General features: G+C 42.5%; 2 protein-coding genes across 2 annotated transcripts; one reads left to right on the top strand and one right to left on the bottom strand.

The window, feature by feature from the left end:
- Positions 1 to 20,069: 20,069 nt before the first annotated feature.
- On the bottom strand, positions 20,070 to 31,318 carry LOC308676106 (GTPase KRas-like). Its single transcript, XM_081341834.1, has 5 exons — positions 31,146 to 31,318; positions 27,725 to 27,857; positions 23,825 to 24,003; positions 22,384 to 22,543; positions 20,070 to 21,372 (listed from the first exon to the last, which is right to left on the bottom strand). Exons 2-5 carry the CDS (start codon positions 27,833 to 27,835, stop codon positions 21,262 to 21,264), a joined length of 561 nt encoding a protein of 186 aa, XP_081197960.1. The 5' UTR covers positions 27,836 to 27,857; positions 31,146 to 31,318; the 3' UTR covers positions 20,070 to 21,261.
- A 19,449-nt stretch (positions 31,319 to 50,767) lies between these two features.
- LOC308676108 (galanin peptides-like) lies at positions 50,768 to 62,859 on the top strand (the record flags this gene model as incomplete). The annotated part of the gene is made up of 5 exons (XM_081341836.1): positions 50,768 to 50,848; positions 54,522 to 54,576; positions 58,400 to 58,525; positions 58,614 to 58,688; positions 62,630 to 62,859. The coding sequence occupies 5 exons, from the start codon at positions 50,768 to 50,770 to the stop codon at positions 62,686 to 62,688; spliced, it is 396 nt and encodes a 131-aa protein (XP_081197962.1). The 3' UTR covers positions 62,689 to 62,859.
- Positions 62,860 to 63,717: the final 858 nt, after the last annotated feature.

Genomic DNA, 63,717 nt, shown 5'->3' with positions numbered 1-63,717 from the left:
ATATTAGCTTAACTGTTAAGCTTGTAAGCCGCCCTGAGTCTTCGGAGAAGGGCGGGATATAAATGGAATTAAAATAAAAAAAATAACTATATCTTAATTTTGGGAGGACTTTTTATTGAACAAGAATAAATGATTAATAAAGAATAAATACAATCTTTTCCAATTTATTCAATCTGTTTTATTATATATATTTAAACCATTTTTCATACCAGATGTGTAGCTGCAGCAATGTAACAGAAATGGAAATTTTTCTACAACTCGGCAGTAATTTTTTTTTAATGCAGGCCGCCAACAAACTCTCTACAAAACATGAATGGTTCCATACAGAGATCCGCACAGTCACTCTACAAAGAGATTGAAGAATCACGTAGAGTAAGAAGCATTTCTTTTTAGAGAGTTATGCCATTGCTTTAGATCAGGGGTGTCAAACTGCCGGCCTGCGGGCCAGATGCGTCACACCGAAACTACGCCCACCCCATTGCCAGCAATGGGGAAAAAATCATGATATGTCGCGACAAGTCATGTGACGTTGTGAGTTTGACACTCCTGCTTTAGATGAACTGATAATAATCTTGGGTATTTTGAACATAAACTGGGAATGTATTAAAGAATAGAAACCAGAAATTTATCGTGAACATTTTGCATTTAACTGCATCTTACCCACACAATGAAATGAATAGAGAATTGCTACTTGCATTCTTCGAAGTACAAACAAAGCCAAGTAAGACCTAGCCAACAAAACTAACTCTATTAGGTTTCTGGAAGACTTTTAAGACCTGGCTCTTTCCCCAGGCCCGGTATTAGTGGAACCCTTGTTGTGGGTTTGTTTGATTGTTTGTTTGACTACTAAGGCTGTTATGTTTTGTTGTTAAGCTTTTAATTCTTTGAAATTGTAAATTTGCTCAGGATCTTTTAGAATGGGACAGTTATAATAAATCTAATAAAACTGCAAATGCAACAAGTTTATTAAAATTAAGAAATTTATGAAATGCTAGATTAATCTTTGGAAAGTCGGTAAAGATTGGGATTGTTTGAATTTAAGGGGGGGGGAAAGCACTTTTAAACTACCTGCTTGCAATTCTTTAAAGCTGGCAGAGTTTCACCCAGGATTTGACAATAAATTTCTGAAAACACAAATCTGCACCCCAGAGCAATATGAAGAGACAAAGACATGACTCAGATAAATAAGTTACTTTTACTACAGATAGAAGCCCAGACAACTAAAATCAGTTCCTACGTGATCAAGCCCTCTATAAACAAATCATGGTTTAAATGTTACAATCCCTCTACATGTTTTTACATTTCTCAGCTCTGAATGTGTAGGGTACCTATGCATGTTTAATAGTACTGTCTGATCTCAGATTCTTTGCTTCTGGCTTTACCAGTTCATTCCACACAAAACGCTACTGCAACGCTCTCTATATGGGGCTGCCCTTGAGGACCACTCGGAGGCTTCAGCTGGTTCAGAATGCGGCCGCGCGAGTTGTGATGGGGGTTTCCCGATACTCCCATGTAACACCTCTACTCCATGAGCTGCATTGGTTTCCGGTTGCCCTCCGGGTGAGATTCAAGGTGCTGGTGATGACCTATAAAGCCCTAAATGGCTTGGGTCCGGGATATCTGAGGGAATACCTGCTGCCGGCATCAAGTTCCCTTCGTCCACAGGGAGGGTCTTCTCAGGGTACCGCCGGTAAAAGATTGCCGGCAGATAACACCCAGGGGGAGGGCCTTCTCTGTGGGTGCGCCTGCCCTTTGGAACCAGCTACCCGCGGAGCTTAGGACTGCCCCCGACCTTCGTTTCGCCGGGACCTGAAGACCTGGCTCTTTGAGCTTTCCGGCCCAGGCTGAGAGTTTTAATCGGGGTTTTTATATTTTTTCAGGGACTTAATTTAATCTTTTTAATCGTTTTTAATTTTTGTATCGATGTTTTAAGTACCCTGTAAACTGCCCTGAGTCCTTCGGGAAAGGGCGGTATATAAATTCAATAAAATTCAAATTCAAATTCAAAATATCTGCCTCCTGGAATTGCATAATTCCTTTCGTATTCTTGTGAAGATGAATGTAAGGAATTGCAATTGTGCTACCTGTATCCATGCTCCAAAACATATCTTTCTTTTCAGATTTAAACTGTTGCACAATACCTGTAGAGATGCTAATATTAAATTATAATTAAAGTTGGATGGTCACACCTATGTTGTCTTATACTTAGTCATTAACAACTCAAGCAGCATGGGAATGGAGTTGTCACACTACAGTCCAGTACCAGAGTGGGATTATCACATTACAGGCCAATCCTGGATTGTTATAGTTATAATGCATATAACATATGTAGTAGAAGCAGATTTTCTGGGAGTGGAATAGCATTTTGCCAAGAACAAAATATTTTGCTCTGAGTGTTAGAAAAAAGCAATCTCTGTCATGAAATGCTATTTTAATAAATATTTAACTGTACAACATTCCTCGAACTATGACTTGATACACTTTTGTTGTATGTAGCAGGAGATCAGTAGGGAATGTGGCTTGCCTAGTCCTCTGTGTGGGATGTTGAATTCTTTGGTGATACATCCAGTGGCTGAAGGAAGCATTGATTCTTTGACAGAACAGGTAAGTATAGAATCACAAGTACACTGGGTTCCCCACCCCCCTTTTTCCTGACACATGCTGTAGATTTCATAGCAGTGAGCACTTAAAGTTTAACTCCTGCTTTAATTGTGGCAAATGATTCCAAAAGTTGATTTGGACACATTGTTTTGGTAGCCCCTACTTCTCTTTTTAGTTTTTTTTTTAAAAAAAATTAACTCCAAGTGATATCTGGAGCCAATTCAACTTTGCATGTCCAGCTTTCAGCAGATGCTGTTCAGGATTTCAGCACACATTCATCTACTCATATACATTCCCATCAGCAGAAGGTGACTGGTTAGCCAACAATGACTTATTTTCAGCCCTTTTGCTTTTGGAAATCTGCTGTAATGGATTAAAAGAACCTATAAAAATCACCAAGATAACTTTCTTCTTCTTAATTTAGAACTCTTTGGATGAACCTTGTAGCATTAAAATTAATATATATATACTTAATTAGAATTCAAAGCATTGTCTTTATTCTTTCATATGAAAGATAGACTCTCACTTGTACTTTTCTCTTTCTTTAACTATCTGGGCAATAATTATCTGGATATTTGTAGCTTATATATGATAGCGCTACTTTCATAACCTTTTTAAGTAGGTTAAAAAGTCCTGTTTTCAGTCTTGTTAAGAACTGATAAAGACCTAATGTGAAATTCATTGTTCCAGCAGCTATTCCTTTTCTCTTCTAGAAACATAGCAAGAATGGGTCAGATGATACCAAGGCATTACTTCCAGTTTCACATAATATGCCTCAGTTAAGCCTTGCGACTGGTGGTAGACTGATATCGAAGAATCAGGAACATAAACAAGACCGAAATAATCTTCTATCAGAGAAAGGGGGAAGGTAGGAACAATGCTGACATTGCTGAATGAGGGAGGATGTTTTACGTCTCAAAGATATTCTTTGATTGAGACTTTAGCTATAAATCGGGCGAGTGATTGGGAATACCCAGACCTCCTTGGAAATAAACTGTTCTTTTTAACACTTGAATTCTTCCAAGAGAGATGTAAATACAGACAATAACAGAAAAAAAAGGTTGGAAAATGAGAGCAACAGATGCCGCCCCAGCGAGATTTTATGACACCCCAAGACACACAAAATAGGAGTCCCCCTCAGACTATTATAGCGCTACAAGATACCCTTACTTACAACCTGGCTAAATGGCTGGCACAACATTTAAGCTGCCTGAGTCCACTCTCGAGCTCATCCGTACAATTTTCGACAAAACCGCAAGGCTTAAATGTGGCTCCTGATGAGATCATGGTCTCCTTTGACGTAGTTCCCCTATTTACATCCATCCCTCCTCACTTAGAATATGAATTAATAGATAAAAAACCAGAAGAAGAGTACAGCACAGATAAACAATAACCTAGGTAAAGGTAAAGTTCCCTCCGCACATGCGTGCTAGTCGTTTCCGACTCTAGGGGCCGGTGCTCATCTCCGTTTCAAAGCCGAAGAGCCAGCACTTGTCCGAGGACGTCTCCGTGGTCATGTGGCCGACATGACTAGACGCCAAAGGCGCACGGAACACTGTTACCTTCCCACCGTAGTGGTCCCTATTTTCCTACTTGCATTTTTACGTGCTTTTGAACTGCTAGGTTGGCAGAAGCTGGGACGAGTAACAGGCGCTCACTCTGTTATGCGGCACTCGGGATTCGACCCGCCAAACTGCCGACCTTCTGATCGACAAGCTCAGCGTCCTAACCCACTGAGCCACCCCGTACCTAACCTAACCTAACCTAACCTAACCTAACCTAACCTAACCTAACCTAACCTAACCAGGTCATAAATCATGAAGCCACTCCAGTACTGCCAACATGTCTTCTTCACATTCAAAAGGGAGATGGATGAGCAAATAAAAGGGACACCCATCGGATCCCCAATATCAGGAGTCAATGCAGACACTGCCCTGCATGAACTAGAACACCATGCCTTTCAAAACTGCACTCTGAAATGTTGGTGCCACTCTATGGATGACACGTTTGTCGTCGTCATCAAAAGAAAAGCAATGAAAGACTTTCATACTCTGCTGAACTCCCATTTTTCCAGACATACAATTCACAACGGAAGAAGAAGCAGTTAGACAATTACCACTTTTAGATGTGTTTGTCAAGAGGCAGGAAGATGGAAGCCTAGAAACCATGGTTTATTGCAAGGTCACCAACACTGCAAATGTTCTTAGTTTCAACAGTAACCATCCACTGTCAAAACAATATATGGCAAGGTGAGAACCCACTGTAGTACCCAGGAAGCTAAACAACTGGAGAAAAGGTACCTATGTGAACAATTCAGACAGAATAGGTACCCACAAGCATTTATTGCAAGATGCCTGTACAACATGCAAGGAAGAGAAATGAAGAAAGAATGTATAAGACCAACTTTATGGCCCACCTGCCATACATCAAAAACATTTTGGAAGCAGTAGAATGCAGCTTCCGAGATGTGCAAGTGGGCACTGTGCGCCGCACAGAGGCTACGATACAATCAGGAATTGCAAAGATCACTTGGAGTTTGGAGATACTTCTACTAGATTCCCTGCATGGATTGCCCCTGTGACTGTGTATGACAGATGGGGAGGAAGCTAATCGCCCGACTGCAAGAACACAAGCGAGCGGTCAGATGAGGAGACCCAAACTCATTGGTAGCCTCACATTGCAGTGAACAAGGACATAACATTCAATTTCACAGCTACTAAGTTTGTTGGCTGAGCAGGTACAAAAGTAGCCAGGGAAATGATTGAAGCCTGGGAAATGTGTCCTTTGTCAGTCAACAGGAGTGCTGATTTACCCACTAGCTTATCAAGTACTTAGGAGCAAAGGACTTGACAACACAAGGAAACCAGTAGCCAGCCATCAACACCAGTTACGCACTAGGAAGCCACACCGATGAGGCACCACATAAATATGACACATAAAGTAGCCCAAAGAACACATTATGGTAGAGAGAAGTTCCCTGAGGATGGGCTCCAGCATGAGTCCAAAAGCTTGGAAGACTAAACCTCTGGTCCTGGTTGAATGCCCCAGCTTGGAGTCTGCAAACTTATTATAACTATCAACTAGTTCTGGATAGCATTCCAGATTCCTCCCTTGCTTATTGTGGCTTACATACCTAGCAGGTATGTAAAATGAAGGTGAAGATTATACTCACAGAAAATCTGTTATGACTTATGCTTATTTAAAGGGGAAAACTACTTTAAAATTAGAAGAGCTAAGGACAACTTAAGACTGCCTTAAATATGAGTTGCCAATGTCTTAAGGATATGGCAAAAAAGAGTTTCTAGGCATGTTCTGCCATTGTTATCTAGAAAAGGGAAATGTCCATGTACAGTGAGCATTTTAATCTTATTGATAAAAGTTTCCTCAGTTCAGACTGAAAAGGTTTTCTGTTGTATCTGTGTTTAAGTTATCTTTTTTTTTCAACCCAGCAAGGAGTAATCAAAACAAAGCCTGACAAATGAACACACTGGCAATAGCAAGGCTCTTGAATTGACTCTAAAGAACATGGATGTGTGGACCTACCCATCTAATGTAGAGTCTCAGGTACTTTCTTGTACTTGCAAAGATAGATAATGACATAGAGATTTCTAATTTGGAATGGGGATATTTTTAGACTAGAGAGACTGATTGGCAGCCCTTTTTATGCACTGAATCAACAATTACTTTCTTCTTTTGCTGTCTGTTGTTCCTTATTCATACCATATTCCTGTATGACTTTGAATCTAAGCCAGGGTATAATCTATAGTTGATTCTCCTTCAAGAATGAAGGCTTTGGAGTGACCACAAAACAAGACTGTTTCTGTATTCTTTGTTAGCCCTGTCTTATCTTCTCAAACTCTGAAGAAGAAACAAATGGAAACAAAGATATTGGTGGGAATAGGAACTGAGCTTTTTTCAGCCTGTCTACTGTAGCTGTGACTAAGAAATATACAGCAGTAGTGAACTTATTTTTTTCAATTTATTCTCCTATCCATTGTTAGAATTAATTCTCACAAAGCCAGAGAACGGTATCATTTTTTTAAAAAAATGCCATTTATATCCTGCCCTTCTCCGAAGACTCAGGGCGGCTTACAATCTAAAGCACAAATCAATGGGCTTAGCAATAGCCTTCATGCTATGTATATGGCTGCTTATTAGGGCTTTCGCCCTCCCCCCCAAGCGGCATTATTACAAAGTCAGCTTATTGCCCCCAACAATCTGGGTCCTCATTTTACCTACCTCGGAAGGATGGAAGGCTGAGTCAACCTTGAGCCTGGTGGGACTCGAACCTGCACTAATTGCAGGCAGCTGGTGTTACTTAAGGAGGCATTAGCCCACTGCTCCACCAAGGCTCATAACAAATAAGGTTTTTTTTCCAATCGCTTCCTATTTTATTTAATTGCCTTTTCCTAGGTAAAAGAGTTGTCTTCAATCTATGTAGTTGCAAGTATCTTGTGGAAAGCTAATTGGTGTTCTCTTAGGAAAAAAAATAACATAAAAAGCATATTTTTTGCTTAATAGGCTTTAGGCTGTAATAGGAATCATGAAATATTAAGTACAGTATAGAGGACTATTTCTGGCAAATGGGATCTCTTTTTGTCTATCGTCTCTTTATTTAATTTTACTGAGTTAATATTTTTTTTAGAAATAGTTTCAGTTTGACTGAATAAAAGAAGGTATGTAAGTAAATTTGGGCAGGTAATACAGTCGGTCCTTGGGTCTTTCCCATTTTGTCACTAGCCATTGCATAAACATGCCCTAGTAACATCTATTTTCTTTTATATACCCTTGATACTGCTTTTGTGTCATTTCTGGCCCATGAGCCAGAGAGATTTACCATATTTTTCGGACCATAAGATGCACTTTTCCCCCCCAAAAGTGAGGGGGAAAACGAGGGTGCATCTTATGGTCCGAAGGTGATCCGTATGGCCAGCCCCAACCTCCGCAAGTGGAAAGCAAGGGAGATTGCCAGGAGCACAAATCGGCACGTGCTGAGAAACGCCGATCTCATGCTCCTGCAATCTCCCTCGCTTGGTTTCAGCTTCCCTTGCTAACAAGAGAAAGCAGGCTGAAACGGAGTGAGGGAGATTGCCAGGAACGCAATCAGAACGCATTCTGTTTCAGCCTGCTTTCTCTTGTAGCAAGGGAAACTGAAACCGCGTGAGATCGCGTTACAGGCAATCTCCCTCGCTCCGTTTCAGCTTGCTTTCTGCAAGAGAAAGCCGGGCTGCAGGGCCACCTCCGTGGGTACTGCTCTAACACAGACAGGGAAGGACAAAGAGGGAGAGAAGGAAGGAAGGAAGGAAGGAAGGAAGGAAGGAAGGAAGGAAGGAAGGAAGGAAGGAAGGAAGGAAGGAAGGAAGGAAGGAAGGAAGGAAGGGACAATGGGAGAGGGAGGGAGAGAGAAAGAAAGAGAGAGAGAGAGAGAGAGAGAGAAAGAGAGAGAGAAAGATAGGGAGAGAAGGAAAAAGAAATAGGGAGGGAGAGAAAGAGGGAGAGAGAGAGGAGAAAGAAAGGAGAGAGAAATAGAGGGAGAGACAGAAAGAGGGAAAAAGAGAGGGAGAAAGGGAGAGAGGGAGAAATAGAGGGGGAGAGAAAAATATAAGGGAGAGAAAGAGGGAGAGAGAAAGAAGGAGAAAGAAAGGGAGGGAAATAGAGGGAGAGAAAGAGGGAAAAATAGAGGAAAAGAGAAAAATAGAAAGAAGGAGAGGGAGAGAAAGGGAGAGAGAAAGAAAGAGGGAGGGGGAGAGGGAGAGAAAGAGGAGAGAGAGAAATTAAATTAGTAACATGATTGTTAAGTGAATCTGGTTTCCCCACTAACTTTGCTTGTCAGAAGGTTGCAAAAGGCGATCACATGACCCTGGAACAATGTGACCATCATAAATATGAATCGATTGCCAAGCATCCGAATGTAAATCACATGACCCTGGGGATGCTGCAACGGTCATAAGTGTGAAAAATGGTCATAAGTCGCTTTTTTCAGTACCATTGTAACTTCGAATAGTCACTAAGCGAATTGTTGTAAGTCGAGGACTACTTGTACTTTATCATTTTTTTTCCTTTTTTGGGGGGGTCAGGTTTTTGACACCTTGCTGGGCGACTGGTGGTACTCAGACATTGCCTTGTCCTAAAAGTGGTAGAATGGATGAAAAAGTTGAAAAGCCCTGTTTTAGTATACTGATACTATTTGGTTCAGAATATTTTTTTTCTTGTTTTCCTGCTCTAAAAACTGGGTGCGTCTTATGGTCCGGTGCGTCTTATGGTCCGAAAAATACGGTAACTTAACCTAAGCCATAGGTAGGCAACCTTGTTCTCTTTTATGAGTCGTAGACTTCAACTCCCAGAATTCCTGAGCCAGCCGTGCTGAGGGGAAAGGGAGAGGTTTCCAAGCTGAGCCATGCTGGCTCAGGAATTCTGGGAGTTGGAGTCCACAAGTCATAAAAGAGCCAAGGTTGCCTACCCCTGACCTAAGGTGTACTGGAAATAAAGGCTCATTCTCAGGTACTCCTCTCTGCAACATGAACATGTCCCAATAACCATTTTTTTTTTAAAAAAATTCATGTCCTCATGACATTGCCTTTGTCTCATCCCTAGTCCACAGCTGAGCTAGCTTAAAGCCATATTTAGCTGTTCCAGTTTTAAAGTGGTGCCCTCTTCTCCTATATCGTTTTTGCCATGGATATGATACAGCATGTGTCATCCACAATTTAGTTGGTGAGAGAAACAAGGGATATTTGCAATTTTAAGCTGCAAGGAGGGAGATCTTCTGGTTGCTGAGAAGTGCTCTCTACAGCTATTTTGGTTGGGGCTGCAGGAGAGACTGGACATCTATTTTCACTTGGTTGCCTGCAAAACGCATGACAAAATTTTTGAAATGCTTCATAAGCATTACATAGTACCTTTTTAAATACAGGATCGGTATTCCTTTAAAAGAACTTCAAAAAAACAGCTTCCTGATCTCTTGGAAGTGGGTTAGTCTTGTGCTACACAGAATGTCAGTTTAAACTAGGAAAGAGAGTTGACTTCTACTAGTTAATAGTGCTAGCTTTTGTGGGTTGAGGGGGAGAAACCAAAATGTAATAAGCAAAAACAAATCAAACAGGTAAGGTTGCTGGTAGATTTGGTTGTATTTAATACAAGAGATGGTGGGTGGTGTTATTTTACCGACATCATTTCAGATTTATGGCAATCTATGGGTTATTTCTTGCTGCTGCTATCCCCAAAACAGAAGTGAATTTGCTGCCATTTCATTATTTTCTTTATTCAAGGACAGAGTTCACTTGCCTTGGATTGCTCTCTCCAGTTTCACCCTTAGATGTTATGATAAGTACCTTGAGGACTCATCTGTATAAAATTGTTTCGAAAGAACAGTTTGTGGGACAAAAGAAATACTAAATTTTTAAAATCTATTTTTCTTAATTTCAGTGATGCCTATTTCTGTGAGATATATATATGTGTGTGTGTGTGTGTGTGTGTGTGTGTGTATGTATGTAGATGTAGATATAGATATATAGATATAGATTTAGATATGTGTGTGTGTACACATATTTTTGTGTGCGTTTGTATAAATGTGATATACATGTGATATATATATATAGATATATATAGATATAGATATATCACAGAAATAGGCATCACTGAGATTAAAAAAATAGATTTAAAAATGTATACATAGACACACACACATACACGTATGTGTATGTGTGTGTATGTGTATATATATGTGTGTATATATAGGGATGCGGTGGCTAGGTGGGTTAGGACGCTGAGCTTGTCGATCAGAAGGTTGGCAGTTTGGCGGGTCGAATCCCGAGTGCCGCGTAGCAGAGTGAGCACCTGTTACTCGTCCCAGCTTCTGCCAACCTAGCAGTTCGAAAACATGTAAAAATGCAAGTAGAAAAATAGGGACCACTCCGGTGGGAAGGTAACAGCGTTCCGGGCGCCTTTGGCGTCTAGTCATGCCAGCCACATGACCACGGAGACGTCCTCGGACAAGTGCTGGCTCTTCGGCTTTGAAACGGAGATGAGCACCGGCCCCTAGAGTCGGAAACGACTAGCACGCATGTGCGGGGGAACCTTTACCTTACCTTTATATATATTGGGAGAGATAAGAAAAAGATTTAAATAATTGAACAGACATTTTCATTAATAAACATTAATCAGCAGTAACATGTTATTCATTTTTCCTCCAAGATGGTGCATTTTAACTTTCAAGAAATTATGGTTTTCCGCTCAGCAGAATTGTAAGTGCATATGTTGAGTCCATTATGCAGAATAAGGTGGTGGTCTACTCTTAGTAGCAGAATTTGTACTTTCACTGAAGAACAATGAATAAATATTTTGAAGAAGCAATTGTACTTGCACATGGGATATTCATGCTGCTTCTTGTTTGGTTCAGCACCTGTGAGCTCTTTTCAGCAGCTGAGCCAGTTTAGTGCAAAAGAAATTTTTTTAAAACTGGTTTTTAGCTGTAACTCTCAAGAATTGTGGGTTTATCCATTAAAGGAGAAGTTTTGCTTCATTCCTTTTCTCTGAGCTTCAGCTGTCCTGCCAAGTCCTGTAAAAGTAACGTTAACAACTTAGTATCTCTACTTCAGATACTTTGGTGATGCAAAGTAATAGAATTATAGGGTTGGCAGGGACTGCAGAGATCATCCAGTCTATCTTCTTGCATAATTATAGGGGTCACTATGCCACCCTTTAATATATATGGTGAATTGACAAGTTTCTGTTTTCCTATTTGCTTCCACAGGAGATAAGTTACATGTCAAATACAAGTTTTTGCCTTCCTTTTGTGGGGATGATGGGATTTTTTGTTGCTGCATAGCTTAGGGCAGGGCAATTATTTTTACTCCTTATTCTTAGCATTCCTGAATCATCAGGAAAGGCCAATCATGGTTTTTTTTCCAAAGCTAGTTTCAAGGAATTGGGAACAGGGGTTTGGAAATGCCCAAGACTAATAAATACAAGTGTTTTTAATCAGTAAAATAACTGCATGATGTCACAATTTTAAAACTGCATTCCAAATAAGTTATTTTTCTGGTTATTTGAAATTAAATATAATTTGTATAGAATATATTCTTGGAAAATATAAATATATATTTATTTAAATATTTAAATATTTATATATATTTAATTTTATTGAATTTGTAAACCGCCCTGAGTCCTATGGGAATAGGGCGGTATACAAATTCAATAAAATAAATAAATAAATAAATAAAATATACTATTACACTTTCATTCTGAAGCTGATATATACTCACAGTTGCTTTTCCCATTTTTAAAGTAGAAGAAAAATATATCACAATCTGGATGGGATAGATTTTTCCAGAAGTTTCCAATGATTTTGTCTTAGTCAAGTCATAGCAGACACAACAAATCCCAGGTGGCAATAACATAGGTGTATATTGTCTTGAATGAAGTATGTTAGCATATAAGTTCAATAATATGTGGGGCTTTTGTTCCAGAAGTTCTGAAGAAGCCTTGCAGAAACACCCTTTTGTCCCAAAAGATGGTGAGCTAATCCCAAATGTTTGGAAAAAAACTAATGGCTACTCATGTGAACTCCTACTTCAAAGGTAAGGAACCACTGTATTTGTCACATACTTTCACCAATAATATCTATTCTTCCATATAGTATTATTACAGTTGACTTACAACAGTTCATTTAGAGACTGTTCATAGCTACAACAGCTTTGAAAAAAGTGACTTATGACCATTTTTCATATTTACAATCATTGCATCATCCCCACAGTCATGTGATCAAAATTCAGAGGCTTGGCAACTGATTCATATTTATGACAGTTGCAGTATCCTGGTGTCATGTGATCACCTTTTGTGACCTGACAAAGTCAACTAGGAAGCCTGATTCACTTAACAATCCTGTTACTAAATTGATAACCGAAGTGATTCACTTAACAAATGTGGTAAGAAAGGTCGTAAAATGGGGCAAAGTTCACTTAATAAATGTCTCAGCAATATAAATTTTGGGCTGAATTGTGGATGTAAGTTGAGGACGACCTGCATTTTTTTTTGTATTCTATTATGATTTTTACAAACTTTTTTGTGCCTTCAAATCAGTCCTTTACTCCTGGTGCCTGTCTTGGAAGTCTTGCAGTTTTCCTGACAAGATTTTGGAAGTGGTTTGCCATTGCTTGCTTCCTAGTTCTGAAGGAGAGTGACTAGCCCAAGGTCACCTTGTTGGCTTTATGCCTAAAGTGGAACTAGAACTCACAGTTTCCTGGTTTCTAGCCTGGTGCTTTAACCACCGCATCAAATTGGACCTTTTTTTATAGGAATTATATGTAATTTCTTTGTTTCCCATGTACTATATACAGTCATTACCATGTCTAGTAAATTCATTACAGATACTATTCAGATAGAAATTGGCCTAGAAGTAAATCTAGGATAAATAGTCAATATAGTACTAGACCAGGTTATGCTAAAACAGATAATTTTAAGGCCAAGGAGAACGCTGCTTTTTCCATTACTAAGATTCATATACTGGACATCATAGTTAAAGATGGGTAGCTTCTCAGGAAGCTAATTATTCTTTCAGCTAGTAAAAAGTACTGTATAGTATTTGCCTTTTTGATAAAGTAAACAAGGGATATAAAATATTGAACTACTAGACCATGGGTGTCAAACTCGGATCATGTCACGTGACATATCGTGATGTATCATGACATGTTTTGCCTTTGCAGAGCTGGGGTGGGCATGGCCTGCGCGTGACACATCCGGCCCACGGGCCGCCAGTTTGACACCCCTGAACTAGACTCTTGATTCTCAATTTCAAAATATAACAAACGCTTCTTGAATATTTCCCCAGTTTTCTTGTATCTACAGTATGAAATAAAACAGACTTGATGATGTATATGCAATTGACATAGGATATGCCGTTGACATAGGATCTTGAAATGTTTAAAAGTGGAACATAACAGAAGAATAATTAAATAATTAAGAATATAGCCACTGAAGCATATTTTTACATCCATGTAAAACGTGCTGATTTCTCAATATATTGTTTTAGGCCTGACTAAGGAAGAACTTTATCAGGGGTGCAGGATTGCAATTTGTTTTCTTAATGTTTAAATGCTGTTTAAACACTGAAATAAAAAAAATGGACCCAGTTAATAGAGGCCACGTTCTTTTCCTGTGAAAAGAGCTACAATCCAGCTGTTTGGGTTATTTCTATTTTGCATATGTAAAATTTTAAAAGAAGAAAGCCACAGTATCATTTGTGTTGCTTTTTGGTGATTTTTAAATATTTTATATCTGTGCCCATAGTAAACAGAAGTGATGAATTTCATACTGTTAGCTCTAATTGAAAAGGATCCTGCTAATCCCCAGTCAGCAGAAACTCATTACAGCTTCTGTGTTTCCTGATTCTGTATCTGACTTAATATCTTATCTTAGTATTTGTTTCCTTTCCCCCCCTCTTCTTTCCACACAGATTTTTTGACGTCCCATTAGGCTATCTAATCCTGCACATCCTCCAGGAACTATTGCTCCTTGGGCTGCTGCTTGTTTTGTGTGTTTCCTTGCTAGCAGTTTTCTGTTTAGTTATATTCCACAACCAATTTTCGATGTGGATTGAGCCAGAGGGAAAAATTTGGCATTTCTTGTCACTGCAGTATCGACATCTACCACCTATCTGACCATTGTCCCATCCCTTAAATCCATACAAAGGAAAGGAGATGTCTGGGAAGATCCAACATGTAAATAAATATTTTACAAGAATAAATTAAATGCGAGCCTTTTTTCAATCAGTAGTTGGATATAAGATGGGATCTGCCTTCTCTCATTAACGGGAAAGGCAAATTACCTAGTTTTTCAAAGGAAAAGGAAAATTCCAATGAATTATTGTAACCAGATTCAGCTGATAAACATGGTTCCAGTTGCTCTTTAGATATTTCCTAACAAAGGATGGTTGAAGATGAAATTAGTTTTTGAGATGTTATCTGTATATCTGTTTCCGCACTAATTTGAATGTGAGACAAGGGCCATTGTCAGCCATCAAGTGTGGTGTATGTATGGGTGGGAAATGTTATTCGAGTATTCTGAAAGTTGTGTGATAAATTATGAAAAAATAGGCACCTGTATCTTAGCTGAGAAATATCAATTTAGGGAGATATCACTTATGATCATTAGTTCTTTCCTTATCCAATCTGGTATTGCCTGCCTTGAAGGAGATGGTAGACGTTTGTTAAAGAAACCCACTTGAAATTATTCCATTTTTTAATAACCATAGATGTGTTTCAAATTTACCATTCTGTTTCAAATTTACCATTGAAACAAATGATGGCCACATGCTTCAAGATGAAGCTGATTTTCTGATCTATTTCAATCCAGTTTCAGGCACAGAAACAGACTAGTCACCCTGATGGATAAAGAATATATACTGGGAGTGGTTATCAGGATGTGTGGGCTACATGTTATTTATACAATGCCCAGATATGTTTCTTTCTATTATCAGAAGTGTCAGGGTCCTACTGTTTTGAGTCAGATTATATACTGGATCAGATGGAACAGGTGAAATTTAAGTCCAGACAAATGAGAGGGTCTAATGACTTGGGTAGATAAAAAATGTCAGAGCCCTTACTTATACTAAACAGGGTCATACTCCCGATGAAGTTTGATTTGCTTGTCTTTCTGTAGTTTTCTGATTCAAATTCGTGCTTATGTTAACATCTTAATCCCTTAATAGTTTGGGTCCATCTAGCCAAAGTAATGGATTCTCTTCTGAGTTGTGAAGCTGGAAGTTCTGTAAGAGCTTATTCTAGAATCAACAAGGAGTAAGGCTTTTTTGGTGCAAGCAATCAAGTTTATGGAAACCTTCATTCTGGAATTCAGATTGTTCCCTCTCTGCTTTGTTTTACAAAGATTAAAAACTTCATTTTAAAAATGTTAACAAAGTAGCTGTACTGGCCCATATGTTCTAGATGTTTCATTACCTCAGATTCTTAAAAAAAACACCTGAAGAACAAAAATTCTAATACCCCCAAAGTTCAGCAACAAAACTAAGAGACCTTTCAGAGATCTGCCAGTTAATGAGATTACCTTTAATTTTGAAGAACAAACAGAATGCTAGCCACAACAAAGTGGATGAAGGAGGTAATTGGCTTCTCAAAGATCCATAGTTTTGAGTAAGCTATTTGTCTAGTTCTTGACATTTCTAATATTTACCTGGTAATCCTATCTGTAGGAGGTGGCGCAAATATCAGTCAGCTAAATGCCGTGTGCTTTTGTCTTCATTAGTCTAAGCAAGAGAGAACATACACCGAAAGAGGGGACTTAGAAAGAAGTGAATATCTACAGTATATGAGGCAAAAGAAACTGATAAGAACATTCCACGGTTGTAAAAATTGTAAAGTTGTAAATGTGCATGTGAAGTAGAATGCAAAGATGTATAAAAAGGGTCACCAAACTCTTTGCCAGGCACTCATTCCTCTTTTGGAAGTGCGCCCACTCAGTCCTGATTATGAAACACCAGATTCAACAGAAATTCTGGAATTGTTCTTGCCGTGGATTCTTCTTGTTACTTTTAAACACTTCATTTGCCACACCACTCTCTTAAGTATACTTTTTCTAGGTTGCATCTAGGTCAGGGGTAGGCAACCTTGGCTCTTTTATGACTCATGGACTTCAACTCTCAGAATTCCTGAGCCAGCCATGCTGGCTCAGGAATTCTGGGAGTTGAAGTCCATGAGTCATAAAAGAGCCAAGGTTGCCTACCCCTGATCTAGGTACTGGTCCCTGGATGATGAGTTTCCTTGACAAATAATTCAGCTAGATAACAATGCCATTGTTATCTTCCAAATACTGTATATCAGCGAGCAAGAAAGTTGTATGTTTCAACATTTCTTCACCTAACTATTGATTCTAAGCTTACAATATTGCATGCTTCTTATGTCAATCCAGCATGGATAATATTCTGGTAGATGCTCGGCAGATCCAGGTGGCAAATCAGGAACTGCTTGTTCATCGTGTTTCATTAGATCTTTGCCCTCAGTAGGCTTATTTGATTCTTGGAACAATGCCCAGTCGTAGTTTCCCAACATAATCTGTCCTCTGGGTCATGATCTGTCCTCTCTAAGGAGATTTCCCCCCCCCCCACACATTGAATAGATCGGGGGTTCAGCTCATCAACCGCTTCATGAATTTGATCATTCATTGAACCCAAAGGGGTTTTTTTTTGTTTGTTTTTAATCCCATTTATATCCCGCCCTTCTCTGAAGACTCAGGGCGGCTTACAATCTAAGAAGCACAAATCAATGTGCTTAGCAATTTGAAAGGTTTGTTATATGAAAATTAATTAATGAATGCTTTACAGTATTTATTAAATTTAAATAGAACTTTAATAGTTCCATGAACAATAACAACAGTATGGAGAATTCAAGGCCACTGTTTCTGGTGGCTGATCATCCAACCCCGGGTAATGTTGTCATGTATCTAGCCACTTCATCTTCAGAACTGGGCACTGGCATGGAGCTCCCCAAAGACCCCAAAAGATTGACCCCAATCGGCTTTCCCTTTATCCATCGCTCATTGACCCAAAGCCATTTACTGACCCCCTAACTTTTTATCCACTCCTTGGATAATCCCATTGACTTTGAGGCTCATTAAACTGAGTATTTTGGAGGAACCCAGGAGTAGAGATCCTTTCCACCATTCCACCTTAAAGGAAGTCAGCATCTACAGTGCTAAGAGAGCCATGCTTCTCCTCTCCCCTTAGCTGTTGAAGGAAACATATCTTGATTCCTCTATTGAAAGGCCCTCAGAGGCTTCATCCTGACCTGAAACTGCTGGGGTTGAGAGCACTTTTCTCATCCTTATTTAAAGATGCGTTTCAAGTAGCACGAAAGCTTTCCTCCTAAGCTAAGTGCAAGAAAGCAGACTGCATTTGTCAGAGTAGAAGTTATTTGTAGAAAACTGCATTTGTCGAATCCAGATGGTTTGATGTATCCCAGATGTTTGGCTACTGGTTTCTCAATTCCTTTTGTCTCTAGTCTCACAGAAGTCTGACAACTTTCAGAGAAATACACATCCTATCGTGCTTCCTTTAATCCAGTTACCTCTTCTGTTACGTTATCCCATCTTATTAATGTATAAACCCTTTGAAGTTTTACCCGGTATGTTCAGTTCCTGTTTTTTAAGGCTGCATTTCTGATAGCCATTACTTCTAGAGGCAATAATTTCTGGGCACTGAGCAGTCTTTTCTTAATTTCAATTTTGTATGGGTAAAATACCCCTTCAGATACCACATTTCTCCAAAGTGGTTTCATTTGAATAACCTTTGGTTTGCCATCGTTCTTTCTGAATCCATTCTTAAGATATAGATGTGCCTTACTTTTTCCAAGGATTAAACTGAAGCTTTCTACAAATCTAAAAGGCCCTTTTTGTATTATTTTTGCTCAGAATGGCTTACGCATTTCTTTTTAACTTTTGTTAAGGTGACTTGACAGACCATCTGACTTTATCTTGCAATGTCTGCAACTTCCAAGAGCTCTCTGGGGCCAGTTCTGCTTGGTTTCTTCCACATCACTACCCTGCAGAGTTTCTGTATCAATACTTTGCATGACAATCACATTGATCTACGTGCATTAAGCATGTAACCTTCCCCCCCCCCCATGATTGCTACTTGCCCCAACTCCTACAGATAGGTTTCCCAGGTAAATTATGAGAAATGTCAAGCAGACAAATAGCTTACTCATAACTATGAATCTTTTGAGAAGTCAAGCATACAACCCACCCACCTTTGAGAACTGTACCGAGAGTGTATTTATTAATGGTGATTCATGAAACTGGAGAAAGGCATTAAAATATGGTCTGACGTGTCAACCCTGGACTCTTCGAAATTTTTGCTAGTAACTTGGGTGAGGAAGTAGAAGGAATCCTTATCAAAGCTGGAGATAACTCAAAACCGGGTAAAATAAGATAGCTTATTCTTTTCATTGAATCACAATGGAACACAACCTCCTGTCATATCTTCACTCTACCCATCCAAATCATTTTAAAAGGAGCCAGGCTGCAGGAATCTTAAGTGCCTCAAATTTCAGTGTTCATAGAGGTGCACGGCCAGCAGGCAAAAGGCTACCCCAAACGGTGAAAGCCAGATCCCCATCAGCGTCATGGCCGCCCAGGCCCAACAGAGACGGGGCGGCGGGTGGGGAGAGAGGCCCGCAATCCTGGCTGGGACTGGGGGACCATGGCGCCAATAGGCATCTGTCTTTCCCTGCTCGGGGTGGCCTTTGGCTTGCTGGGCGGGGGCTTGCTAACCGGCGGGTTTGCCTCCTTTGTGCTGGGCGGGCCAGGCATCCGGGTGGCTGCAGCAGCCTAATGGACCTGTGTGAGCTGCTGGCAGCGCCAACCCAAGGCACCGGGGGGGGGGGGGTGGAAGGGCAGGCGGTGCAGATTCCCCGTGCATGAGACTGGGATTTTTTCCCCCACTATGGGATTTTCGCTACCAGACTGTTTAACTTGATGCAGAAAGGGAAGGATATGCATTCTGCATCAAGTAAACTTTTAAGAAGTTAAAAAGAGTCTGGCAGAGAAAATCCCCCTCCCCCTGTGCTTCAGACCAGCGCTGCCAGCAGCTTGCTTAGGTCCATTAGGTTGCTGCCGCCGAGAAGAGTGGTGAGGTTTTGTGCCAGCCGGCTGGCCGGCCGGCCAGCCTGGCAAAAAGTATGAAGTCAGCAAGAACAGGAACATTTCTTGACCATTAATTTAGTGAAAGAAAATGATTAACTGGGAAGTTTGTTCTTAAGGTGAATAATGTGAAGCCGCTCTGGGTGGTGGCGGCCTAATGGACCTGCGCGAGCTGCTGGCAGCAGCAGCTGCCTGTGTGCCCACAGAAATGGCTCTGAATGCCGCCTGTGACACGCGTGCCATAGGTTCACCACCACAGACCAAAATGAATCAAAGTGAGTGGAAGGGATTATATAGCATGAGCACACAGTGTATTGCTGTATTATATAGAAAGCTACTGTGAGTCTTGAAAATATTAAGAGTTCAGAACTATTGGAGCAGAGATAAAAGATTCAAGAAACAGAAGTAGACACACTTCTACAACTTGTAACCATCAGAACCATCTTTTTACAAAAGAAAGAATGCTTAAGAACTTCACAGTTTTTTTTTGTTTTTTTTAAGATCAGATGTACTGATGCAGAATTCATAAATGTAAAACGTTTTTAAAAGCTGAAAATTCAAAATAAAGTGAAATTTGATGTAAGATTCTCCAGATTAAATAGTAGTATGTATCAAGGTCCTTTTTGAACTGACAATCGACAATCAGTTCATTAAAAGCCTCCAGGTTTCACAACTATCCCACCTCCACCCTCCACCCCCCAAAAATATTGTTCTAGGAAATACTATAACCAAGAAAACTAGCAACAGCAAACTCAAGAAGGATTATACTCTTCTGAATTTGATATTCTCTTAAGAAAAAAATATTGAATTTCATATCAGGTAGCTTATTCACAGGTTTATTCCAAGTGGTGGCATGTATTTATTGTACAGTTCCTTAGGAACATAGGTAACAAAGGATTTTGAATTAGGGGAGGAAGAACAAAAAGTTAAATATACAAAAGGACAATAACTGATATTTTAAAATACTAACAGAACGATAATTCAAATTTCTTCTGTTTTCTCACTGCCAATCTTTAAGTACCTACACTTCCTACTCCCAGGGATTAGACAAAATATTCAGATGATTAAAAGGGACAAAGTGATAAAGAGATTTTCGGATCACATTCTTCTTTTCTGTTTTCTAAGATGTGTAAACATTACCATATTCCCCCAAACATGAATACCTATTAAGTGAAGGGAACAAGAGTGGTAAGATTATAGTTAGGATGTTTCACAGTGCCAGCATTCAATCATCTTCAGAGTTAATTTTCAAACAACAATCATATTTCACTACATTTGGAAAGAAAGTTTCTTACATTACCCAAATAGTCCTACTTCTCTTTCACACTGTTGATGTATCATCGTTTCTGGTTCAGTTTAGAGAGCACAGGAAATTTTGCCCAGAAATTACACAAAAGAAGTCCAATGAAAATTAGGAAGAGACAAAAAATTAAATATTGAACTTAAACCATCCAGAAAAGCTGAGCACCATCTATTTTAACAACGGAGGGCTGAAACAAGTCAGGGTTTCACGTTCCACATTCTTGCAGTTGGTATTTCTTGCCACCTTCAAACAGTCTTATTTGTTCTCCAGGTAGCAAAAAAAGGTGACATCACATCTATTTGACTTTTTCTTCAATCTTGCAAAGAACCAAAGTAAAAAAAAAATGCTACAATGAGAAAGACCACTAGGTAATACTCTGATGAAACACTGCCTTCCTGTTCCTTCAATTTAGTTTCTGGGATCAGGTTACACCAGATGATTTTATGGAGTAATCCTTATTATCCTAAGGATTTTTTTTTGAATCTGCAGAGAAGCAACAAGACTATCAAATGTGGTTATTAATATTGGTTGTGAGGTCCAAATTTTAAAAGTAGCAAAAAAAGACATTTTAAGAACACCACCACCTTTGCCTTCCAACTGAAAAGGATGAGGGGACAAGGCCATCAGAATTTATCTTGCAGGCTGGGAAAATACCCAAACTCAAAGGTTTTTTCCCCCCACACTTCCAGCAGTGCAACAATGTCTCTCTTTTAGAGGATAATACACTTCCTTTTAGAAGATTTCTTCTTGCGTCCATTGCTGATCTTTTCTTTGTGCTTTCGAATTTCCCGCACCAGGGTATAGAAGGCATCTTCCACTCCCTTTGGATGAATAAAAATACAAAAAGTGGAGAAAGATGTAAGAAAAGGCTTTATTAGTACTTTTAAAATTGTATTAGCTATTTCAGGTGCATTAATTTTTATGAAGTGGGATTTCAAACCCACATTTAGGCAACAAAAATGATCAATACAAAGATCCCAAAGTAAGAAATACCTGGGTTCTAGCTAACTTTTCTTAGGCTGTTACCTATAGGTAAAATTATTTGGATGGGGAAAAAATCATTATTTTTATGTACTGTAGCCTTGTTTATTCTCCCCACTAATTTATTTAGTAGTGAATAACCTAAGATACAAGGGACCCGGTGGCTCAGTGGGTTAGGATGCTGAGCTTGTCGATCAGAAGGTCGGCAGTTTGGCAGGTCGAATCCCGAGTGCCGCGTAACAGAGTGAGCGCCTGATACTCGTCCCAGCTTCTGCCAACCTAGCAGTTCGAAAGCACGTAAAATGCAAGTAGGAAAATAGGGACCACTACGGTGGGAAGGTAACAGTGTTCCGTGCGCCTTTGGCGTCCAGTCATGCCGGCCACATGACCACGGAGACGTCCTCGGACAAGCGCTGGCTCTTCGGCTTTGAAACGGAGATGAGCACCGGCCCCTAGAGTTGGAAACGACTAGCACGCATGTGCGGGGGAACCTTTACCTTTACCTTAACCTAAGATACAATTTATTATCTATATTCAGAAACCTTTCTCAAACAGGGAATGTGTAGTAGCAGAACAATATGTTGATAAAACATCTCTCAATATGATGTACATGAAATGAGAAGACTGACATAAACCATTACAAGGGTAATTTTAGATAAATTTTATTTCTACCCTCTTAGGTATAACCACAGGATACTGGCTTATAGTGTCAATCCCGCTGCTTCAGTATTAGCATAGCTACTGTAAAGCAAAGCAATTGACATTTGGCGATTGGTGATTCACATATAAATAATGAGGCTGTGAAATCAGGCTGAAATATAGCAGTTTATCCTACTTGCACAATACCACACCTGTCTGGTTTTGGCTGAAGTCTCTACAAAGGGGATTCCGTAGCTTCTTGCAAGCTCCTGAGCTTGTTTCGTATCCACTGTTCGAGAAGGCAGGTCACACTTATTGCCAACAAGGACCATGGGAACATCATCAGAATCCTTCACACGATTGATCTGTTCCCTGGAGTTACATAAGAGGAAAATGTGAACAAGGTGCTTCTGAATAAATCAACAGTTCCTAAATTCAATCCTGAGTTTCCTAGATTTGAATGAAATATATTCCAGTACTTCACTTTGCCCTGTGTGTTCCCTTATATTTAAAATAGATGGACTGAAATCCAGATTACATGCAATATACATTAGAAATACAATTCCCTTTCCCTCAGTTTTTGGTGCTTTAGTAATCAAAACCATGAGTCTGAATGGAGGAATGCTAGCATGGGGTGGCAGGTCCTGTATACTTTCTCTTTTAAACCCTTTGCTGCTTTAAATTGCCTCCCACCAAAGAAACAAAAAACCAACTAAGTTATTTGGAGCAAAAAAATATCTTTGTCAGATCACAGAACAGTTCTTATCAATAAGGTGTTTACAGTGCTTTTTTTGTAAAAGAAAAAGGTGCCGGAACTCACAGATGTCATACAACCCGCCTTGCCTACCCTACAAGGTTCCATCCAAAAAAGGTGCCGGAACTCCGTTCTGAGCGTTCTATGAGAAAAAAAGCCCTGGGTGTTTATATATGCAATGATAAGTGCACGTCTGCCCTTAAAGAAAAGGCTGAGACTTTCAAAACTGAAATAAAAAATATGAAGTAACGGTATTTCCCTTATATAAAAATACTTGGGCAATGAACTATTCTATTTTAGTCTTTTCTATTCTACTTGCATTCATTCTCTCTCTCTCTCTCTCTCTCTCCCCCTCCCTCCCCCTCCCCCACTTGAATTTGCTTGCTGCTCATTTAGCTTGCTGCTCATTTAGTTTTCTGGAGAAATCCTGTTTTTGTTTTGTTTTGGAAGAGACACTTTAAATGGATGTTTGCATGGCACACAAAATGAAGTTTCATATTTTCGTATGATTTTTATTAAAGGTTTTCATAGAAATGAACAAACATGAAATGATATAAAGTAAGATTAAGAAAAAAATGGGAATAGTACAGATGGGGGGAAAAAAGCTACATAGAACAGCCATTTCTAATCTTTTTGGCATTTACAAATGTAACTGCCCTCTTTAAAGTTATACCATAATACAATTCTTCCCTCAGTCATTCTTTTTTAATCAGCAATATTACCAATTAATTTTTCCCCCATTCTTAGTAAAAAAAATAATAATAATCTGTAAGTTCCATCATATTTTCAGTATCAGAGAGGTTTTGGGTACCCTTGTCATCATTGCTACCGGAGAGAAGCTAAGAAAAAAAAGAACAGATGCTGACTGGTGGACCGCAGAACTTTACTTGTCCTCTTACCTATAGTGGTGAACATCTTCAAAAGACTTTGTATTGTTGATAGCAAAGACACACAGGAAGCCTTCTCCTGTCCTCATGTACTGATCACGCATGGCACTGTATTCTTCTTGCCCAGCTGTGTCCAGGATATCTAAAAGGCATGTCTCTCCATCGATAACCACCTGCTTCCGGTAGGAATCCTGAATTCAGAAGAACACACACACACACACACACACAGAGAGAGAGAGAGAGAAATGTAACACGGGAGAAGGGAAAAAACAAAAAGGCAGAAAAAAAGGTAATACTTTGTCACGACGTTACTGTGCATAAAGATCTCCAGTTACCAGGATAAAAAAAGGAGTCAGTCCTGAAGAAGCGAAAAAGATTGTAGCAGTTTGATGAAGTGATGAGCATCCTTTAGCTAGTCGGAATTTATACCTAACCCTAACCAAGATTGCTTTATCCTATTACTTTATCTCTGAGCTTTTAGTTTTTTTGGGGGGAGGGGGTTAAACTGTTAAGCCCTATTGAGCATGTTAATCCTAACTTCATATATGTCTTTCCCAAAAGGGCTAAGGAAATGAGCAATTGTAGGGGAGGAGGGCAATAGTTCTTCCCCCCCCCCAAAAAAAAAGAGGGAAAGAAGCTTTATAGGTCAAATTTAGATATCATCCATATCATTCTCAGAGTGAGCTAGATGGTGTAGTTAATGTGTGTGTGTATACATGTATATATATATATACACATACACACACATTCAAAATTTTGTGGCTGACAAAAAGTTAAAGGGAAACTAGTATAGCTATTTCAAGCCCTTTAGCTCTCATCAGCTAGTCATACCCCTATGGGATGCGAACCTGGGCAGCTTGCATGTTAGGCAGCTGTGTTAACCTGTAATTTAATTTTAATTTAATTTAATTTAATAACATTTATATACCGCCCTTCTCCCTGAGGACTCAGGGCGGTTCACAGGGCAGAATAAAATACCAAATACAAACATTAAAAAGAGATTAAATGATTGCCCAAGTTAAAACAATAGGAATACAATTCTAAAAACCCCAAGATAAAATTAAGACACCAAAAATAAAACAACCCCACCGATCCCCATCAGGCTAGGCCGGCTTGTACAAACAAAAACGTCTTGAGATCGCGACGAAAGGAGCGAAGATCGGGCGCCATCCGGAGCTCTACCGGTAGCTGATTCCACAGCTCCGGAGCGCCCACAGAGAAGGATCTCCCCCTGGGGGCCACCAATCGACATTCTCTGATCGGTGGCACCCTGAGGAGGCCCTCTCTGTGGGAACGCACAGGGCGCAGGGAGCTTGATGCCGGCAGCAGATGTTCCCTAAGGTACTCCGGCCCCATGCCATGGAGGGCTTTGAACACCGTTACCAGTACCCTGAATCTCACCCGGAAGACAACTGGCAACCAATGCAGCTCACGGAGCAGAGGTGTAACGTGGGAGTATCGGGAGACTCCCAACACAACTCTCGCGGCTGCATTCTGTACCAGTTGGAGCTTCCGGGTGGTCCTCAAGGGCAGCCCCATGTAGAGAGCGTTGCAGTAGTCCAGACGAGAGGACACGAGCGCATGAGTGACCGTGCACAAATCATCCCGGCTAAGATAGGGCCGCAACTGGCGCACCAGGCGAACCTGGGCGAAGGCCCCCCTAGTCACAGCTCCTATATGGTCTTCCAAGGTGAGCCGTGAATCTAGGAGGACTCCCAAGTTGCGAGCCCTATCTACGGGGGGTAATAGTTCACCCCCCATAGCCAGAGGTGGAATGTCCGAATAAACCCGGGATGAAGGTATGCAAAGCCACTCAGTCTTGTCGGGGTTGAGTTGAAGTCTGTTCCTCCCCATCCAGACCCGAACCGCCTCCAGGCAACGGGACATCACGTTGAGGGCATCACTGGGGTGGTTTGGGGTCGAAAGGAAAAGTTGGGTATCATCAGCGTACTGATGATACCCAACTCCAAAGCCACGAATGATCTCACCCAGCGGTTTCATGTAGATGTTGAACAGGAGAGGCGAGAGGACCGACCCCTGAGGAACTCCACAAATGAGAGACCTCGCGGTCGACCTCTGCCCTCCTGCCAACACCGACTGCGAACGTCCCTGGAGATAGGAGGAGAACCACTGTAAGACTGTGCCTCCCACTCCCAGTCCCCTGAGACGCCGCAGCAAGATACCATGGTCGATGGTATCGAAAGCCACCGAGAGGTCTAATAGGACTAGAACAGAGGAATATCCCCTGTCCCGAGCCCTCCAGAGATCATTCACCAGCGCGACCAATGCCGTCTCCGTGCTGTGCCCGGGCCTGAAACCCGATTGGTACAGGTCTAGATAATCCGCTTCATCCAGGACCAGAGGGAGCTGATGCGCCACCACACTCTCAACAACCTTCGCAAGAAAGCGAAGGTTGGAGACAGGACGAAAGTTGTTCAATACAGCTGGGTCCAAGGCAGGCTTCTTGAGGAGAGGCCTCACCACCGCCTCCTTCAAGACGGCGGGGAAGCTACCCTCACTCAGAGAAGCCGATATAACTGCCTGGAACCAGCTGCGTGTCCTCTCCCGGGCTGCATAGACCAGCCAGGAAGGGCACGGGTCCAATAAACATGTGGTGGTGCTCAGCCTCCCCATGATCCTGTCCACTTCCTCCGGAGTCACAGAATCAAACTCCTCCCAGGTGATATCGACAAGACCGCCCGTGTCCTGATTACAGGTTCCCCTCACTCCTGTCAGCAGAAACCAGGGAGGATGTATATCTATCTATATGTTGGGGGTAGCACCCGGTCTACCAAATATAGGATAAAGCAATCTGTTCTGCGTTTTGCTCCAGTCTAGGAGCATTTTTGCAGGCAGATGTCACTACTGTGATAACTGTAAATTCAAAATTTGGGGGCTGACAAAGAGTTAAAGGGAGACTAGTATAGCTGTTTCAAGCTCTTTGGCTCTCATCAGCTAGTCATACCCCTATGGGATTCGAACCTGGGCAGCTTGCATGTTAGGCAGCTGTGTTAACTTCTAAACCACAGGTTCCCCTCACTCCTGTCAGCAAAAACCAGGGACGATGCATACCTATATGTTGGGTGAAGCTCCCGGACTACCAAATATATGCTCCTAGACTGGAGTGAAACGCAGAACAGATTGCTTTATGTTATATTTGGTAGACCGGGTGCTTCACCCAACACACACACACACACACACACGTTTGTGTGTGTGTGTGATAGATATACCAATATATATATCAATAAAAGTAGCCAGATAAAGCCGAGCAACTTTGAACTGTGCTATCTTGTATTAAAATATACTGCTCAAAAAAATAAAGGGAACACTTAAACAACACAATGTACTGTATTTAATAGTAGGATGTCTTATTTTAAGTTTATGTTTAAGTTTATTGAATTTATATACCGCCCTTTTCCTGTAGGACTCAGGGCGGTTTACAAAGTTATTTAAAAATGTCAATACAATACAAAAGTTAAAAACAGTTAAAAATAATTAAATTTGATCCCTGAAAAATATAAAACCCCAATTAAAAACTCTCAGCCTGGGCCGGAAAGCTCAAAGAGCCAGGTCTTCAGGTCCCGGCGGAATGACTGAAGGTCGGGGGCAGTCCTAAGCTCCACAGGCAGCTGGTTCCAAAGGGCAGGCGCACCCACTGAGAAGGCCCTCCCCCTGGGTGTTATTCCCTTTATTTTTTTGAGCAGTATATATGTAGCTCATTAAAAAAGGATGCATCAGGAGTCAGACATTCACAATCAGTAAATGTGTATTTTGTGTTTTAAGAAACCTAGGAAGGACAATGGAACAGATGGGAGAATCAAAGAGCAGTGAACTCTTTGAACAAGACAAAATAAGAGAATGCAGACACTGGGCAATTCAAAGGTCAGTGCCGGTGCTGCAGTGATTATATACCTCTATAGTGGGATCATATTCATCCACGAAATGATTCTGGATTAACTGTATGGTTAATGCACTCTTTCCAACGCCACCAGCACCCACAACTACCAGCTTATATTCCGTCATTTCTGCTGGGCTCCAGAACAAACTAAAGAAAAAAAAAACCAAAAACAAACAGAAGACACTACAGTAAATTCATTTTTTTCTTCTCAGTATTCATGTGATCTTAAAAGTCACATTTGGGCAACAATTTCTGAATATTTGCTGCTATTTCTTTCTGAGAATCAATGGCTTGCACTAGTCTAGGGTAAGCAGATAAGAGTTTGGTGTTGTTTGAATCAGACAATAGCAGTACAAGATCAGAAGATGTGAAGAGACCTGGTCTATAGATTTGCCAAGAGACGGACATGACTGAATGGATAACATCATCACCATCATAAAGAGGTTTCTCATCATTTAACTTAGAAAAGCTCCAGACGCCAGGATTTCTACCAATCTCTTACGGAAACAGGAATCTCTTCCAAAACTGATTGGAAAGAGGGAAACCTAACCTTCCACTAACAATTCTATTATCTCCAAAATTCTTATTCTGGGAGGATTTCTTTCACTTTCTGGCTGGTATAATTACCCGTCCCATTCCCTTTGTTTCTTGGTTTTTCCTGTGAGGGTGTGGCCATTTCTTTGGTGCCCCTTTTTCAACACAATTTCTGTAATTTCTATCTCTTCTGTCTCTATTCCTTTATCTGTGCCCACTATAATTTTGTCTGTGCCTGCTACTGACTGGTCCTGTACGCTTATCCATCTGTATCTTGCTGACAAATAGTATGTATATTTTTGACACATGCTCACTTTCCTGTTTGTGTCTGTGTTAAAGAGAAACACTTCCAACAATTTTGGAATGGATGCATCACATGGCAGCCTGTGTGCATCTCCCTGCAAAATAGATGAACCATACATACATTTGCCCACAGGTAGTAAAAAGCAAAATGAGATGGTATAGCTCCATGGGTTCTTACTATTTCTTTACACAGTACCTTTAAGGGTATGTTTACAGTATGTTTAATAGATTGATTAGCATGGAAGTCCCTTTCAAGGGTTAAGAGAGAGAAGGGAAATAAAATAGTGGGAGACAGTTAAGTTTGGGTCCTCATCATCCTTTTCGCCATTGTCTATCCACTGCAGGATCAAGATCTCTTCCACGTTTTCAACCAATATGGTCCTGAGCTTTCTTTTGCGCTTGGACCCACAATACTTGCTGATGTCATCAATCCATCTTGTTTTAGGTCTCTTTCACGGATGCTTTTTACCGAGTGGGATCCATTCTATCACTGCCTTGGTCCACCTGCCAACAATTCCTCTTATTTATTTATTTAATGAGACTTGTATGCCGCCCTATACCCCGAAGGACTCAAGGCGGCTAACAACAATAAAATACAATAAATACAAATATTAAAAAAGAATTAAATTATGTCAAAGTCCCACTAAAACCAATAAAAACCATAATTAAAACCCCATTATCATCAGTCCAGGTCGGCCTGTTGGAAAAGATATGTCTTAAGGTCACGACGAAAGGACCGAAGTTCTGGGGCCATCCGGACTCCCGGGGGAGCTGATTCCACAAAGTAGGTGCCCCAACAGAGAAGGCCCTCCCCCTGGGGGTCGCCAGCCGACATTGTCTGGCCGAGGGCACCCTGAGGAGGCCCTCTTTGTGCGAGCGCACAGGGCGATGGGAAATCGTTCCTGGCAGCAGATGGTCCTGCAAATATCCTGGGCCTAAGCCATGTAGGGCTTTATAGGTAAGGAGGACCAGCACCTTGAATCTCACCCGGAGGGCAACCGGTAACCAATGCAGCTCGCGCAGGAGGGGTGTAATATGGGAGTATCGGGATGCTCCCATCACAACCCGCGCGGCCGCATTCTGCACCAGCTGAAGCCTCTGGGTGGTCTTCAAGGGCAGCCCCACGTAGAGAGCATGCTATGCGACCAGCCCATTTCCATGGTTTTTTTTATGTTCGGGTAGGGCAGAGAAACTAAAGGAGTTACCAAAGGCTGCTAAAGGTTTGCACTTCATGGAAAATAATAATAATAATAATAATAATAATAATAATAATAATAATAATAATAATAATAACAACAACAACAACAACAATAATAAGTTGGAAGGGACCTTGGAGGTCATCTAGTCCAACCCCCTGCTAAGGCAGGAAACCCTATACCATTTCAGACAAATGGCTACCATTTCAGACAAATGGAACACTGCTATCATGTCACCCCTCACCCTTCTCTTCATTAAACTACACATACCCAATTCCAGCAACCGTTCCCTATATGTTTTAGCCTCCAGTCCCCCAATCATCTTTGTGGCTCTTCTCTGTACTCTTTCTAGAGTCTCAACATCTTTTACATCGTGGTGACCAAAACTGGATGCAGTATTCCAGGTGTGGCCTTACCAAAGCATTGTAAAGTAGTATTAGTACTTCACGCGATCTTGATTCTATCCCTCTTGTTAATGCAGCCTAGCACTGTGTTGGCTTTTTTGGCAGGTGCAGCACACTGCTGGCTCACATTGAAGCGATTGTCCACTAGGACTCTGAGATTTCTCTCACAGTTACTACTATCGCGCAAGGTACCACCTATACCAGGGGTAGGCAACCTCGGCTCTTTTATGACTCATGGACTCCCAACTCCCAGAATTCCTGAGCTAGCACAGCTGGCTCAGGAATTCTGGGAGTTGAAGTCCAGGAGTCCTAAAAGAGCTGAGGTTGCCTACCCCTGACCTATACTTATACCTGTGCATTTGATTTTTCCTGCCTAAATGTAGACAAATAAAGAGATAGACAAAAGACGAAGGGCATCCATTAGCTGCTGATTTTTTCAGATGTCTCTCTCCCCACCCACCCACCCCACCCCCGCGCAGAAAGTAGCTTCGCGGACAAGTTAACAGGTCTAGACCTGCCGAATCAGCGCACCTGCAAAACGCGAAGGCAGGGCAGTCGCCACTTCCCACCAGGAAGGCGAGGGAGAGGGGGGCCGCCACCGAAAGTCGGCTTTAGCAGCAGCATTCCCAATCGCAGGCTTCTTCCCCTTTACGGGGGGGGGGGCAAAAGCCAGCACCGCCAAGCCAAAGCGAGCCTCCCCTCCGCCACCCGCCCGCCCAGCAACCCAGTCTATCTCAATGGCCAGGATTCCCAAACGAGGGCCCCACCCTGGTGCAAGCCCTACAATGGCTGCCCTCTTTTAAGGACTTGGGCAAACTCCCCCCACCGGCACCTCCAGAACGAACCTGCAGCCTCCTCTTTCCCCCCCCCCCGCTTTCGTCCCCCGCCATCCCAGCGCTCCGTTCCTTAGCGCAACTCTTCGCGCAATTAAATCAGTGCTTTTCCCCCCACCCCGCCCCAGCCGCCGCCCCGCCCGAACCCCGGCCGTACGCACTCACCCAACCCGTCGAAAGGGGAAGGAAAGCCGCGCTCAGGCACCCCCCATGGGGACAGAGGGGCTAGCGGTGTCGGGCGGCCTCCTTCTCCAAGGCCAGGGCCTAGGGCCGGCAACGCAAGACCCCTCCCCTCTCTAGCCTGACAGCTCCCTTCCGCGCCCCGCCACGCAGGGCCGCCCAACCAATAGGCTGGAGGTAACCGCCCCGGAACGACCAATCGGAGACGACGATACCATAGAGACGAGATAAAGCAAGGGGGGGGCGGGAAGAGCTAGAGGAGCCGCTGAAATGGCGAGGGCGGGGAGCTGAGAAGAGAGAAAGCCAGAGCGTCGGCAGGAAGCGGTGCGAACGCGGCGAAGGGGGAAGAGTCTTCAAAAAAGAAGAGCCTCTTTTCCAGTGGGTTTCCCGCCGCCGCCGCCGCCGCCGCCGCCCGCCCGCCGCCGCTCCTCCTACGGTACTAGCAGATGAGCCAGCGGTGGAAGTCAAAAAGCGGCGAATGAGATAGCGGTAACTGAATGGAGCTTCTGCGTGAAGAGTAGTCTACCTGCACCAACCGGGAAAATTAGTTGTTGTTGTTGTTAGTTGCAAAGTCGTGTCCGACCCATCGCGACCCTATGGACAATGTTCCTCCAGGCCTTCCTGTCCTCTACCATCTTCTGGAGTCTCTTTAAGCTCACGCCTACTGCTTCAGTGACTCCATCCAGCCACCTCATTCTCTGTCGTCCCCTTCTTCTCTTGCCCTCAACCTTTCCCAGCATCAGGCTCTTCTCCAGTGAGTCCTTCCTTCTCATTAGGTGGTCAAAGTATTTGAGTTTCAACTTCAGGATCTGGCCTTCTAAAGAGCAGTCAGGGTTGATCTCCTCTAGGACTGACCGGTTTGATCGCCTTGCAGTCCAAGGGACTTGCAGGAGTCTTCTCCAGCACCATAGTTCAAAGGCTTCAATTCTTTGGCGCTCAGCCTTTCTTATGGTCCAGCTTTCACTGCCATACATTGCAACTGGGAAGACCATAGCCTTGACTATACGCACTTTTGTTGACAGGGTGATGTCTCTGCTTTTTAGTGTGCTGTCTAGATTTGCCATGGCTTTCCTCCCCAGGAGCAAGCATCTTTTAATTTCTTGGCTACAGTCCCCATCTGCAGTGATCTTGGAGCCCAGGAAAATAAAATCTGTCACTACCTCCATTTCTTCCCCATCTATTTGCCAGGAATTGAGAGGGCCAGATGCCATGATCTTGGTTTTCTTAATGTTTAGTTTCAACCCAACTTTTGCACTCTCCTTCTTCACTCGCAACAAGAGGCTCTTTAGTTCCTCTTCACTTTCTGCCATTAGGAAAATTAGGGTCACTCCCAATTTTTGCATCTTCGAAAAGCCTGGGCGGGATCGGGTTTACGTGGCCCCATAAAGCAGCAGTTCTGTTCAAAGAAAAACAAGCTCAAAGAAAACCAACAAAGTCCAGTTTCCTCTTGAAAAAAGCACCTTTGGGAGACCAGTTCTATTGTTTGTCCTTAGGGTGTGTGGGGTGTGTGTGTGTGTGTGTGTGTGTGTGTGAGAGAGAGAGAGAGAGAGAGAGAGATCAGCTACGGAATTTATTTCATGGGAGGGTATTCCATTGTTTGGTTCATCTATTCTAAGGAGCCTTTTGCCCAACTCCTTTGAGAAGACACTGCTTCCCCATCCGTAATGGCAGTAAAGGTAAAGATTCCCCTCGTTTCTGACTCTAGGGGCTGGTGCTCATCTCCGTTTCAAAGCCGAAGAGCCAGCGCTTGTCCGAGGACGTCTCCGTGGTCATGTGGCCGGCATGACTAGACGCCAAAGGCGCACGGAACGCTGTTACCTTCCCACCGTAGTGGTCCTTATTTTTCTACTTGCATTTTTACGTGCTTTCGAACTGCTAGGTTGGCAGAAGCTGGGATGAGTAACAGGCGCTCACTCTGCTACGCGGCACTTGGGATTCAACCCGCCAAACTGCCAACCTTCTGATCGACAAGCTCAGTGTCCTAACCCACTGAGCCACCGTGTCCCTATAACGGTGGAAGCTGTGTTATATATTGTGTATTGTGTTCGGGGTGGGGGGGAGGTGATGGGTTTTCTTGGATTTTTTTATTTTTTTAAGCTGCTCTGAAGCTGGAAGGATTCGGTGGGATGGACATTTAATAATAAAAATTCTATCTCAGAACAGGCTTTGGGTATGGATGTTTTTAGGCAATAGTTCCATCATTCCTTAGTCATCACTGGTATCTGGAAATTATCAAATTGAAGAAAGTTATCCTAAAGGGTAAACTGAGGGATAGGAGCTTTGGGCTACATACTCCTTATCTGCAGGCAACTAGGATCCAAACCTAGACACTTAGTATGCCCAGCAAAATGTTATCTGCCACCTTATACAAAATAGGTTTGCACTGAGCACTTACAGTTGTTATTACACCCAATCTCAAAAGTATTTTGGCCTTCCTGTTGAGTTGGTTTCAGGGTTCTTCAACCAGTGGTACCCGTATCCCTAGTGGTACGTTGGCACCTGGCAGGTGGTACACGTACGACGGGTTGAACAGCGTTGTAAAAAAGGTGTAAAAGTGGATGAGGTGAAGCGGCAGCAGCGCCGCACAGGCTTGTGGGAAAGTCAGCTGGAACTGCCCGTTGCCTGGGTCCTACTGAGAGCTCAGGATCGAAGCGCGCAGGTCCAGCTGATTGGGGGAGGCCTTGGGGGTGGCAGGCAGCCTCACGCAGTCTTCGGGTGGAGATTCAGCTGGAGCTGCGTGAGGCATTGCTTGCCTGGGTTCTGCGGAGAGCCCAGGATCAGCCCGTGCAGCTCCAGCTGATTGGGAGTGGCAAGCAGCCTCACCCAGTCTTCAGGCAGAGTCAGCTGGAGCTGTGTGAGGCATTGCCTGGGTCCTGCTAGAAGGGAGAGAAGAGAGGATATTAAAGGGGGTGAGGGAAGAGAGGATATTAAAGGGGGTGAGGGAAGAGATTAAAGGGGGTGAGGGAAGAGATGATATTAAAGGGGGTGAGGATATAAAGGGGTAAGAAGATATAAAGGGGTGAGGAGAGGATATTAAAGGGGGTGAGGGAAGAGATGATATTAAAGGGTGAGAGGATATAAAGGGGTAAGAAGATATAAAGGGGTGAGAGAAGAGAGGATATTAAAGGGGGTGAGGGGAGAGAGGACATTAAAGGGGGTGAGAGGATATAAAGGGGTGAGAGAAGGATATTAAAGAGGGTGAGGGGAGAGGATATTAAAGGGGGTGAGGGAAAAGATTGGGGGTGAGGAAATAGATATTAAAGGGGGTGAGGGAAGAGATGATATTAAAGGGGGTGAGAGGATATAAAGGGGTAAGAAGATATAAAGGGGTGAGAGAAGAGAGATATAAAGGGGTGAGAGGAGAGGATATTAAAGGGGAGTGAGGACTACCTGCACTTTTATCACTTTTCTGTGGTTTTTTTGGTGGGGGGGTCATCAAGTTTTTGACACCTTGCTAGGCAACTGGTGGTACTTTAATATTGCCTTGTTCTAAAAGTGGTACAATCGGTGAAAAGGTTGAAAAGCCTACCTGGTGGGACTGACCTCAGTCTTACAAGTTTCATTGTCATTGTGCCTCCTTATTCTCAATGAATTGGGAAAGTGTCTGCCTGAACCACTTCTGAATGTTTCCTTGTAGTTCTGGACTTAAAAAAACAAACGACGCTTCAGCCTCTTTTGCCTATGTAATGGTTCCTACATATTTCCATCGGGGTCATCTTCCTTATTCTCGACAAAACTATAACTCTGCAGAGAGGGCACTCCTTTTTGAGCTCATGGATATAGCTACGTACTGTAGCTCAAAGATTTTTGGTTTGCAGTCTCTGAAAATCATGGAACGTTACAATACGTAATGAACAGTGGATGTGCAAATATGCTTTTTGCACCTTACAAGAGGCCTTTGAGGGCCTCTTTCAACCTTTGAGAGCTTATTAATATCCAACAAAGCAGCTCTGACTTATTTGGTACCCTTCCCATAGCATCCTGAATTCTTAACTTGAACTTGACTCTTTCCCGAAAGCTCTTCACCAAGGCTGAAAAACATGGAGGGGAGGAAAAGATAGTTCTGTGATTGGTGGCGTAGGAGCTCTAATTGAGCTATTACAAAAGAGGACCCACTTGGGCTTCAAAACAAGTCTTTCTGCTAAAGCCAACAACTGAAGAGATGTAACAAAACGCTGTGAAAAGCAGTCTGAGAAGAAATCAAAGCTCAGAACAATTTCTTCTACACAGTACCTCCAACACAGTATGTACCAGACCTAGGATTCTCAGTGTTCCAAGCAGCGTGCTCATTGCGTGTGGTAGCACAGTGTTTTATGGTACAAAACATTCCAGGAAGTCAGTAGAATCTACACAGGCTGCGTGGAAAAGATTTCTACTTAGGAAGGATCATGGAACATGCAAATAGGGCCTACCTGGGGCAACACGGGATGGCCTGTTTATTTTTAAATGTTTTAGTGATGGTAATTAGTTCTGGCAATCTGATTATTAAGTGAAGTGGTCGCTAAGTGAAAAATCACATGACTGTGCCTACAACTTTCCTTTGCTGAACAGCATCAAAGAGATCCTGCCCCAAATGGCCAGCTAATACCAAATGGAGAGGAAGGTTTCTGGAGCAGAACTCATGAAGAAGCTGGATAAAAGGGCAAAGCATAGCCCCTTTCTCCCATTCCCCTATGTTTTGGAATGCTCACCCTGGTGTAGGGATAGTTAGCAAGAAAAGGATTGATGTTGGCACGTACATTCATTGGAAAGGATTACAAGAGTGTAAGCAGACACATAATAGGGCAGGGCTTTTCAACCAGTGGTACAGGTACCACCTATGGTACATTGGCACCTGGCCATCCTAGAAAAGTGGTAGCGGGGGAGGGGAATGAGCTGAACTGGTGGCAGCACCGCACACGCCTGAGTGAGAGATGGCTGGAGCGGCAGGGCTGTCAGGGCTCAGTGGAAGCGCCAGGATCAGCACTTCTTTGGGGCTATAGGGGCTCAGCGGAAGCGCCAGGATCAGCGCCAGGCTCCAGCTGGAGCTCGGCGCTGATCCTGGCGCTTCTGCTGAGCCCAGAAGAAGCGTCGATCAGCTGGAATGTGGCAGCATCTCCAGGGTCTTGTGATTTACATTCAGATGCTTGGCAACTGATTCATATTTATGACCGTCACAGTGTCCCGGGGTCATGTGAAGTGACCAAAACCTGCTGCAACCACCCAGCGGGGGGGGGGGGAATAAAAACCAAACAACTCCCCAACCCCACCCCTGCTGCCAATCCTCAACAGAAATGCTCACAACATTGAAAACCTCGGACAGGAGGAAGAGCGCGGCCGGGCGGGCAGTCAGGTGTCTTGCTTGGCTGTGGCTTGAGGGGGGCACATTTTTCAGTGCCATTGTAACTTCGAACAGTCACTAAGCAAACTGTTGTAAGTCAAGGACTACCTGTACTTCATCACTTTTTTCCTTTTTTGGTCATCAAGTTTTTGACCCCTTGCTAGGCGACTGGTGGTCCTCGGATGTTGCCATATCCTAAAAGTGGTACAATGGGTGAAAAGGTTGAAAAGCCCTGTAATAGGGAATACACACCCAATGGAGCAAGCAGTTTGGGAGGCAAACAGAAGAGTGAAACTGATTAGGGTCAATTTCAGGCAGCAGCTGAACCTGGAGGGTTCTATAATAATCAACTATAATAGTATTTCTTCACCTTGGAAGCTTTTAAGATGTGTGGACTTCAACTCCCAGAATTCCACAGCCAGCATGCTGGTTCCAAGAATCACTGAACTGTAGTAATTAAAGTCATGGAGCTGAGTTTAACTTGCCCTTAGCACTTTGGGTGGTGTTGCACTGCAGAGAAAATCAGCTTAGGAAGAGATAGTTTAACTTTAGGCCAGGAGTAGGCAACCTTGGCTCTTTTATGACTCGTGGACTTCAACTCCCAGAATTCCACAGCCAGCTGTGGAATTCTGGGAGTTGAAGTCCACGAGTCATAAAAGAGCCAAGGTTGCCTACCCCTGCTTTAGGCAATCTGCAGGGGGAAAGGGGAAAAAAGATGACACCCAGAACAATGTATACTAACTCACTGTAATGGCAAACACATAATAGGGATGCTGCAAAGGTTGTAAATGCAGGCATTGGTCCCAATTTATTTTTTTATTACCATCATACAGTGACTGGCAATCATTAAATGAGCACTGCCTCTAAGGTCTTAGTATATTATTATGTGCATTTGGGAATTCTAGCTTGCTTTGTCTTATTGGTTGTTTCTTCCTATTTGGTTGATGATTTACTTTATAGGTAGCTGAGATTCCAGTATAGTACAAGTAGTCCTTGACTAATTATCAGTTGCTTTAATTATAATGGCTTGGTAAGGCCACACTTGGAAGACTACATCCAGTTCTGTAAAAGAGATATTTGGTTGTTGTTTTTTAAGTATTTTATTAATTTTCTGTCATTACAATTCATTTATGCTTAATGAACAAGGTGTTGTCTGGGTTAATTTTTGGTTAGTCATTAAAAGTTAAATTCTTACTTAAAATTCTTATCTCATTTTTCCAACCATTGATAAAATAAGTTCCATGTTTGAAAGTATTCTTTATCTTCTTTTTAATTCTCAATGTGAGTCCATTTCTGCACAGTCCAGTATTTTCTTCATTAGCACTTCCTCCGATGGTGTTATCTCATTTTTCCAGTGCTGCGCAAATGCAATCCTCGCTGCCGTTAGTACATGTAATGTTAAATATACATTTTGTTTATCAATTTTTTCTGGCATTATGCCTAGTAAAAAAAAGTTCAGGTTTAAAATCTACATGTTTCCCTAACATCTTTTCTAACCAAGTATGTATTTTGGTCCAAACCTTTTTTGCTTTAACACATGTCCACCATAAGTGATAGTATGTACCGGGATTTTGATTGCATTTCCAACATTTATTAGACATATTTTTAACCATTTTTGCTAATTCAGCAGGTGGAAACTGCCATCTATAAAACATTTTATATAAGTTTTCTTTGTACGAAGTAGCCATTGTCAGCTTATAATTTCTTTCCCGAAGATTTTGCCATTTTTCTAATTCTATGTTATATCCACAAAATTTTGCCCATATAATTATTGTTTCTTTCATTTGTTCATCTTCCATTTTTAAATTCACTAAAAAGTTATACAATTTTTTAATCATTTTTTCATCAGAAGTCATCAACACTTATCAAACATCGTCTGATCTTTGTAAAAACCATATGTTTTAACATCTTTGTCATACCTCGATTGCATTTGCAATCGGGGCGACCATGATAAGTCAATGCCCTGGTCTTCTAGCTCTTGTTTAGATTTTAATTTCCCATCTGTATTCAAAATGTCCTTATATGCTAAGATTTTTTTAAATTTAACTAGATTTGGGTGAGCAAAAGCTTCCTTCACTGGTAGCCATCCTGGGATTTTCATGTAAATTTTAGGTTTTATCTTTTCCTATAGAGATAGTAATGCATCTCCTATATAATGGTTTTGGAAGTATCTATGGGTTTTATTCTTTTCATACCATAAAAATGCGTGGCATCCAAGTTGCAGGTCATATCCTTCTAAATATAGCAATCTTTTGTTTCTGAGAGTTATCCATTCTTTTAGCCATGTTAAAGCACGTGCTTGGTAGTATAGGACCCAGTCTGGTAAACCAAATCTTCCATGTTCTTTGGTTTCTTGTAACATTTTCAATTTAATCCTGCTTTCCATCCTTACCAAATAAATTTCAAGATCAATCTATTGAAATCATCAAAAACCTTTTTTTCCCTATTTTTACAGGTACTGTTGGAAATAAAAAAAAGACGTTTTGGTAAAATATTCATTTTCACAGTAGCTATTCTTCCTAGTAATGATAATTGTAGGTTTTTCCATTTTTCCAAGTCTATTTTTATTTGACTTAGTAATTTTATGTAGTTATCTTCTTTTATCGTTGCACAGCTTGCTCTTAAATATATTCCCAAATATTTCACTTTCTTAACTATTTATAAGTTGTGTTTTTGACAGTTGTGTTTTTTGCTTGTCTGTAAGGTTTTTAACTATAGTTTTGGTTTTTTCTCTATTTATTTTCAATCCTGCTATTTCTCCAAATTCTTCTATCTTTTTCAATAATTTGGACATCATATCCAACGGTTCTTCTAGAATAAATACCAAGTTGTCTGCAAATGCTTGTAGTTTATAACTTTCATCTTTTATTTCCATTCCTTTAATTTCCAAATCTTGTTTGATGTTCCTATTGAGAACTTCCAACATTAGTATGAATAACAGTGGGGATAGTGGACATCCTTGTCTTGTACCTTTCTTTATATTAAAGTTTTCCATATAGTCTCCATTGACAATTACTTTTGCTGTTTGTTTATCATATATTGTCTTAATAGTTTTTATAAACTTTTCTCCAAAATCCATACAGTTTAATTGTTGTATCATAAATTGCCAACTTACATTATCAAAAGCTTTTTAAGTGTCTAGGAAAATTAAAGCCATTTGTTTTTCTCAATGCATTTCATAGTATTCCAGTGTATCTAAAATAAGCCTCAAATTATTTTTTATTTGTCTTTTTGGTAGACAAAGACAGATATGTAAAAAAGATGTTGAGTCTCTAGAAAGAGTGCAGAGAAGAGCAACAAAGATGATCAGGGGACTGGAGACTAAACCGTATAAAGAACGGTTGCTGGCATTGGGTATGTCTAGTTTAATGATGAGAAGGACGAGGGGGGACATGATAACAGTGTTCCAATATCTCAGGGGCTGCCACAAAGAAGAGGGAGTCAAGCTATTCTCCAAAGTACCTGAAGGCAGGACAAGAAGCAACAGATGGAAACTAATCAAGGAGAGAAGCAACCTAAAACTAAGGAGAAATTTCTTGACAGTAAAAAGAAAATTAATCAGTGGAACAACTTGCCTTCAGACATTGCAAATACTCCAACACTGGAAATTTTTAAGGAGAGATTGGACAACCATTTGTCTGAAACGTTACAGGGTTTTCTGCCTGAGCAGGGGGTTGGACTAGAAGACCTCCAAAGTCCCTTCCAACTCTGTTATTCTATTCTATTCAACTGTTCAAAGTTATGATGGCTCCCCCCAAAGGCACTTACAACCCAGATTCAAAGTTCTGATGATTTCCCCCTAGCTTCTTTAGATTATAGTATAAGCAAATTCAACGGAAAGCTGTCATATAAAAGAGCCAATTGCTCTTTATTTCCAAAATGGGTCCTAGCAGTGTTGGATTAAGAATGAGGACATCCAAGTTCAAGTCCACTTTCATTCATAGAAGGTCTCAGGTGATTTTGGGCCTCAATTTACAAGAGTTCATTTAGTGACCATTCGTAGTTACAATGGCACTGAAAAAAGTGACTTATGACCCTTTTCACACTTATGACTATTGCAGCATCCCTGTGGCCATGTGATCAAACTTTGGACACTTGGCAACTGGCATCTATTTATGATGGTTGCAGTGTTCCGGGGTCATTTGATCACCCTTTGCAACCTTCTCACAAGCAAAACCAATGGGGAAGCCAGTTTCACTTAGCAACTTGTTACTAACTTAACAACTGCAGTGATTCCCTTAACAATGGTGACAAGAAAGATCGTAAAATGGGGCGAAACTCACTGAGCAACTATCTTGCTTAGCAACAGAAATTTGGGGCTCAATTGTGGTCGTAACTTGAGGACCGACTGTACTACATGTTTCATAAAATCTCCCTTATTTTAATGCATTTGTAAAAATCACATCCCCATTTTACAAAACGAGCAAAATATGCAAAATATACATTTGTAAAATACTCAAATACTTTGGCCACCAGATGAGAAGAGAGGACTCATTGGAGAAGAACCTGATGCTGGGAAATATGGAAGCCAAAAGGAGAAGGGGGTGGCAGAGGATGATAGTGGTTAGAGAGGGTCATCGATGCAGTAGGCCTGAAGTTGGGCAGACTCCAGGAGATGGTGGAGGACGGGTGGGTTTGGCTTGCTATGGTCCATAGGGTCCCAAAGAGTTGGACACGAATAACAAACAAGGTACAAAGTATATAAATAATATAAATATAAATGAGTAAAATCCCATTTGGATTTCAGGGATGTCATGCTTTAATACAGGGGCCCCCAACCTATGGACTGGGCCCTGGGCTATTGGCCAGTGGGCTGCGGAAACTGCTGGCTGGTGCGTGCACACGTGGGCGTGCATTTCCCTCCCCACTCACACTAGCGCCCGTGGCCCTGTTTGCGCATGTGCACAGGCACAAAAGGGAATGCTAGCGTGGGGTGGGTGTATGCAACCCATTTGCACATGTGCCACTAGCCCAGGCGGTTTGTGTGACCCATTTGCACATGCGTGAATGGGTTGCTGGCCGCTGGGAGGGGGGGCATGGCCATTTGCACATGTGCATGATGCCAGTGCATGCTGTATGCGCAAACAGGACTGCTAGTGGAGCACCAGTGTGTGTGGCCCCATGCACGCACGTGCGCACACACACCAATTTTGAAGCTGCTCTCCTTTCCTCTGGTCCTTGAGCCCGGAAAGGTTGGAGACTTCTGCTTTAGTACACAATCCTTCTCCCTGACCTGCAAAATCAAGGGCTTGTTGAGCCCAAAATTTCTGTTGCTAAATGAGAGATGTGTGAAGTGAATTTTGCCCCATTTTATGACCTTGTTTGCCACATTTGTTAAGTGAATCCCAGCACGTTGTTAAGTTAGTAACATGGTTGTTAAATGAATCTGGTTTCTCCATTGACTTTGCTTGTCAGAAGGTGACAAAATGGTGATCACATGACCCCAGGACACACTGTAGCCGTCATAAACATGAGTCAGTTGCCCAGCGTCTGAATTTTGATCACGTGGCTATGGGGACGCTGCAACGGTTGCAAGTGTGAAAAACCTTTTTCAGTCTCATTGTAGCTTTGAATGGTCACTAAACAAACTGTTGTAAGTGGAGGACTACCCATATTTTCAGCTCCTTCCAAGTGCCTCGTGGACCTGATGACAATATCAAGGGAATGGAAGTGGCTGAAAGTTTTCGCCTGTTGATTATTTAGGAGAATTAGTATTAATGTTTTCCTGTTATTACCCCTTCATGGATTACTGCCTTGTCGTGGCGAAGGGGTTTGCGTAATTCAATGAAGCTATGAGCTAGGCCGTGCAGGGCCACCCAAGACGGAAAGGTCATAGCAGAGAGTTCTGACAAAACGTGATCCACTGGAGAAGGAAATGGCAACCCACTCCAGTATCTTTGCCATGAAAACCCTATGGACAGTGCCAAAAGGCAAAACGATATGACGCTGGAAGATGAGCCCCTCAGGTCGGAAGGCGTCCAATATGCTACTGGGGAAGAGCAGAGGGCTAGTACTAGTAGCGCCAGAAAGAATGAAGCGACTGGGCCAAAGCCGAAAGGACGCTCAGCTGTGGATATATCTGGTGGTGAAAGGAAAGTCCGATGCTGTAAAGATTTTTTCTCCATAGGAACCTGGAATGTAAGATCCATGAATCAAGGAAAGCTGGACGTGGTCAAACAAGAGATAACAAGACTGAACATCGACATCTTAGGTATCAGCGAACTAAAATGGACAGGAATGGGTGAATTTAATTCAGATGACCATCAGGTATACTACTGTGGGCAAGAATCCCTCAGAAGAAATGGAGTAGCCTTCATAGTCAATAAAAGAATAGGAAAAGCAATACTGGGATACAATCCTCAAAATGACAGAATGATCTCAGTTCGAATCCAAGGCAAAGCATTCAATATCACAGTAGTCCAAGTTTATGCCCCAACCACCGGTGCTGAAGAGGATGAAATTGACCGGTTCTATGAAGCCCTACAGCACCTTATAGAACTAACACCAAAAAATGATGTCCTTAGCATCATGGGGGATTGGAATGCTAAAGTAGGAAGCCAAAAGATAACTGGAATAACAGGCAAGTTTGGCCTTGGAGTACAAAATGAAGCAGGGCACAGGCTGATAGAATTTTGTCAAGAGAATACGATGGTCATAGCAAACACTCTTTTCCAACAACCCAAGGGACGGCTCTACACATGGACATCACCAGACGGTCAACACAGAAATCAGATTGACTATATGCTCTGCAGCCAAAGATGGAGAAGCTCTATACAGTCAGTAAAAAACAAGACCAGGAGCTGACTGTGGCTCAGACCATGAGCTTCTCATTGCAAAGTTTAGGCTTAAACTGAAGAAAGTAGGGAAAAGCACTAGGCCACTCAGGTATGAATTAAATCATATCCCTGTTCAATATACAGTAGAGGTGACAAATAGATTTAAGGAATTAGATCTGATAGACAGAGTTCCTGAAGAACTATGGACAGAGGTTTGCAACATTGTATAACAGGTAGCAACCAAAACCATCCCAAAGAAAAAGAAATGCAAGAAAGCAAAATGGTTGTCTGAGGAAGCTTTGCAAATAGCTGAGGAAAGGAGGGAAGTGAAAGGCAAGGGAGAAAAAGAAAGATACGCCCAATTGAATGCAGAATTCCAAAGAATAGCTAGAAGAGATAAGAATGCCTTCTTAAATGAACAGTGCAAAGAAATAGAAGAAAACAATAGAATAGGGAGGACCAGAGATCTTTTCAAGAAAATTGGAGAGATGAAGGGAACGTTTCATGCAAAAATGGGCATGATAAAGGACCAAAATGGCAGGGACCTAACAGAGGCAGAAGAGATTAAGAAGAGGTGGCAAAATTACACAGAAGAACTATACAAGAATGAGCTTAACATCCCTGATAATCACAATGAGGTGGTCACTGACCTCGAGCCAGACATCCTAGAATGTGAAGTGAAGTGGGCCTTAAAAAAGCTGAGCAACAACAAAGCTAGTGAAGGTGACAGTATTCCAGCTGAGCTATTCAAAATCTTAAAAGACGATGCAGTAAAAGTGCTACACTCAATTTGCCAGCAAATTTGGAAAACTCAAGAGTGGCCACAGGATTGGAAAAGATCAGTTTACATTCCAATTCCAAAGAAAGGCAGTGCCAAAGAATGTTCAAACTATCGCACCATTGCACTCATTTCACATGCTAGTAAAGTTATGCTTAAAATTCTACAAGCTAGACTCCAGCAGTATGTGGATCGAGAACTACCAGAAGTACAGGTAGGATTTCGAAGAGGCAGAGGAACTAGAGATCAAATTGCTAACATACGTTGGATCATGGAGAAAGCTAGAGCGTTCCAGAAAAACATCTACTTCTGTTTCATTGACTATGCTAAAGCCTTTGATTGTGTGGATCATAACAAACTGTGGCAAGTCCTTAAAGAGATGGGCGTACCAGACCATCTTATTTGTCTCTTAAGAAACCTATATGCGGACCAAGAAGCAACAGTGAGAACTGGACACGGAACCACTGATTGGTTCAAAATTGGGAAAGGAGTCTGGCAAGGCTGTATACTGTCGCCTTGCCTATTTAACTTATATGCAGAGCACATCATGAGAAAGGCAGGGCTAGATGAATCAAAAGTTGGAATTAAGATTGCCGGAAGAAACATCAACAACCTAAGATATGCAGATGATACCACTCTAATGGCAGAAAGTGAAGAGGAACTAAAGAGCCTCTTGTTGCGAGTGAAAAAGGAGAGTGCAGAACTTGGGTTGAAACTTAACATTAAGAAAACCAAGATCATGGCATCTGGCCCTCTCAATTCCTGGCAAATAGATGGGGAAGAAATGGAGGTAGTGACAGATTTTATTTTCCTGGGCTCCAAGATCATTGCAGATGGGGACTGTAGCCAAGAAATTAAAAGATGCCTGCTCCTGGGTGTTGTGATTCAGGGTCAGCCTGTGGGTTCGGCAGTTGGGTTGGACGACTCAGAGGAGGAGGGGGGTGTTGAAGAGCTTGCTGAGGGGGTTGAAGAGCTTGCTGAGGGGGTTGGAGAGCTTGCTGAGTGGGTTGGAGTGCTTGCTGATGAGAGCCCTCAGCCAGGCCCCTCCCACCTGATCACGACGGAGACCCAGCTGTGTGAGCCTGACAGCGTGGATGAAGATGACCCACAGCTGGCCCTGTTCAAGGACACCCGATGCAGGAGGCAGTCAATCAGGAGTAAACAGAGGAAGGCAATGGGGCACCTCGGAAGGAGGCAGAGAGAAGCCATGCCCTGAACTGTATAAAAGGGGAATGCGTGGGAGGGCTGGTTTGCTGAAGGCAACCGCTTGAATAGTTCCTGTTTCATAGCTCCTCTTTCATGGTTCGTGTCTTGTTTTGCTCTGTTTTATGTTAATAAATTTGGCAGGCTTAATTCCAGCCTCTTGCCGTTTGTAAAGGGGTTGTCCCTGCCTTTTCTGCAGGGCCGTTAGCAGGCTGGTACAGAACACTGGGGAGGAAAGCCATGGTAAATCTAGACAGCACACTAAAAAGCAGCGACATCACCCTGTCAACAAAAGTGCGTATAGTCAAGGCTATGGTCTTCCCAGTTGCAATGTATGGCAGTGAAAGCGGGACCATAAGAAAGGCTGAGCGCCTGTTCTATACCAGCCTGCTACCGGCCCTGCAGAAAAGGCAGGGACAACCCCTTTTACAAGAAGGCAAGAGGCTGGAACTAAGCCTGCCAAATTTATGGATACAAAAGCAAACAGAACAAGACACGAACCATGAAACAGGAGCTATTCAAGGGGTTGCCTTCAGCAAACCAGCCCTCCCACGCATTCCCCTTTTATACAGTTCAGGGTGTGGCTTCTCTCTGCCTCCTTCCGAGGTGCCCCATTGCCTTCCTCTGTTTACTCCTGATTGACTGCCTCCTGCGTCGGGCGTCCTTGAACAGGGCCAGCTGTGGGTCATCTTCATCCACGCTGTCAGGCTCACACAGCTGGGTCTCCGTCGTGACCAGGTGGGAGGGGCCTGGCTGAGGGCTCTCATCAGCAAGCTCTCCAACACCCCCTTCCTCCTCCTCCTCTGAATCGTCCAACCCAACTGCCGAACCCACAGGCTGACCCTGAATCACAACAGCGCCAAAGAATTGAGGTCTTTGAACTATGGTGCTGGAGAAGACTCCTGCGAGTCCCTTGGACTGCAAGGTGATCAAACCGGTCAGTCCTAGAGGAGATCAACCCTGACTGCTCTTTAGAAGGCCAGATCCTGAAGCTAAAACTCAAATACTTTGGCCACTTAATGAAAAGGAAGGACTCACTGGAGAAGAGCCTAATGCTGGGAAAGAATGAGGGCAAGAGAAGAAGGGGACGACAGAGAATGAGGTGGCTGGATGGAGTCACTGAAGCAGTAGGCGTGAGCTTAAATGGACTCCAGAAGATGGTAGAGGACAGGAAGGCCTGGAGGAACATTGTCCATAGGGTCGCAATGGGTTGGACACGACTTCGCAGCTAACAACAACAACAACAATTGTTATTAGGAGAAAAAAGTTATTTTCAAAGTAAGATGGGCAGCATATAAATGAACAATAAATAAATAGTACAAAAAAGATGCATTGGGCCTCCAATGAGCTATTAAAAATGTAAATGTCAAAAAACTGTCCAGAGAAATTATGGTGCTGAGGATGGGTAATATATGAAACAGTTCAAGATTGATGCTGTCCCAGATAAAGACAGCAAAAGGAGAATTAACCAATGAGCACTCTGTTTTCCTCCTGCTTTACAAGCAATATGGAATGTGTCTTCTACTTGTAGTGGCTCTCCTCCAATGAATTGAGTAGTCAAGTAGGGCTAATTACCCCAATTTTCTATCCATTTTCTGACACAGGATGTGAACTAAAGGAAATCAACATCTCCCCTCCCGCCCTGGGCAAGCAAGCCTCGTGGGAACATTATTGTCAATTATGCTGACACCCTTATATGCTTTGTCTGAGGACTAATGACACGCCCAAATCCACGTTTCTTCCCTCTATAAAACCTGGATTCCTTCCTGCCTGGAGAAATCAGAGCTCAAGCAATTCCATGAAGACATGAAGGTATGATTCCTCTGATCTGTGAGGTGGGTAGGTGAGTTGGCAGCAGCGTTTATGTGGGAGATGGAAGGGTTTGCTAACTGTTTTTTAAGGTGGGCATGTGATAGAAAAGAGCAGGGCTTTTTTTCTCATAGAACGCTCAGAACGGAGTTCCGGCACCTTTTTTGGATGGAACCTTGTAGGGTAGGCAAGGTAGGCAAGGTGAGTTCCGGCACCTTTTTCTTTCACAAAAAAAGCACTGGAAAAGAGTACGGAAAAAAGTCTTTATCTATAGAGTTTCTACCTGTTGTGCCGCTGTTCAGTGACTCAAGAGACCTATTAGCTAAATGTCCGTATGCTTGTATCTACCAAGCATATATACCGTGTACCTTCAGGTATGTAAACAGTCTTGAAGCATTTTGATGAAATATTCTAAAAGTGTAGAACATTTTCAAGAACTGGAGGTCAAAACTCATAGGATTTTGGATTGTGGAGTGAAGACAAATCTGAATCTCAGCTAGTTATCATGCAAGCATCGAAACGGTGAGAGAATGCTTGCTTTTTTTTATGCGGAACAGTTTTCCAAATTGTTTTACCCAGGTTTTGACTGCTTATTCACATAGTCTAAGATCAGTACAAAAATAGCAATTTTCTTGAGGAAGGATTAACCATATGTGTGGAACTAAAAACAGCCCATTCTGAACGGCAAAAATCTGGACAATCACTAAATAGCAGCATACAGGGAGTGCAGAATTATTAGGCAAATGAGTATTTTGACCACATCATCCTCTTTATGCATGTTGTCTTACTCCAAGCTGTATAGGCTCGAAAGCCTACTACCAATTAAGCATATTAGGTGATGTGCATCTCTGTAATGAGAAGGGGTGTGGTCTAATGACATCAACACCCTGTATCAGGTGTGCATAATTATTAGGCAACTTCCTTTCCTTTGGCAAAATGGGTCAAAAGAAGGACTTGACAGGCTCAGAAAAGTCAAAAATAGTGAGATATCTTGCAGAGGGATGCAGCACTCTTAAAATTGCAAAGCTTCTGAAGCGTGATCATCGAACAATCAAGCGTTTCATTCAAAATAGTCAACAGGGTCGCAAGAAGCGTGTGGAGAAACCAAGGCGCAAAATAACTGCCCATGAACTGAGAAAAGTCAAGCGTGCAGCTGCCAAGATGCCACTTGCCACCAGTTTGGCCATATTTCAGAGCTGCAACATCACTGGAGTGCCCAAAAGCACAAGGTGTGCAATACTCAGAGACATGGCCAAGGTAAGAAAGGCTGAAAGACGACCACCACTGAACAAGACACACAAGCTGAAACGTCAAGACTGGGCCAAGAAATATCTCAAGACTGATTTTTCTAAGGTTTTATGGACTGATGAAATGAGAGTGAGTCTTGATGGGCCAGATGGATGGGCCCGTGGCTGGATTGGTAAAGGGCAGAGAGCTCCAGTCCGACTCAGACGCCAGCAAGGTGGAGGTGGAGTACTGGTTTGGGCTGGTATCATCAAAGATGAGCTTGTGGGGCCTTTTCGGGTTGAGGATGGAGTCAAGCTCAACTCCCAGTCCTACTGCCAGTTTCTGGAAGACACCTTCTTCAAGCAGTGGTACAGGAAGAAGTCTGCATCCTTCAAGAAAAACATGATTTTCATGCAGGACAATGCTCCATCACACGCGTCCAAGTACTCCACAGCATGGCTGGCAAGAAAGGGTATAAAAGAAGGAAATCTAATGACATGGCCTCCTTGTTCACCTGATCTGAACCCCATTGAGAACCTGTGGTCCATCATCAAATGTGAGATTTACAAGGAGGGAAAACAGTACACCTCTCTGAACAGTGTCTGGGAGGCTGTGGTTGCTGCTGCACGCAATGTTGATGGTGAACAGATCAAAACACTGACAGAATCCATGGATGGCAGGCTTTTGAGTGTCCTTGCAAAGAAAGGTGGCTATATTGGTCACTGATTTGTTTTTGTTATGTTTTTGAATGTCAGAAATGTATATTTGTGAATGTTGAGATGTTATATTGGTTTCACTGGTAAAAATAAATAATTGAAATGGGTATATATTTGTTTTTTGTTAAGTTGCCTAATAATTATGCACAGTAATAGTCACCTGCACACACAGATATCCCCCTAAAATAGCTATAACTAAAAACAAACTACAAACTACTTCCAAAAATATTCAGCTTTGATATTAATGAGTTTTTTGGGTTCATTGAGAACATGGTTGTTGTTCAATAATAAAATTAATCCTCAAAAATACAACTTGCCTAATAATTCTGCACTCCCTGTAGGCACAGAAAACATCCTTTGCTGCCATCTAGTGATCATCTGGGGTTTTGGCAACTTGATAAGGTAGCCTTAATGGAACTACAATTTTCATGTCTTCTAGCATCTGATGTGGTTGTAGGTTATAAGAAGTATAATTCAGAATGCTTGTAGAGCTATGGTAAATGACAGGAGAGGCACAGAAAAAAAAGATATTATTCTGTTATAGAGTTCACACAGCACACTAAGCCAAAGTTTGCTTAATCACGGTTTACTAAATAAAACATAGTCTATGCCAGAGGTCCCCAACCTTTTGGGCACCAGGGACCGGTTCCATGGACAAAAGTTTTTTCATGGACCAGAGAGTGCGTGGTTTTGTGTGCTGCCTGCATCCCACAGATGGGGCTTTGCTTATTTGTGTGGACCGGTTGCTGGCATGCCACGGATTGGTACCGGTCCACGGACTGGGGGTTGGGGACCCCTGTTCTACGCAACAGATAGATCATAGCTGAATTAAACTTTGGTTTAACATGTGTATATTATCAACCATAGTGGCAATATAATTTCAGATAAGTTGTTGCGTGCTTATTTATCAAAATAATAATAATAAAAAACTGCTAACTTTTAAATGTCAGAGATGATAGCCAAACCAAAGAAGATCATTGTAATCCCATTTTCCTACAAAGGAAAAATTTATTAGCAAAACCAGGTTCGCCTGGTGCGCTAGTTGCAGCCCTATTTGGACCGAGATGCCCTACGCACAGTCACTCATGCGCTCGTGACCTCTCGGATAGACTACTGCAACACTCTCTACATGGGGCTGCCCTTGAATACCACTCGGAGGCTCCAGCTGGTGCAGAATGCGGCCGCGCGAGTTGTGATGGGGGTCTCCCGATACTCCCATGTAACACCTCTGCTCCGCGAGCTGCATTGGCTTCCAGTTGTCTTCTGGGTGAGATTCAAGGTGCTGGTGATGACCTATAAAGCCCTAAATGGCTTGGGTCCGGGTTATTTACGGGAGTACCTTTTGCCGGTGTTAACTTCCCATCGCCCTGTGCGCTTCCACAGAGAGGGCCTCCTCAGGGTGCCATCGGTCAGGGAATGTCGACTGGCGGTCGGGAGCCATCCGGTTGAGCTCCGGATGGCTCCCGACCTTCGCTCGTTTCACCGCGACCTGAAGACTTGGCTATTTGAACTTGTCGGCCTGGACTGAGGGACTGGGATTTTAGATTTTAATTTAATTTTTTTTTAAATTTTAGAATGTGTTTATTGTTTAGGGCTATTTGATTTAATTTCATTTTAATTTTTATATATTATGTGTTGTTTATAGTGTTTTAATTGCCCTATACACCGCCCCGAGTCCCTTCGGAGAGGGGCGGTATATAAATCTAAATAAATAAATAAATAAATGTGATTGGAAAGCAGCATCTTTTCTTTGCTCCTCTTTCTTTGCTTCTCTCTAGATGAGGATTTCTTGGTATGTCTCTTGCTTTTCTTTGCTCTTCTGTGCGCTGCTTGGGGACTGTTTTGGAGTTGCGTTTGTGGTGAGTTGTATCAGATCTTCCAAATCTATTTTGTCAATTTACTGGGGGGAGAAATACAGTACCCGGGTCTGGCTTTCACATCCAGAAGGAAGAAGATGGTAAAGGTGGTGGTTGCACTGTGGACGACCAGATTTCAGATTGTGGATTTCAGGTGTGAATGCTCCATGGTGGTGGGTATTTTTTTTAAAAAAAGCATAGGTATTATATGTATGGTTTTTTTTAAAGCATATGTATGATTAATTAGGGGCAAATGCAGTGGCTCAGTGGGTTAGGACGCTGAGCTTGTCGATCAGATGGTCGGCAGTTTGGCGGGTCGAATCCCGAGTGCTGCGTAACAGAGTGAGCACCTGTTACTCGTCCCAGCTTCTGCCAACCTAGCAGTTCGAAAGCACATAAAAATGCAAGTAGAAAAATAGGGACCACTACGGTGGGAAGGTAACAGCGTTCCGTGCGCCTTTGGCGTCTAGTCATGCCGGCCACATGACCACGGAGACATCCTCGGACAAGCGCTAGCTCTTCGGCTTTGAAATGGAGATGAGCACCGGCCCCTAGAGTTGGAAACGACTAGCACGCATGTGCGGGGGAACCTTTACCTTTACCTTTGCTATGATTAATTATGGAGGATCATCTGCACCAAGAATATCTGTACTATGGTGGCATTTCCATCCAATTGCTGAAGAGAAAAATGGGGTCTGATTTCTTGTAATAATAATAATAATAAGTTGGAAGGGACCTTGGAGGTCATCTAATCCAATCCCCTGCTAAGGCAGGAAACCCTATACCATTTCAGACAAATGGCTGTCCAGTCTCTTCTTAAAAACTTCCAGTGTTGGAGCATTCACCACTTCTGGAGGCAGGTTGTTCCACTGGTTAATTGTTCTAACTGTCAGGAAGTTTCTCCTTAGTTCTAGGTTGCTTCTCTCCTTGACTAGTTTCCATCCATTGCTTCTTGTCCTGCTTTCAGGTGCTTTGGAGAATAGCTTGGCTCCCTCTTCTTTGTGGCGGCCCCTGAGATATTGGAAGACTGCTATCATGTCACCCCTCACCCTTCTCTTCATTAAACTAGACATACCCAATTCCAGCAACCATTCCCTATATGTTTTAGCCTCCAGTCCCCCAATCATCTTTGTTGCTCTTCTCTGTACTCTTTCTAGAGTCTCGACATCTTTTTTACATCGTGGTGACCAAAACTGGATGCAGTATTCCAGGTGTGGCCTTACCAAGGCATTGTAAAGTGTTATTAGTACTTCACGTGATTTTGATTCTATTCCTCTGTTAATGCAGCCTAGCACTGTGTTGGCTTTTCTGGCAGCTGCACCACACTGCTGGCTCATATTTAAGTGATTGTCCACTAGGATTCCGAGATCCCTCTCACAGTTACTACTATCGAGCAAGGTACCACCTATATTATACCTGTGCATTTGATTTTTCCTGCCTAAATGCAGAACCTTACTTTTTTCACAATTGAATTTCATTTTGTTAGATAGTGCCCAGTGTTCGAGTCTGTCCAGATCCTCCTGTATCTTAAGCCTATCTTCTGGAGTATTGGCTATTCCTGCCAGCTTGGTGTCATCTGCAAATTTGATGAGTTCCCCATCTATCCCCTCATCCAAATCATTGATGAAGTTGTTGAAGAGCACTGGGCCCAGAACAGAGCCCTGGGGCACCCCACTACACACTTCCTTCCATGTAGATGCAGTTCCATTGAGGACCACACGCTGAGTACGGCCTGTCAGCCAGCTACGAATCCATCTGGTGGTGATGCTATCTAACCCACATTTTTCTATCTTATCAAGTAGTAGGTTGTGATCTACTTTATCAAATGCCTTACTGAAATCCAAGTAAATTAAATCTACAGCATTCCTCTGGTCCACTAGTTTTGTCACTTGGTCAAAGAATGCAATAAGGTTTGTCTGGCACGATCTGTTTTTGACAAACCCATGTTGGCTTTTAGTGATAACTTTGTTCACATCAAGGTGTTCGCTGATTTGTTGTTTGATTATCTTTTCCAGAATCTTCCTAGGTATTGAGGTCAGGCTGATAGGTCTGTACACACAAGACTTAGCCAACCGGAAAAACATGGTGGTAGCAGCCCACAAGGAATATTCTGTCTCAGTTCCTTACTAGCTGCTTGGGTGTGGGAAGATTTTCATACCTCCCTAATTCCATGGCCTTTTTGAGAGGCTCTTCCTCAGAGCAAATCATAGATATGTTTCATGGCTACCTAGCCTACAATACAGTATATCACTCTGGGAAAATACCATTCAGAGCATGTGAACACCATTTTGTCATTAAAAGAACATTTCAGAAAGGAGAGAATACAAGAGATAGAAAAATAGAATTGGAAGGGACCTTGGAGGTCTTCCAAACCAACCCCCTGTTCAAGAAGGAGACCCTACCATTTCAGACAAGTGGCTGTCCACTCTCTTCTTAATAAAAGCCTCCAGTGATGGAGCACCCACAACTTCTGGAGGCAAGCCGTTCCACTGGTTAATTGTTCTCATGTCGGGACATTTCTCCTTAGTTCTAGGTTACTTCTCTCCTTCATTAGTTTCAATCATTTGCTTCTTGTCCTGCCTTCAGGTGCTTTGGAGAACAGGTTGACCCTCTCTTCTTTGTGACAGCCACTCAGATATTGGAACACTGCTATCATGTCACTCCTAGTTCTTTTTTTTTTACTGGATTGGACATACCCAGTTCCTTCAACCATTCTTTATATGTTTTAACCTCCAGCCCTCTAATCATTTTTGTTGCTCCTCTCTGCACTCTTTCCAAAGTCTTAGCACAGGGGTCTTCAAACTTGGCTCTTTTATGACTTGTGGACTTCAACTCAGCTTGGCTGGCTGAGGAATTCTGGGAGTTAAAGTCCACAAGTCATAAAAGGGCCAAATTTGAAGAAAGACCCCTGTCTTAGCATCTTTTTTTTTATAACGAGGTGACCAAAACTGGATGCAGTATTCCAGATGTGGTCTTACTAAGGTCTTAGAAAGCAACATTTTACTTGGTTCAGATGATAGAACTTGTAGTTCTTTTCTTGGTATCTTCCATTTTTCTCTCAGACCTGGAAGGTATTGAACAAAAAGAAACAGAACAGTGCAATTTTTTCTCCCTTCTGAGGATGAGTTTCCCTTTTTCATTCCTTTGAAGTGACATTTTGCAGATCCCTTTTTTTAAAAAAAATATTATTTTGAATGGGAAATGTGGCTCTCTGAATCATGGGTTTTGTCCTCTTAAATTCCTGCTCCTTTCTCCTAGTCTAAAAATTGATGTGGGATGTAATTGTTGAGAAGGTTTTGATTTAAATATTAGGTGTATTGGTTTATCATGCTACTTAATATTTCATCTGGACTTGCTTCCAGCTAGTCACTAAGAACATTAATTTTTTTAAAAAAAATTCTCATCAGTTAAACTCTGTTATTCACGAGAATTTAAATTCCTGTATTAGACTAGGACAGTGTTTCTCCACCTTGGCAAGTTTTGCTGGCTGGGGGATTCTGGGAGTTGAAGACCACACAGCTTAAGCTTCCCAAGGTTGAGAAACACTGGACTAGGGACTGTCTTAAATTTTGTAAAATTTTAATTTGACTTTTGTGGAGGAGGGACAGAATTATAACCCAGATGAGGCAAATACAAATTTACATCAACATCACCTTTCTTACTGTTCCTTCTGTAGCCTAAAGACAAACGTGGTTGGACCCTGAACAGTGCTGGATACCTGCTGGGACCCCGTAAGTTGATTCCGAATTTCACAGACAGGAGAAAACAGGGTTAAAGTGAAAGCTGCTTTAAGGTCACAGGGGAAGATGTTCTACTGAACCTAATGACATTTCTTCCTAAGGCAGTGTTCCTCAACCTCAATACCTTTTAAGATGTATGGACGTCAACTCCCAGAATTCCCTTAGCCAGCACTGAATCATAATCATAGAATCATAAGGCTGGAAGGGACAGAGAGAATTTCTTATCTAACCCCTTGTTCAAGGCAGGGGTCCTCATACCATCTCGGACAAATGGTTTACCACTCTTTTGTTGAAAACCTCCAGTGATGGAGCACCCACAACTCCAGGAGGCAAGCTGCCCCATTGCTTAATAACTCTCACTAAAGGCGTTATGGACGAGAAACACTGTTCTAAGGAAATATGTGTAGCATTGTACTATAAGCATCTAGGGATGGGGCTCCTGATAACTCCCTGCACCAGGCTTCAGCTGGTGCAGAATGCTGCTGCGCGAGTTGTGATGGGGTTTTCCCGATACTCCCATGTAATACCTCTACTCTGCAAGCTGCATTGGCTTCCAGTTGCCCTCCAGGTGAGATTCAAGGTGCTGGTGATGACCTATAAAGCCCTAAATGGCTTGGGTCCGGGATATTTGAGGGAACACCTGCTGCCGGCATCAAGTTCCCTTCGTCTTGTGCGCTCCCACATGGAGGGCCTTCTCAGGGTGCCGCCGGTAAAAGACTGCCGGCGGATAACACCCAGGGGGAGAGCCTTCTCAGTGGGTGCGCCTGCCCTTTGGAACCAGCTGCCCGTGGAGCTTAGGACTGCCCCCGACCTTCAGTCATTCCACCGGGACCTGAAGACCTGGCTCTTTGAGCTTTCTGGCCCAGGCTGAGAGTTTTTAATTGGGGTTTTATATTTTTCAGGGATCAAATTTAATTATTTTTAACTGTTTTTAACTTTTGTATTGGATTGACGTTTTTAAATACTTTGTAAACCGCCCTGAGTCCTACGGGAAAAGGGCGGTATATAAATTCAATAAACTTAAACTTAAACTAAAGAGCAGCAGGTGATCGGTGTTATTATTTCTGGTAACCTTTAATGGACTTTTGCTTACCAGGACTGAATGATGAAGTTTTAAGGATCTTTTTGTAGATAAAAAGGAAATACAGGAAGGAAAGATTGTTTGTTATACTTTAAGATAGGGGTCTTCAAGCGTGGCCCTTTTATGACTTGTGGACTTCAACTCCCAGAATTCCTCAGCCAGGCACACTGGCTGAGGAATTCTGGGAGTCGAAGTCCACAAGTCATAAAAGGGCCAAGTTTGAAGACCCCTGGTTTAAGAGAAGGTGATAAGTTGCTAAAACTTTATACTTGTGACAAAGGGGAAAGTAATGTCTCTATGTACTTCTTCTTTATCGCATTATTATTTTTTCCTTCTTTCCTATATGTTCTTTCTATTTTTCTGTCATTTCTATTTCTTCCTTTTATTCTTTTTTTTTGAAGTTTTATTAGTTTTATCTGTTTAACTGTAATAATATAAGAATTAATAAAGTTATTATTAAAAACATAGCATGGGATCAGAGCAACCACCTAGCACCTGTACATCTACTGAAACCCAATCTGGCTGTTATAACTGGTTCCTTAGAGTGATGAGATTCAGTACAGGTAATCCTCAACTTATGACTGCGGTTGGGATCAGAATTTCCATTGCTAAGCAAAGTGGTTGTTAAGTGACTTTTGCCTGGTTTTACGACCTTTTTCCCCCCCTATAATCGTTGAGTCAATCACTGTAGTTGTTAAGCAAATAAGCCAGCCGTTAAACCAAAAACTTGAGGGGATAAAAATGGAACTTTGATCTTATATATGTCAATGGCAGCAAGACTATTGTATGCCCAAAAATGGAAGGACATTTTGATTCCCACTGTGGACGAAATGGCTACAGAAGCTGATGGGGTTGGCAGAGATGGCTAAATTGACTGTTTTGATTAAAGAAAAGAGTGTAAGTACTTTTGTTTCCACATGGAGACTGCTACTAGATTTTGTGCTTGAGGTGAAAAAAAAAACACAAAACTTTGATTTTGGGTTTTACTAATTAGTTTGATAGAAAAGGCTAGTTTATACTATTATGGAAAAGTAAAAAGTTGAAGTTCGACATTAATGCTTCATTCTACTGCAACGGAGGAAGTCGGAAGTCAGTGCTTTTTCTTTTCTTTTTCCCTTCTCCTCCTCACTTTTCTTTCCCTTTTCCCTCCCCACTGTGTCCTACTATTTGCTTTTGTATTTTTGTATTTTATCCTAGAAGGGACGCGGTGGCTCAGTGGGTTAGGACGCTGAGCTTGTTGATAAGGTCGGCAGTTTGGCGGGTCGAATCCCGAGTGCCGTGTAGCAGAGTGAGCGCCTGTTACTCGTCCCAGCTTCTGCCAAGCTAGCAGTTCGAAAGCACGTAAAAATGCAAGTAGAAAAATAGGGACCACTACGGTGGGAAGGTAACAACATTCCGTGCGCCTTTGGCGTCTAGTCATGCCGGCCACATGACCACAGAGACGTCCTTGGACAAGCGCTGGCTCTTCGGCTTTGAAACGGAGATGAGCACCGGCCCCTAGAGTTGGAAACGACTAGCACGCATGTTCAGGGGAACCTTTACCTTTACCTTTATTTTATCCTATAATCTAAGAAAATGTTACAAAAAGTAAACACTTTCAGACAGTTAAAATACGCTTTTCAAAGTTACAGTGGCACTGAAGAAAGCTACATATGACCAGTCCTCGCATTTATGACTACCTCAGGATCCCCATGGTCACAAATATCAAAATTTGGAAACTTGGCAAACCAGCATGTATTTACAACAATACACAGCATCCTGGGGTCATGCGATAATCATTGCTGACTTTCTAGCTGGCTTTCCAGCAAGCAAAGTCAATGGGGGAAATGGGATTCACTTAAGGATGGTGCGATTCACTTAACCACCATGACAAAATGATTATAAAATTGGGGATGACTCACGTAAGAACTGACTTGCTTAGCAATGGAAATTCTGATCCCAGTTGTGGTCGTAAGTCAGAGACTATCTGTATTACTTCGCTTTTGGCTCCTTGATGAAAAAGAAAACTATGAGGAGATGCGGCGGTCGTAGTAGTGGTGGTGGTGGTGATGATGGCATCTTCCTCCTAAGAAATACGGTGCTTCCACACAGAGGCTTCCTGGCATTACTAATGCTAAGATTTATTACTGAAATATGAGATGGGAAACGTCTCTGTCTCATTTCTGTGAATGAAGGAAAATTGCATGAAACAGGGAGTCCTTGACTTACAGCGTTTAGTGACCATTCAAAGTTACAACAGCACTGGGAAAAAATAGACTTATGACCACTTTTCACACTTACAACGGTTGCAGCATCCCCTGCGATCAAAATTCAAACACTTGGCCACTGACTCATATTTACGACGGTTGCACTGTCCCGGGGTGTGTGTGTGTCATGGGATCCCCTCTTGCGACAAGCCAAGTCAATGGAGAAGCCAGATTCACCGAGCCTCAACAATTGCATTGACAATTGTGCTTAACAACTGTGGCCAGAAAGGTCCGGCAAAATTCACTTAATGAACGTTTCACTTAGCAACAGAAATCTGGGGCCCAGTTGCGGCTCGTAAGTCGAGAACCGCCCATGAAAGCTTCATCGGGAAGTCTCCCAATGCACTTCCTGTTCACCAAATTCCTCGGTGGCTGCCCGGCAGTGGGGGTGATTATAAGAGGCCACCAGGCCATTTGGTGGATAAGGGGCTCCTGGTTTATGAGCCCCGGTGTAAACCATCTCTCTTTTTTCCCATGTAACCTGCAGCACTTCTTCCCTCCCACTCTCCTCTCTCCAAAGCAGATGCCCACCAGACGTTGCCTGATAAAGGAGCCTTGGCTGGGAAGCGAGATGCAGCCGAGGACTTGTATTCTGTGGGTCAGGAGTCTTTGGGTGAGCGCCCTCTAGCTGGCTTCTCTGAGCTCTCCCGGTATTTTCCATTATTTAGTTAGCCCTTCATGCCGTTTCTTCCCTCTTTCAGCACCTGTTCTGCAACCTTCGGACTACGGCATCCTCCAGACGCTGATGGATTTTCTCTCCTACCTGAATCTCCGAGGTGAGAGCACACCACGGGGGTCTTCAGAAGGGAGGAGGTGTGGGGGGGTGCAAACTCATCTGACAATGGCTTTGCCTAGCAATGGGCATTCCGGCCCCAGCTGTGGTTGTAAGTCCAGGACCCCCTGTGGCCTTTGCCTCCAATTCTCCGTGGTTGTTTTGACTTGCAGAAGAGAGTGGAAATGTTGCTTCCACAGAGCATCTGGCTGTATAATATTTGACTGATGTTTTCTAAAAGACTTCCTACACACACACACACACACACACCAGGGGCAGTGGCGTAGCGTGGGTTGTCAGCACCGAGGGCAAGGCAAGTAATTTGCGCCCCCTAACCTGTGGATTTTAGCACTCGGCAGCTGCACTGTCCCTCCCCCAGATAGTCCCTCGCTCTCTCTCCGCACCGCACCGCACCGCACGCCTGGCACCCCCCCTCCCCTCCACAGTGGGCGGTGACCCGGCGGCTCGGATCGGATTCGCACAGCCAGCACTGCAGTGAGAGAGAGTGAGTGAGCCAGGCAGGGGCAGAGAGCTGCGAGTGCGAGCGCGCCCCCCAGATGTTGCGCCCGGTGCGGCCGGCCCCCCCCTGCACCCCCCACGCTACGCCACTGACCAGGGGTCTTCAAACTTGGCCCTTTTATGACTTGTGGACTTCAACTCCCAGAATTCCTCAGCCAGCTGGGAGTTGAAGTCTACAAGTCATAAAAGGGCCAAGTTTGAAGACCCCTGAAATATACAATACTCTTATGAAAAAATGCTACATCTGTTTTTTTTTAATATAGATAAGGGATTTTATATGGGCCCATTCTTTACTGTTTTTATCACTTGGAGGTGTTGATGATATTTGGTGTACAGGTAGTCTTCAACTTACAACGGTTCATTTAGTGACCGTTCGAAGTTACAACAGCAGTGGAAAAAAGTGACTTATGACCATTTTTCACACCTAACAACCTTTTCAGCATCCCCATGGTCACGGGATCAAAACCAAGAGGCTTGGCAACTGACTCATACTTATGACGATTGCAGTGTCCCAGGGTCATGTGATCAGCTTTTGCGACCCTCTGGCAAGCCCAGTTAACGGGGAAGACAGATTCACCTCATAACCATGTTACTAATTTAACAACGGTAGTGATTCACTTAACAACTGTTGCAACAAAGGTCGCAAAATTGGACAAAATTCACTGAACAGTTGTCTTGCATAACAACAGGAATTTGCGGCTCAGTGGTAGTCGAGGATTGGATGCTGCTGATCAGAGTGTCTCAGGGCTAGCACTGACATTTCCTTGCAGGACTAGCTGAAAGCAAAGCTTGCTTATTGTTCATTTCTGGCTTCATCCGAAGCTCTGCTCCCTCTGTTAGCCTGGCTGAGAGGACACAACCATGGAGGAAGAATATGGCATGAGCAGGAAGGAACATGCTGGTTGCTTTTATAACGTGTATCCTCCACACGTACGATCTGACTAGACCAGCAATCAAGTGAACAATCCCCCAGTCAAGGAACCACCAAGGCAGACAAACAAAGTAATACCGGTAGTAAACAACAACCTAAGCAGGGAATTACCAAGAACACTCCCACCAGCACCGACAGGGCAAGGGACGAATATATAAAAATATCGGCAAAGCCCACTGCCTTCTAGCACTGATGATGTTACCTAGGGTGGTAGTGAAATGTCTTCAAGAAAACTACCAAGCTCAGAGAGCACCAAGCACCCCGCAGTTCAACCCTGAGCTACAAATGTTCTCTTCTAGCGGACCTGAAGACCAATTTAGTTCTCTTTCGAAAGAGCATTAAACCCAGGTCTATAAACCTGTGTCCCCAAAATAGTACAGCTGATATAACGCTATTTATCAGCTATTTTGCAGACAAGGACAGAGCAGGCTAAAGTGCTCTAAAACTTTGAAGAATAAAAGTCAAGAACAATTCTGTTTTATTTCAGTATTAGGCTGCTTTCCACTTTCTAGCCCATGAAGAATAACAAGTAGCAGGGCTTTTTTTGTCATAGAACGCCCAGAACGGAGTTCCGGCACCTTTTTTTGGATGGAATCTTGTAGGGTAGGCAAGGAGGGTTGTATGACGTTTGTGAGTTCCGGCACCTTTTTTTAAAGAAAAAAAGCAGTGACAAGTAGAGAAGAAGAAAACTGCAGTGGGGATGAATTAATATCTTTATAATGCTTAGGAACTCTCATAAGCATGGGTCTCTGAGTTAAATCTTTAGGAAAATATTGTGTTCTAGGTAAGAGACCTCATAATGGGTACATGGCATTATCCAGAGAATTTTTGGGATCAAATTTGAAATGAAACCACAGTTTACTTCCTTAGATATAATTCCAGAGCATATAAAATACTGTAATTTATTAAGATACATGTTCACAGCTGTGAATATAAATAACAGAATAACAATAACAGAGTTGGAAGGGACCTTGGAGGTCATCTAGTCCAACCCCCGGCTCAAGCAGGATAACCCTATACCATTTCAGACAAACGGTTGTCCAATCTATTCTTAAAAACTTCCAGTCTTAGAGCCTCATACCATATCTATATATCAGATATTTAACTAAATTTAAGCAAGATTGGCTTCACATATATATTACAATTTATAGAACTAGGAAGTATTTAGAGCAGGGGTGTCAAACTCAATTTCATTGAGGGCCGCATCAGCATTGCGGTTGCCCTTAGGGGGCCGGGTGGGTATGGCCTGGGTGGGCGTGGCCTACTGGGTGGGCGTGGCTAAACTGCGTATGGCCTATTGGGTGGGCGTGGCCAGCTCTACATCGTTTGCATCAAGGGTGCGTATGGGGGCCTGGGCAGGAGTGGGACAGATCTGAGGGTCTCTGGCAGAAGGAGGGTCTCTGGGCCAGGGCCAAGGCAGCGGGGGCCATTCCCTCACTGTCTCCAGGATGGCTTCGCGGGCCACATGAAACCACTTTGCAGGCCGCATCCGGCCCCCGGGCCTTGTGTTTGACATGTCTGATTTAGAGTATGGTTTTTAAAACTTGCATCAATGGGCACTGCTGTCAGTTGGAGTAAAAAAGCCAGGAAATTTGAAAATAAAAAAGGCAAAAGATTTACAGTATATGATGTGAAAAGCAACCAGAAAAATGAAACATTTATCTATATTATTTCTAGGATATTTTATTTTCTTTTCTTCTTTTCTTTTCTTTTCTTTTCTTTTCTTTTCTTTTCTTTTCTTTTCCTTTCTTTTTTCTTTTCTTTTTAAGCCACATAAACAATAATATAGATATTTTGGAACTAAACTCAAAAAAGTGTATTTCTTTTTGATATGATAAAAATACTATATTCTGGAACCTTTACTAAAGTCATATTGGGTAATAGTTGTTCAACCTCGGTAATTATCTGTTTGTTTATAGATAATACATTTTTTCTAGATATATCTTTGTTTTAAATAAAATAAAAGGATTATCATAAGATTACATAATAACACGGAGAAAGGAGAGCCAGTTTGATCTAGTGGTGAAGGCACCAGGCTAGAAAGCAGGAGATGGTGAGTTCTAGTCTCATTTTAGGCATGAAAGCTGGCTGGGTGACTTTGCTCCAGTCACGCTCTCTCAGCCTAACCCACCTCACAGGAATGTTGTTGTGAGGAAAATAGGTGTAGGAAGGATTAAGTATGTTGACTGCCTTGAATTATTTATAAAAAAAAATAAAGGCAGGATAATAAAAGAAAATGGAATAAACTATTAACGTACTTCTTAAAAATGTGTGTGTGTATACAATATATATATGGTATCATTGTATGTATATATAATAGAGCTTTATAATACGCTCACAATATGTTTTGATTATTTTCCCTATAGACATTGATTCCAGACAGAGGGAATCTATGTTAGATTTGTTATAGCATGGGATATTAAGAATCAAAGACAGTTGGGTGTTACGTGGGCAGGATTGAGATAAAACCTCAAAATGTACTTTTTCTTTTTTAGATCAAAGAGTGATTGGACGCCTGCCTTTCCAGATGTCAGAAGAATCGATGCAACAGTAATGTTCTTCAGCCTGCCCCTTCTAGAGCTGCTTGTAGCATTGCAGTTCCTTCCTTGTTTCATACATGCAGGTGTTGATCAGATCCTTTGTTGTGTTTTGCCCACTGCTCATCTATTCAGCAATTTGCTCAAAAGAATCCACTTCTAATCTAGCTAATCCTCCTGGTCACCCTTTACCTAAAGCTGCCATTTACTCTGTAGTTCATTCTCTTGCACGGCCCCCATCTTCCTCCTTCTTGGGGACATTCTTATTCTTTTCCCCAATGAAAGCAATTACAGGATACGCAACAATACTGTACTTTCATCTCTTCTTATCCTTATAGCTTCGTGTTTTTAACAGACATTGGCACACTTCTTTGGGATCTGTGTTGTTGTACCTTTATGAGAAGGTCACAAATTGGGGTCTAGAGCATGATGAAGGTGCCTGTAGAAGAATGTTTCCCAACCTTAGCGACTTTAAGATGTGTGGACTTCAACTCCCAGAATTCCCCAGCCAGCATGGGCAACATTTGTGTATCACGATTCACATAAGGAAAAGGCTGTGTAAACTGCTGACTGAATAAATTCTCTCTTCTAACTTAACTTGCTTCCAGTATGGGTCTGTTTGGCCAGTGCTGTTGCAGTGTGAGTGGACTCAGATTAAATCTGAGTTTGGTTCAGCAGAAATAATTTGCAGATGCTGTCTCTCCCCTTCATGAGAAAATTGGCAAGTGCATTGCATTAATGCGGTAGGCCAGTGTTTCTCAACCTTGGGAACTTTAAGATATGTGGACTTCAATTCCCAGAATCCCCCAGCCAGAATTCCTGAAGTTGAAAACCGCTGCTGTAAATGATAGATTGTCAAGGAGAGAGATAACTGATTGACTCTGAAAAGACAGTCTACACCAGGGGAGTCAAATTGCTGGCCCGCAGGACGGATGCGTCACGCGGAAGTTGCACCCACCCCAGCTCTGGCAAGGGGAAAAAAGTTGTGATACATCACGACACATGATGTGACACGGCGAGTTTGACACCCCTGGTCTACACTGTAG

The sequence above is a fragment of the Vipera berus genome (genome assembly GCF_964194415.1).
Source record: "Vipera berus genome assembly, chromosome: W".
Classification (NCBI taxonomy): domain Eukaryota; kingdom Metazoa; phylum Chordata; class Lepidosauria; order Squamata; family Viperidae; genus Vipera; species Vipera berus.
The sequence above is the reverse complement of the archived record's forward strand: the minus strand, read 5'-3'. Positions and strand labels throughout refer to the sequence as shown.

Coding starts and splice junctions, on each gene's coding strand:
- LOC308676106 (XM_081341834.1), bottom strand. CDS start 27,835: ATGACGGAATATAAGCTGGTAGTTGTGGGTGCTGGTGGCGTTGGAAAG. Junction 24,004..27,724: donor AATATGATCCCACTATAGAG/GTATATAATCAC, acceptor TTCTGAATTCAG/GATTCCTACCGGAAGCAGGT. Junction 21,373..22,383: donor CTTCAGCCAAAACCAGACAG/GTGTGGTATTGT, acceptor ATTCATCCAAAG/GGAGTGGAAGATGCCTTCTA.